Source organism: Diachasma alloeum, unplaced genomic scaffold, assembly GCF_001412515.2.
Source record: "Diachasma alloeum isolate Michigan unplaced genomic scaffold, Dall2.0 Dall_scaffold_00200, whole genome shotgun sequence".
In the NCBI taxonomy this organism is placed as follows: domain Eukaryota; kingdom Metazoa; phylum Arthropoda; class Insecta; order Hymenoptera; family Braconidae; genus Diachasma; species Diachasma alloeum.
The window spans coordinates 2,556,472-2,627,632 of NW_021680365.1; the positions used below are offsets into that span (position 1 = coordinate 2,556,472).

At 35.1% G+C, this 71,161-nt stretch overlaps 7 protein-coding genes across 9 annotated transcripts in view; 4 read left to right on the forward strand and 3 right to left on the reverse strand.

The window, feature by feature from the left end:
* Window positions 1–4,611: 4,611 nt before the first annotated feature.
* LOC107035733 lies at window positions 4,612–6,624 on the reverse strand. The gene is made up of 2 exons (XM_015253299.1): window positions 6,545–6,624; window positions 4,612–5,208 (listed from the first exon to the last, which is right to left on the reverse strand). The coding sequence occupies exons 1-2, from the start codon at window positions 6,590–6,592 to the stop codon at window positions 4,612–4,614; spliced, it is 645 nt and encodes a 214-aa protein (XP_015108785.1). The 5' UTR covers window positions 6,593–6,624.
* Window positions 6,625–9,153: 2,529 nt separating this feature from the next.
* LOC107035727 lies at window positions 9,154–20,144 on the forward strand. The gene is made up of 4 exons (XM_015253293.1): window positions 9,154–9,305; window positions 12,154–12,234; window positions 16,170–16,834; window positions 19,699–20,144. Exons 1-4 carry the CDS (start codon window positions 9,261–9,263, stop codon window positions 20,078–20,080), a joined length of 1,173 nt encoding a protein of 390 aa, XP_015108779.1. The 5' UTR covers window positions 9,154–9,260; the 3' UTR covers window positions 20,081–20,144.
* A 1,011-nt stretch (window positions 20,145–21,155) lies between these two features.
* Window positions 21,156–22,078, forward strand: LOC107035689. The gene is made up of 2 exons (XM_015253237.1): window positions 21,156–21,242; window positions 21,491–22,078. The coding sequence occupies exons 1-2, from the start codon at window positions 21,156–21,158 to the stop codon at window positions 22,076–22,078; spliced, it is 675 nt and encodes a 224-aa protein (XP_015108723.1).
* Window positions 22,079–24,280: 2,202 nt separating this feature from the next.
* LOC107035699 (zinc finger protein with KRAB and SCAN domains 5) lies at window positions 24,281–31,650 on the reverse strand. The gene is made up of 3 exons (XM_015253247.1): window positions 31,177–31,650; window positions 28,973–29,764; window positions 24,281–27,947 (listed from the first exon to the last, which is right to left on the reverse strand). Exons 1-3 carry the CDS (start codon window positions 31,351–31,353, stop codon window positions 27,402–27,404), a joined length of 1,515 nt encoding a protein of 504 aa, XP_015108733.1. The 5' UTR covers window positions 31,354–31,650; the 3' UTR covers window positions 24,281–27,401.
* Window positions 31,651–31,731: 81 nt separating this feature from the next.
* Window positions 31,732–52,425, forward strand: LOC107035771 (protein takeout-like). Of its 2 annotated transcripts, none has more exons than XM_015253349.1 (5): window positions 31,732–31,938; window positions 45,758–45,850; window positions 48,905–49,055; window positions 49,546–49,679; window positions 51,793–52,425. In XM_015253349.1, exons 1-5 carry the CDS (start codon window positions 31,866–31,868, stop codon window positions 52,095–52,097), a joined length of 756 nt encoding a protein of 251 aa, XP_015108835.1. In that variant the 5' UTR covers window positions 31,732–31,865; the 3' UTR covers window positions 52,098–52,425. The 2 variants fall into 2 exon arrangements, with proteins under 2 accessions (XP_015108835.1, XP_015108836.1); XM_015253350.1 differs by lacking the exon at window positions 31,732–31,938 and adding an exon at window positions 43,691–43,854.
* Window positions 34,744–36,802, forward strand: LOC107035770. Its single transcript, XM_015253348.2, has one exon. It carries the CDS (start codon window positions 34,744–34,746, stop codon window positions 36,412–36,414), a length of 1,671 nt encoding a protein of 556 aa, XP_015108834.1. The 3' UTR covers window positions 36,415–36,802.
* Window positions 52,426–59,809: 7,384 nt separating the features above from the next.
* Window positions 59,810–71,161, reverse strand: part of LOC107035717 (protein Fe65 homolog) — a 168,710-nt gene continuing 157,358 nt past the window's right edge. Inside the window, exons 4-13 of one of the 2 annotated variants that reach the window (XM_015253274.1) lie at window positions 68,339–68,479; window positions 65,389–65,609; window positions 65,075–65,193; window positions 63,284–63,595; window positions 63,075–63,202; window positions 62,940–62,945; window positions 62,598–62,848; window positions 62,315–62,517; window positions 61,823–62,170; window positions 59,810–61,074 (exon numbers count right to left, since the gene is read on the reverse strand). In XM_015253274.1, coding sequence (XP_015108760.1) covers window positions 61,844–62,170; window positions 62,315–62,517; window positions 62,598–62,848; window positions 62,940–62,945; window positions 63,075–63,202; window positions 63,284–63,595; window positions 65,075–65,193; window positions 65,389–65,609; window positions 68,339–68,479 — 1,708 coding nt within the window. In that variant the 3' untranslated portion in view covers window positions 59,810–61,074; window positions 61,823–61,843. Of the gene's footprint in view, window positions 61,088–61,822; window positions 62,171–62,314; window positions 62,518–62,597; window positions 62,849–62,939; window positions 62,946–63,074; window positions 63,203–63,283; window positions 63,596–65,074; window positions 65,194–65,388; window positions 65,610–68,338; window positions 68,480–71,161 lie in introns of both variants that reach the window. The other variant, XM_015253275.1, reaches the window with a different exon arrangement.

Consider the following 71,161-nt stretch of genomic DNA (forward strand, 5'->3'; position numbering starts at 1 on the left):
TATGACCAAATGAATATTCGTTAATAGTTAACGAATGGTTCACTTGAATGGCGAAAGTCAAGTCAAACAAGGCTCCTCAAATATACATTCGTTAACTATTAACGAATGAACATTTGGTGAGACCGAATAGACCTTAACCTCCAACCAAAACCCATTCGTTAACAATAACTAATCCGTTCTATCAGTGCAATGTTTGCAGAGTTTATACGTCCGACGGGAGTGCTCACTTTTAAGATGAAGCGTGACGTAAATGCAAACAATGCAGAGATCGAAATCTTATAAGTTTTCGATATTCGGACCGCAGGGCAAAACGGACCACTGACAGAAAATTGTGTGGGGCTATTCACAGGCGAATTGGGTGACACCGCGATTACAAAATGTAATCGATTACCCAGGATTACGGGACTGATTACACTGATTACCATTGCCTATGTGATAACCGTGATTACCAAGAGCGCAGAATGTGATTATATGATTACAAACGATTTCGTTGATTACATTCTGTGATTACCAAACATCTGTAATCATTGAAATGACAAAAAAATGGCCTCTTATTAAATATGAATTGATGGAATAATTAATTATTAGAACCTGCAAAGAAATGAGGAAGGAGGAGCGGGGATTAGAACAGAGGAATGCAGTCTCCATCACTCCATCTAAAGATTTGGGCATTTATAAGTGCTATCAGTAAAATAAATTTACTGAATATCTACCATTGATGGAGAATGAAACTTACCAGCAGATAATTCAGAGATAATTCAGTCGTTGGTTCTCCGGAATAAGAAGAAATTTTAACTCTATTCAATCAATTTTCTAGGGACAAATGCTCTGTGTAAAACTCATTGGCTATGCGAGGTTCTGAAACATAAACAAAATCTGGGATTCCAAGAAAAATTGATCCAGGGATCTCTGAGACTTACCGTTGGTAAAAATGACGCGCTCGAAAATTCAAAAACAAAATTTACGGTCTCACTAGGAGCAACTACGAAAGATTACACTGATTACAAATGATTACCACTTGATTACCAAAACTTGATTACAAATATGGTGATATGGTCATGTGATTACAATGATTACATTGATTTCACTGGGATTACAACTGATTACATCAGCGAGTGACACCACGATTACACCTGTGAATAGCCCCTCGGAAAATTGAGAAATTCTTGATAAAAAAAAATGACGCATCTATATTTCGCCTGTCATTTTCACATCAGGATCACTGAGAAAACCATATAACATGAATATATGGTTTTATTTTTTTTAAACAAGCATTGGGAACCATTCGGAAGCCTACTACCAATGAATTTGGTAGAAATGAAAATAGGAGGAACAAAAATACGTGGAGAGTAGCAGTCATACGCAATCCGTCAAATGGCTTCTGTCGCGCTGCTTGTTTAGGCAAGAAATAAACATTAAAATATCCGTTTTGCCTTTAGAAACACAGATTCCTAGGAAATATTGGTTTTCCAAAGTCATTTGTGGTTGAGGTGATTAGCAAATCTGATCAAATTGCGGTTTAACGACACTTCTTGGCTCTAAAATCCCTGCGACGGTTATGATCCAAGAAACTCACATTTAATTCAACACATTCAGTGTTCCTGATTTGAAGGAACGAAAAAAAAACAAAAATTACAAATTTTCTGTTTGTGGTCCGTTTTGCCCTACCCTCCCCTTTGTGTTTATAAATACGCGAACTAGGAGGGTGACAAGGATATCATTCAGAAACACCACTTATAATTCAGAAAATGTGAGGAGAATTAAACTTGGGGAGGGGGACTCATTCAATTTGTTGGGGATGCCATAAATCACGGTTGAGGCCATTCAATTATTGCGTCACGCGTTTTTTGGACTTTTCAGATCACTCCCCCCTCCTACACAAGACGTCACATACACGAACCCCCTTATATATTACGTCAGAGGATCCATGAGACCCCCCCACCCTCGGTTACGGCGATTTTTTTTTACTTTTTCCATAAAAATCGTGGGGGTAGGCGAGGCAAAGTGGAACGTTTTGGGATATTCTCCAAATCCGAGTATCTTCATTTATGACCAAAGATATTCTTAGTCACAGCAGATAACAGAACATGGCAATTTGCCTTGCTCTGCCCTCCTCCATTTAAAAAATAAGAATAAGAAAAAAATGCAAAGGTTTCGGGAAGCAATGAAATTGTTTATTTGGTAATTTATTAAATTGTCGCCATCATAACAGACATCGGCATAATCGAAATTTTAAATTATATTTAAATTTGGAATAAGTTAATTGTTAATATTACTCACCAATTTTTTGCTTCTGATAATAACTGTCAATTTACATTTTCAAATTCCGAGTTATTTTATCAATCGATAATTGAGAAATTAAATTACTAATTATTATATTATTTTTAACATTTCAATTACGATAAATAAATCTAAATTAATGTAAGGTGCAACCGATCTATGCATCATAATATTTCAAAATTCATCTTTGGGAATCTTTGGGCTCAATGATGCATAAGCTATCCGGATTAATGTGACTCTATGCATTTTTGCTTCGAAATGGAAAGTTTGTAATCGTCCATTTTTGCAATCTTCTAATTTTGCCTGGAAATGATGTAGAATTTCATGAAACTTCAAGATATAATGTTTTTAGAAAATTTCTGCGTATGTCAGTATGTGTGTGGGGATTTTTCTGATTTTTTCTATACTTGGAGAGAAATATTCAATAAAAATTTCGTATCATTCTCATAATTCCCGAGTGAAATTTGGTTGTAGGAAATTTTCCGGAACTGTCATGGTATTTTTCCACAGCGTTCTGTAATTTTTATCTGAATCTCCTGTGAAAAATTACGATACCGTCATTTGAATTTGCAAAGTTAATTCCGTAATCGGTGAGCGAATTGTGAGTTCCGTAATTTTTACTGACTATTTCTCTCTGTGTAAATCTTCACAAAAAAGGAATGAAGTAGAAGCAAAAATTTGAAATTTTGTGAAATAATTGGGATTGTTTGGAAGCACATGTGGCCGCGAAACCGCGATCTAAGGAAACGATGCAAAGTCCGAATTCGCGCTTTATCGACCCTAGGTGCATAAGCGTATTTTTTGCAAATGAACAGAAAAATTAGTAAGTTGATAAAAACAAACAAAAAATCGAATCTTTTTGATCGTACTTTCCGCGAATTTTTATCGCATACCATTCGTTAATTCTCACTGCATTTTCATTATAGTTTTCCACTAGTTTCTTTTCACCGCGCCCTCTTGGTGTCAGTCACCGAGGAAGTTGGCTGCTTCGTCTTTGAGACACAAAAGGGTGAAATACCCTCAACAAAGCGTAAAAGACGTTGACCACGGGCTGATCCTTCCTTATTGCTCTTTGTATGTATTTTTGGACTTTTGCTGGGAATAATTCATCATCATGATAGAGCCGTTATGTGTTGAGAGAGTGGATAATTTGCATCAATAGTTCTTTGATGAAGAATTCAGTTGTTGGTCATCAGAGCCGTTGACCGCATGGAAATAGTTTATTAATGTACCGAATACATTCAAATTTATGGATTTGTTTGTCAAGTATTACATTTTCTAACCAGTACATTGATATACTCGTTGGGAAATATAATTTCTGATGAACAAATCGATAAATTCAAATATATTCCCCACGCAATTGGTATTTTATCACATAATTCACAGTATTCCTCCGAAAATAAACAGACTGTTATTCAATTACAAACAAGGTTGAGAGCCAATTTTTTCAAAATTATTATATTCCCGCGAGATGAGACGGGTAACAGACTAATTTTTGCTCCTGAAATATGAATAACTCATTATTGAACTGTCAATCAAGTTGAAAGCGTGGGCTGAATCCTATTTATAAAGGTGAGTTATATTCATCTGGTATCCGTTTTTATCTCGCCCCCATTCATGTGTCGGAAAAAAGTTAATTATAATGAATGTAACCGAAATCTCGAATTAAGAATTAATTAATCTCGAATTAAGAATTAATTTGTGGGGTTAGAGTGTAGCAAACTCAAGCATTTTTTTAAGCATCAAAAATTAATAGATATTGATTGTATTGTACTATTATTTAAAACATAAAAAAAAAATTCATACTACCTAAAACTTCTTTCCATTTCTTTACTGCAATGTTCTCTTCTCGAAAGTGTTAGAGAGCTATGTTGTAATTTTCATAAGCAGGTGGCATTTTTCCGAATCCAAAAACAAATTATTTGAAATTTATCTTGAAAAATTGATCCTAAATTCAGAATAATTCTCGTTTCTAGTTTACAGTCGTGAGAACAAAATTACTAATTTTGATTGGATTAGATAACCCGTCCGGATGGGTACAGTGGGGACAATGTGTCTATCTTTAAAGAAAATTTTGTTAGAATAAATGTCAATTTACATATCTGTAGAATTTTTTTATCACAAAATTCTATTATCCAATGGGTCCATTTTTAAAGAATAATTTTCTTGGAATAAATGAAAATTTTACATATTTCTAGAATTCACAATCTCAACAGAGTTCTGGGATATAAACTATTCTTTACTGGAAACTAGGAACTTTTTTGCACTATGCAAAACTGTTCCTCTCAGAATATTAATAAAATACTTCGCAGTAACATGAATGAATCATTTTTATTTTTTGTAGGGCGTGGGATAATCCGTGAGAATGGATCCAGTGGAAAAAATAGCACCTGGTCCGCCCAGTAAGCCGCCCTTGTTCGCGAACCATCCGTTACCACTGAAAAAACCAGCTGGCTCGAGTCTGTCCGTGTAGAACCCGTCATCACTGAGCCCCGCAACGTGAAACAGGCCGTTTGATCCCAATTGTCTCCCCAACGAGGTCTGATTGAATCCGAAATTATTCGGCACCGTAATTCCGTAACTGGCGAGTGTCTCTCTCAACTGCTTGAGGCGATCGGACCAGAATTTTTGTGGTGAGAATTGAATGTTTTTAATCAGCGGTTGCAGCAGTGCGAGGAGCGGATTGGGCGGTGGAGGAGAAGAAGATGGAGGAGACGGATTCACGGTCGGCTGGATGTTGGCGAATTCCACCGTTGATTTTTCATTCACAATTTCTTTCGCATCGTCGGACACGTCGTCATCGGAAAGCGAGGGTATAAGGTTTTCAATTTCCATCGTTCTTGTGACCTTGGAGTCTCCCTGATCACCTCGGATCACTTCGCTCGAGGATTCAGTCGATTCGAGTGGCTTTGAATTCACCAGGAGGCACTGGGGAAAAATATAATTCATGTATTGTTTGAAATTCTTTTTTGAATATACGAAAATCATTTGAAAGCAACTTTAACACAGAGAGAAAACGATTTGATTTTCAATGACATTTCACTGATTTCCAGGTATTTATCATGAATTATTGGTTGTACTGAACACTGCCTATGACCCCGATTATTACAGTCCAATCTTCGTACAAGATACCACAGGAACTGAAGGGAAATAAAATCTCGAGAATTACGTATCGCCCACTTTACTTGCACTCAGAGGGGGAAATATTTTGATTTGATATTCTTCGCACAAGATACTAGATGATTTCCATTTTTATGGTCATTTAAGTACGATTCCTGATGTGAAACACGAATGTTTGATTAGAAGGTATTGTTCGTTTTCAAAATAACAATTTAGAAATTCGGAAGAAGTTAGTTTGGCAATAGGGGCATGCGAGGCAAAATTGAGACTTTCATTGGAATTTTGGTTTTCATAAAAATTGGGTGGAATTTTGTTTTGTTTTGTCTATCTATCTATAAGTTCTAGATCATACACTGATAGAACGGATTAGTTATTGTTAACGAATGGATTTTGGTTGGAGGTTAGGGTCTATTCGGTCCCACCAAATGTTCATTCGTTAATAGTTAACGAATGTATATTTGAGGAGCCTTGTTTAACTTGACTTTCGCCATTCAAGTGAACCATTCGTTAACTATTAACGAATATTCATTTGGTCATATTCAACTCTACCATTCGTTAATAGTTAACGAATCTCGTTTGGAATAAATAAATCATTCTATCAGTGTAGGAGTTGACGCGCCATAAGTCTCCCGGCGCTTGGGACAATCCGCGTTATATGGGCGCCGCACGTGAGGGGTTAATAACTGGGAATTAATTCCTCAAAATCAAAATTTTTTTTCTCCGTAAATCTTGCCTATGATTATTACATTTTTTATATTGTAGATGTCATTTTTCCATGTTTTGCCCTTTTCTTCAGTGTTGAAAACTATTTTCAAGGATAAAAGATGACTTTTTGAACAAGATTCATAAAACAACAGGTAATTTACAATTTTTAAAATTACGAATGATTTTTCTGTGTATCAAAATTGCCATTCATCTGTTGAATGATTTTGAACTTTGACTTGATATTCCACTATTCCCACACAATCCCCCAAAATATTTTTTTCCAACTCTTATTACAACCAGCAATTACGAAAAAGACTGAAATATTTCTCCAGTCGTCACCATAAATTGAATTTCAACAAGTTCTACTCAAAAGTTTGATATTCAATTTTTTAATCATAACGAAACAGTTACCATCACTTTCCGCACTAGTTATACCCACCAAGGACAGCATATACAGAATAATCCACTTCATGTTTACGGCAAACATGAAAACTATGTGATGAGTTGAACTCACAAACCCGAAACTTCACAGTGTGACTTGCATTTGCGTTCTGGAGTCGTTTTACAGTGGAATATATAAGTTTCTCTCCTTCCAGTCATATTTCCTGCGTAGAAGCTAATCTCATATGGGCACCCGTATTTTACTTGCATCACCGTAAAGCAAATAACTCATGACTCGGGCTTTTCAATTTTGCGCAACATTCTTTCTCCTTATTTCCATTTTCCCATACGATCATATAATAATGGTCGGGATTATCAGCAGCAAGTGGGAAATTGCTCTTGTCTTTATGGTATAGTTATTTTCGCTAGTAAATTAGGAATATGCTTCCGAATGATCACTTTGCACATCATTTTCAGCAATGGTATACAGGGTGTCCCAAAATGAAATGTCATCCTCGTGAGGATAGTTCTAGGGCTCATTCGAAGACGAAAACTCTAGTAACATTTTTGTCTCCGATGCTTTCTTTCAGAGTTATTGATCAAAAAAGCGATGATCAGCCGCACAGAGAGAAATGTTCAGTAAAAATTACGGAACTCTTACTTCGCTCACCGATTACGGAATCGACTCATAAAATTTAAGTGACGGTATCGTCATTTTTCACAAGAGATTCAGATAAAAATTACGGAACGCTCCGGAAAAATTCCGTGACAGTTCCGTAAAATTTCCTACAACCACATTTCGCTCCGGAATTACGGAAAAGATACGTCATTCTTTTACGTTATTTTTCTGGTTACTTTAAAAAATTCTAAACTTGAATTTAAACAACTACGAAACTTCCGTTTGGAAGGAAAACTGAATGTATTCTCAAATTCACGGATTCTTTAAGCGGAGAATAAACAACGAGAATAAAATTCAGGAACCGGTTGAAATCCTGCACCAACTCGCCTTGAAGATTTGCAGTGTATTCAACCTGAATTATTTTCATATAAAAAAAAAATAATAATAATGATAATAATAATAAAGAACCTCAATCTTTCCACCGCGCCACAGAGGTCTGAAAACGTGTGAAGAAGATTATCGATTGCTCCGCCAACATGAACCCCAGTGATGTTTTTTCCTTCCATTTTATTACCCTTGGATTATTCCGAGGGACCCTTTGGCAATCCGGCCTCCGTTCTTTATTGGATGAAGATTTTTTTTATTTGTTCTACGCTTTCACGATCAGATTGTCAGCGGAATCCAGGAAAAATCGAACGTCGAAGGTCGCGTTCAAAGAAGGCGACTCCTCTTCCTTTTTTTTACCTTCGTCAAGCAGATTAATGTTTCATCGGTTGATGTGAAATTGATCAACTCGTTTTGCTTCAGGTGAGAACATGAGGAAAGTCGACTTTCGGAAAAATCGAAATTTTCCGCCGAGTGAACGTTGAATCTGCATTTTTTGGCCCGTTTAATGTCACTGAACCCCTCAGATGCCCCAGAAATGCAAAAAATAAATGAATTTTTTTTTCACCCAGAGCCAAAGTGTCATATAGCCCCTCTGAGAAAATAGTGGTAGATGGCAATTATTCAAGATAATGGAAGTATTTTCAGAAACAAATAAAATAAACTTTTCATCTGTAAGAGCAGCTATATGTAGTCCCGTCAATCTTTTTTTAAATTCATAAAAGGGGTTATGAAGCAATAAGAAAGTATTTAAACAGATATTCGTAAACATTAATATGATTTATTTAAAAGAAGTGCGATTGAGCCTTTAAAATTTTTTAATTTAAGGCTTGGACGAAGCCTTGGCGCCAAGCATTGTTCAAGCCTTATGGACTAAGTCTGCAATGAGGTTATCATTTTGGGGATGAAGGGGGGCTGCTTCAAGGCTGAGCCCCAGCCCTGATTGAGCATTCCCAAGCCTTGGTCCAGGGCTTCATGAGCCCTGTTTCTATCGTCGATTTCTACTTGGGACGTTCCGTTCCGTAAAATTTTTCAATCGTTCGGGAAAAATTATGGAACGACTTGTTGTCCCCACAGCGGTGAGCCATCAGACGGGTGGTTAATTTTTACGGGACAAATCGTAGAATTTACGTGGCGATTCGTACAATTTCAGTTGCGACTCACACTTTCTATTGAATTTTACTTCGCTCGCGGATTACATTTCGAAACGTAATTTTTACGTCTTTTTCTGGAAATTTTTATTGAATTTTTCTCTCCGTGCATTCACCGTCGGCAAAAATTTGTCAGCTGTATTTCAAGAATAAATGCTCCAGAACGAGTTCTTCTCTTCATTTTAAAAAAAGCTTTTCCATGAAGTCCGTCATCTCCGTTCCGAGAAGCATACCCCTAATTCGAAGAATAACAGTAACCACAGAGAACACTTGTATTCGATCAGAAGTCGAATCAATGAGGATCCTTTACTTGAACTTGAACTTGAAAACCGAGAGAAACCCGAGAATCGAGAATGTCTTGAATTCGAGGCGACCGAAATCACGACGTTCAGAAACACTGACACGAGTGTGTTGCCCCGGTGCTGTTAGTATTAGTGATATAAACTTGAAGACGAAGGCGACCGAGCCAAAGACCTGAAAACCGTTACCGGGACACTACGAGGTTGTCTCCAGTCTCGGTTTGTCCCTCGTACCAACGACTCTGCAGTGTCCATCTTTTAAAACTCATCCTCAACAAAGAAAAGGTGCCATTACAATTTGTTTGAGATTCTTGTCTCATCATGAAGTTGATTTATTTTTGTCTTGTGGTTTTGCTGATGCATGGGGTGAGTAATTTAATTAAGACATCTTAATTTAGAAGACAATTCTACAAAACCACTGCGGTCATAATCTTCAAGCATTTTTTCTTCTTATCATGACAATGACTAAATTAAAAAAATTCAAGTACTCTCCAAGTTTAATACTGCAATAATATGTTTGATAATTATAGCTATTAATTGTTTTCATCTATTTTTTAATAATTTAACAATTAATCCGGAGGACAAACAGCTGCAAATAAAAAATTCTTTGAATGTTATTTTATTTTTTATTTGAGAATCATGAAAATTAAACGAAAAAATTACATAAATTAATGAAAGTCAAATACAGCAAAAGAATAAAAATTTAATAGGAATAGGAATAGGAAAAAAACTGAGTGTTCTAAAACATCAACAAATTGCTTCAATTTAATTAATTTTCCTCTTCTTGAACTCGAATGCGTGTCGTTGAATTTAATGAAGTCGACGTGACGTACCTGTTCCAATTGCATTAAGAATTCCCTTCTCTTCTCGTTTGTACCTTCAGGCAGTCCTCAAAAAATAGGTGTTAATTTACAATTAAGTAGAATTAAAGTGTAGTCAATTATTGATCCATTAGGTACTCGTAGATGGCATCTTAATTTAGAAGACAATTACATCCATTGAAAATAGAAAAAACAGCTGCAAATGGAAATTTGTCTGAATTTTATTTTATTTTTCTCGTAGAAGTCAAGAAAATTCAATGGAAAGAAACAAAAAATTATTATTAATTCGAGGATTGAAAGACAATTCCCTAGATTAATGAATGTGAAGTACAGCGGCAGAATACAAATTTTAATAGAAAAATAAATTGAGAGTTCGAAAACATTAACATATTGCTTCAATTTAATTAATTTCTCGCTTCTCGAACTAGAATGCATGTCGTTTAATTTAACGGAGTTGACGGGACGTACACATTCTAATTGCATTAAGAATTCCCTTCGCTCCTCGTTTATACCTTCAGGCACTTCGCAAAAAAGAAGTGTTCATTTCCGGCTAAGTAGAATTAAATTGTAATCAATTATTGATCCATTAGGTACTCGTAGATGGCATCCTAATTTAGAAGACAATTACATCCACTGAAAATAGAAAAAACAGCTGCACATGAAAATTTGTCTGAATTTTATTTTATTTTTCTCGTAGAAGTCAAGAAAATTCAATGGAAAGAAACAAAAAATTATTCCGTTTCAATTAATTCAAGGATTGAAAGACAATTCCCTAGATTACTGAATGTGAAGTACAGCGGCAGAAGAAAAATTTTAATAGCAAAATAAATTGAGAGTTCGAAAACATTAACATATTGCTTCAATTTAATTAATTTCTCGCTTCTCGAACTAGAATGCATGTCGTTTAATTTAACGGAGTTGACGGGACGTACACATTCTAATTGCATTAAGAATTCCCTTCGCTCCTTGTTTATACCTTCAGGCACTCCTCAAAAAAGAAGTGTTCATTTCCGGCTAAGTAGAATTAAATTGTAGTCAAGTTATTGATCCATTAGGTACTTCTAGGAGTGAGACATCTTAGTTAAGGAGACAATTCTATCCTAAATGGAAAAAAAACACTACAAAATCAAAATTTCTAAACATTTTTCCGTCTTATTATAACAATAACTACATTTGAAAAGTTCAAGAACTATTTAAGTTGAATAATTGAAGAATACGTATTATAATTATGGCTTTTAATTGTTTTCATTCATTTTTTAATAATTTTACAATAACTAAGAGAAAAAACAGCTGCAAATTAAAATTTGTCGGAATTTTATTTTATTTTTTTCTTAGAAATCATGAAAATCAAATGAAAAGGGACAATAAATATTTCCATTTCAATTAATTGAAGGATTAAAATACAATTCCCTAGATTAATGAAAGTGGAATACAGCAAAAGAATAAAAATTTGAATAGGGAAAAAATTGAGTGTTCGAAAAAATCAACAAATTGCTTCAATTTAATTCATTTCTCGCCTCTTGAACTCGAGTGCGTGTCGTTTAATTTAACGGACTCTACGTGACGTACATGTTCCAATCGCATTAAGAATTCCCTTCGCTCCTCGTTTGAACCTACAGGCGCTCCTCAAAAAGAATTCCAAAGCCCTTAATCGCCAAGAAAGGAAACAAAAAAACTCTAGAGCAAAAGCAAAAAACAAAAGAAAATTATTAAATGCAAAAATTTATTCCATATGAAGGTTTCTATAAAATTTCTGTTGCTCTACTTCAAAATTTTTCTTGAGAAAACACTAGAAATTTCTGGCACTGTTGAGAGTGTTTGAATTCAGGATATGGATTAATATCTTCTCATCCCTTAGTTTCATACCATATAGATTAACGAAAGTAAAGTACCGTAATAAAAATTTGAATAGCAAAGAAATTTAAATATTCGACAAAATTAAAAAATTGCTTCGATTTAATTGATTTCTCACTTCTTAAACTCGAATGCGTGTTGTTTAATTCAACGAACTGGATGCGATGTACATGTTCCAATTGCATTAAGAATTCCCTTCGCTCCTCGCTTGTACCTACAGCCACTCCTCAAAAAAGAAGTGTTAATTGACGAATAAGTAGAATTAAGTCGCAGTCAAATTATTGATCCATTAGGTACTCCCAGGAGGCTCCGTACATTTTCGATGTCCCAAGGGCACATTGCCAATTGCAATTAGTACCCCCTCGTTGTTCGACACTTGCCCACCTCCCTTTTCCATAGCTAACTGAGCGAATTTCATAGTCTCCCAACTGGGTCAATGGTTTAAAGCCATTAAAGCCATTGGGTCTATGAAGTTAGTAATGGAACGATGGGTATTATCGACGTATTCAATGATGAGTATGAATTATTCTTTTGTTTAGGTGAATGCTGAAATCACTAGGAAGCAGCCGCAGTACTCCAAACCCATTTATTCCAACTCGTATTTGCCGGCTGCAATGCAGGTAATTTATTCAATATCATTGAGGAGACTTGATTCAATTGAAGGGTCGGGGGGCTGAGTAAGCGTCAGGATATCCTGAATTTCTTTTTAACTTGCCGATGAATATCGGGTAGTTGGAAATTTCATGAGATCTTTATGTTTCAGGCCCTTTAGAAACTTTCTATGAAGTTTTTAGAAGGATGTTCTTGTGTCGGTCTATGCGTGTGTGCGTATGCGAGGAACAGTATGCCCAACGATTTCTCTGGAACGATTTTTTTTTGTCACGGACGCTACGCGTCCGTGAGTTCCGACCTGGGGCCATTCTGACAAAATAGTATATTTCGATACGAGTGAGACGGAATTATCATAAACGTAAAGTTGACGGTCCGAGCAAAAAAACTTCAATTTCAACTTAATTACGACTACCCACAATCATGTGAACATCGCGATTCAACGCAAAGTGTTAACTTCGCGATTTCTCGCAAAGTGTTGACTTCGCGATTTCTCGCAAAGATTGCCGGCATTTGGAAATGCCCCATACGATTGTGGTTCCCACCGTCTCCCTCCTTGAAACAAGTTTAAACTTCAATTTCAACTTAATTACGACTACCCACAATGATGTTAACGTCGTGATTTAACGCGAAGTGTGAACTTCGCTATTTAACGCGAAGTGTGAAATTCCCGATTTAATGTGAAGTGCGAACTTCGTGATTTAACGCGAAGTATAAACTTCACAATTTAACACGAAGTGTAAACTCGGCGATTTCACGCGAAGTGTGATCGCCGCCATTTGGAAATACTTCGAAATCAAGGGTTGTCGATCACACGAGCGGAAAATTTCCGTCTCACATGGCTCGAACAATATTTTTTGACAGTGATGTTACGTTCATGATTGTCCTGGGAGGAAAAGAAAAATTCAATGCATCGGAAAATTTCGCCATCTGAAAGATCGAACGTAAACATGAAAATTGAAGAAATTTCTTTCAGGTTATGCTCAATAAAGTTCGACGTATTGCTGACGCGAAAGAAAATTCAATTTCCCCTTTTACATCCTGAGAGGACGTCAGTTCAGAAGAAAATTGTCATGTCAGACACACATCTCCGGGGGAAAAAAGAGATAAAGCGCTCCACGTTCTGCCGGACACTCTACAATTCTACTATTCTACACTCTACTATTCTATTCTCTACTTAAGCAGATCTGCTTAAGTAGAGAATAGAATAGTTTTCAGAAAAACATCCTACACCCACAAAAATTGTGCATTTGAATTGAATGCACCATTAAAATTCTTAATTAAAATTAAAATTAAAATTCTTCATTAACATTTTTTTGGTTCATTTTAATACTGTGCAGACGGAAAAAATTAATAGAAAATCCTAGCGAATTCGTTACATAATTCTATCGGATTTCTCTTGAATTTTTGATTAGTTTTTGACTGATTCTATTGAAATGGTCAATAGAAAATATTTAATAGAAAAAAAATAAAACTCGATTTTTCTGTACAACTTATTCTATCGAGATTTTTTCTGTAGAATTTTCTCGACTCAAATTTCCCAGTTTTTTCATTCTATTTTTCGTTTCATTTCATCAAGCATCTTAGACTCTTCAGACATTTTCTATAGAATTTCCTTATCCCAAATTATCTAAGCTTTTTTCATTCTATTTTTGTTTCCGTCTCATCAAGAAAAACAATCAAAGAAAATTGAAAAATTTGAGCCGAAGAAATTCTATAGAAAATATCTTAAGAGAATAACTTGTATAGAAAAATCTAATTCTATTGACTTTTTCTATACAATATTTTCTACTTAACATGAGTGACTGCGGAAGATATATACAAAAAATAAAATTGAATTTTACTTTTAAATGAGAACTTTACCACGTGCTATTTACAGACGACCTAACAAACCCCCGTTTTTTTACTTGTTATCGTATTATATTTTTTGTGGACATAGCTTTGCTTTCTAGATACTAATTTATGTTTTTTTATCAGTTATAAGGCCGTGCCTTCAGAAACAGCAATCAATAATAACAATAATGATTAAATAAATCCATTTATTTGATCCCAATAAGGTTTATTTAATTCGGCGTTATTTAGAAATGAGTCCTTAGGGTGTTAAAACAAGTGGTTTGTCCATAATTTTAGTGGTTTTTTCAGTGATATGATCCTGAAAATTAAACAAACAGTTCTGCTTTTCAGTAAATTTTCTATTCAATTTCAGATAATTTCACTGATATATACCAGACCCCTCTACTATTAGATGGGATTATTTTGTTATTAAGTTTCAGTGAATTTTTTATCCCGATTTTTAGGGATTTTTTCTCCAGATTTCCACGAGAAAATTCCATATTTTGAGGAGAACATCAGTTCGAGTCCCTGGAAACCGAGGGTATTGAAAATTGAAACTTTTTTTTACCGTGAACAACTTCAACGAAGATAAATGTCAAGGAGATGAAAAAATTGACGTGATCGTTTCTCACAAACTTCGAGATATTGCAACTCGGAGAAAAATTCAATTCCCCCTCATTCCATCTTCGAAATTTCTTCGGTGAAGAATTTCCGATATCAGAAAAAAATATGATAGCGAAAACATCTGAAATGAAATTTATGGTGTATTCTTCGAAGATTCTCTGGACTTAGAGAAATCCAATAACAGGGTGGAATGGAGGAGAGTGGAATGGGAACATAACTTATTTACGATTGAAAAACCGTAGAAAATAAACGCAAAGAATTCATAGATTGCTGTGGATTTTATTTGAAACATCTGAAATATTAATGATTAATTGACATGACACTGAGAAAAAAATTACATTTCCCAAGGGATCATTTTCTTGGGAGAAAAATTTATTTCTTTAGAACTAAAGAAATAAATTTTTCTCGGGGAACTTGTATTTCTCCCTACCACTCATTCCCAGGTGGTCCACTCCATCTTTAAATATTATAATTAGTTGAATTATGGGATGTTTACGCTGTATATGACCTTGAATGAACTCCACTGACAATTATTAACATTTAGAATTATTCCAAATTATTTTACGTCAAAAAATCTAAAATTTGAAAAAATTGAAAAATAATGAAAATTGTTTATTCAAGGTCATATGTAGCATAATCATCTTATAATTCCAGCTGAATTATTTTTCCAACCGCCTGCATTAATATTGAAATTTCTCCTCCTCCAGACCATTCAATTCCCAAACACACAGCTAGTTTTTCCGTTATCTGAGAATTTTCCACCATGAAGAGATAAGGGCCTCAGGGTACAGAAAGGTTACGAGGGTCAATTGGGTCAAAATCCCTTCTTTGATTATAAGTTTATTTGATGTCACAAGAAGGTGTAACAGAGGTGATTTTGAACCCCTGCGGACCCTTGGGGTCTTTAGGGTCATAAGGTTCACAGGGTACAGCAAGGTTACAAGGGTCAAGAGGGTCAAAATCCCTTATTTGATTATTAATCTATTTGATGTTAGAAGAAGGGGTAACAGAGGTGACCATTGTGCCCCCGCGGACCCTTGCGGTCTTTAGGGGCATAAGGGCGATAAGGATCTTAGGGTACAACAAGGTTACAAGGGTCAAGAAGGTCAAAATCCCTTATTTGATTATAAGTCTATTTGATGTTACAAGAAGGGGCAACGGAGTTGACCTTTGTGTCCCTGCGGACCCTTGGGATGTTGAGGGTCATAAGGGGCATGAACGCCGCAGGGTGCAGCAAGGTTACAAGGGTCAAGAGGGCCAAAATCCCTTATTTGATTATAAGTTTATTTGATGTTACAAGAAGGGCTAACAGAGGTGACCTTTGTGCCCCTGCGGACCTTGAGGTCTTTAGGGTCATAAGGGCCATAAGGGTCTTAGGGTACAGCAAGGTTACAAGGGCCAAAATCCCGTATTTGATTATAATTTTTTTTTAACAGACTAAAGATTATCGGAATCACGAAGTACATTAAATTTTTTTTCATTTCCGCAGGTAATCTTCTACGCCGTAGATCAGATAAGGAATTTCCCGCCGGAACAGGGTGAACTGGGATCTTCAACGACCCTTCCTACAACGATTCCGCATGCTCCAGGACAGCACCAGCCGACCCCAGTGTCCCCGACGCCGATCCCAACTGTGCTCGTACTGACACAGACAGAGAAACCCCTCGAGAAGCCCCTCCAAGCGGCAATAATCGCAGAACCATCTCCAATAATCACCCCTAGTACTCCGGTGATCGAGCAGAAGCCGGAATTGAGTGAGGAAACCCCAGAGGCAGTTTACGGTACCCCAGAGACCAACCACGAGACCCCAGAAGCCTCCCAAGAAATTCAGGAGGCCAACCAAGAGGACTCAGCTACTCCGAATCCTCAAGAAAACCCCACCTCCCCCGTTAGCGCATCGAAAACTTCCCCGGCACCAGCTAGTTCACCTTCGGAGGAATCGTCGGAGGGGGGTAAAGAAAAGAGCAAAGATAAGGGCAAAGGGGAGGGGAGCAAGAGGAGAGAGCCGACTATCGACAGCGTAGTGCAGGAAATTTACGGAATTGTCAAGGAGAATAAGAGCAAGGATTCTTCAGAGTCAAAGGAATCCAGCGAAGGCAGGGGCAGTAATGATGACAGTGAAGAGAATGAGGGAGAGGAGTATGACGAGGATAGGTGAGAAACTATTCTGTGAGAATAAATCGATTTCAAGTCTTGTTGAATATGGAAGTATTTCAATAACGAGGGATTTTCATGGACTGAATGTCTTCGAGACATGAATGTGATGCAGTTATAAGCACATTGGGATAACTATCTTATTGTTAATTTATGACATCACAGTGAATATTAATTGGGATAATTAATTATTTTTTAATTAAAAAAAAATTGGTATTGTATTCAGAATAATTTCCCACTTCTGTGGGAGTTTCTCATATTTTTCTATATTATTAATGGAATAATATTTTTTATCAATCTCTGATGTGATGTATTCACAGTTTTAAAAAGGATGGAAATCTATTTTTATTTATTTTTTCGTTACCTATTTTTTCTATTTTATTACAAAACTAGGGGGCTAGGGCCCCTGTTCGCTCCGCTCTCCAATCCCCATGTGAGCCCCATGATCGTTATTTTGACTCTTGTGACCTTTAAGCTGATCTCGTGACTCTTATTTTAACTCTGGTGACCCTTAGTTGCTGACCCTTGATTTTTGCTCTCCATGTGCCGTATTTGGACCCCCACTCTGACCCTGTGACCCTTAATCTGACCTTTGCTATCCTTATTTGGGCCCTTAATCTGACTCCTGTGAGGGCTAATCTTGCGACCCTTAATCTGACCCACATAACCCTTAATCTGAACCTTGTGACCCTTATATGGACTATTAATGTGATCCTTGTGACCCTTGTGATCTTGTGTAACCTAATTCTCGTGACAGTTATTCTGACCCTTGCGAGCCTTATTCTGACCCTCGTGACCCTTATTCTGACCCCTAAATTCATCAGAAGTCGCTTTGGATTTTTATAATATAGAAAGAAATAAAAGTATGATAGGATCGAGCTTTATCCTAAAACATCAGTCTCTGATCAATGTTAGAGGAATATATTCAGTCTCTCCGGTGTCTCATAAAAATTGATTAGCCATAAAATATTTATCAACCACACAGTTTCTTGGATTCAAGTTCACTCAGCAATGAAATGTTAAAACGTATGAGCCGATTTCCTACATCTTATTCAATATGGAATGATTTCGTGAATGAGTAATTCTAGGAGATGATGTCGATAGATCTTTACACAGTCTCTCTTCCAGTCACTCGATTCGAGATAAATCAACAGTCATCAAAATTGTGAAATTCGACTCATGACGCTTTACCACCCCCCAAAGAATTCACAACTTGATAAAATAAATTAAACGACGCCTTTCTGGTACTTGAGAGCAAGACTATTAGCTGGACAAGGAGTTTTGAGCACCCCAAGATCAATAGCATGGCCAGTGAGAGGACAACTCTTATGTCTCTTCTTGCTACAATTAGAAATTCCCCTCTTGTCCTCCCTCACAATATTCCTAGGAAAGTAGTGAATCATCTTCAAATGGTAGTTGCACACGTTGGCGTCGAGACCACGATATTGTCCTTGAACCGTCGTCCCACGGGCTCGGGAAAGAGTCTGCTATTCAACTCGAACTGCGCCAGTGATTCTGTCGATTCATACAAGAGAATAGCATGACTAGACTCATGAGTATCAAAGTAATTCTTCTCCCTGAATTTCCTCCACTCCAGGCTCTCTATATCCTCATCCACAGGACTAACTCCCGATGCCAGTCGCGAAAAACATCTTTCACCGTGATCGCAACAGTCTGCACATTCCGTCGATTCTTTAGAACTCCTACGTCTCTCATTCACTACACAACTTGCGTCGTAGCAACTTTTTTGACTCAACGTTCCCGGGACTTTTTCACTCTTTTCTCTCAACTTTTCCCCTTTGTGCTCTTTCTTCCGGCTCTCGCGTTCCGTTGAACTTATTGTTGTCTTTGGAGTACTTACAGACATGCTCGTGACCCTAAAAGTAGTATAGAACAGAGATAGGCATAATCATAAATTACAATGGTCATTAATTTCATAAATACTCAATCAAGTAATAGAACTTAACAATTTTCAATTATTAAATTAATCAACAACTAAATATTCAAATTCCGAATTATTTTACCAATCAATAATCGAATTCGGAAGATTGACGATTATTTGATAATCTCTAATATTTTTAGAAAATTTCCAATTATTTACCTACTAGTTATTTGAAAATTTAAATTCTCAATTATTTTATTATTTTCTAAATTCAAATTATAAAAGAATGAATTCAATTATTTTAAGGAAAAATTCTCTTAATATTTCTAAAATAATGATTGATGCCGATCACTGGTATAGAACGAATCTAAACTCTATATCTAAATATTTTATCAATCCATTTGTCCCATGCGATTTAATCGAAAAACCTAGCGCTTTCGTTATGTAATTCTATCGGAGTTCTTGCAAAAATTCTATTTCCTTTATAGAAAAAGTCGATAGATGTTGATTTTTCTACATGAATTATTCCGTCACGGGGAGGTCACACTCTGCTTTTTCAAGTACCAAAAGTATTTGTTTTTTATGTAAAAAAAAGTGTAGGCATGAAACATCAGGATATTTTAATTTTTCATTAACATTCATTTTCTATTTTACAGAAGGAATTGAGTCATTTCAAATTTTTATTTACACCCTTAATCTGGCCCTTGTTACTCGTATTTGGGCCCTTAATCCGACCCTTGTGGCCCTTATCTGGCCCGCACGACCCTTATTTTGACCCTTGCGGCCTTTATTCTGACTCTCATGACCCTTAATTTCGGAGTCTTAATTTCGACTACCAAATTTTCATCACCAGAAGTCGATTTGGATTTTTATAATACAGAGATTTTATTTTCTCCATTGAACGTTTTCATACATATGTATTTTCCTCTCCATTTTCTCCAACTTTTCCGCTGGATTCTCACGCTGATGTTTCCGATTATAGATTCACGATGCTCGGTGAAAAGGTAGTCCAAGTGCCTCGACCAAGTCTATTAGCCTACCTCAAACGAGCAAGGATAACTCTCCGCTGTTCCCTCGAGCAATTAGCTATACTGTACGATGCATTGAGTAAAGATGCAAGGAGGCAGGGCTTCGTCAAGTTCTCTGGTTATACTGACGAGGTACTGCGTACCCTTGAGACAAGTGCAGAGGGGGGAATTGGTCCGCAACTTCAGCGACTGTTGGAGAAAATCGTGGAGCGTAAGGAAGTCACCAGGGATGATACTAAAGCAAAGATAGCAGAGGCACTCAAGGATCTCAAGGAGCCCGGCAGCAACTTGAATAGTGACCTCAGACGTCTGCTTCCCCTTAAGTTCAAAATATGATTCACTGGCCATTATTGTGGTTTATGCATTCCAAGTGATCACTCATTCTCCCCATATTTCGTATTTTCATGTGACAATAAATTCATTTGATGAATAACTTTTGTTGTTTCATTTGGGAACAATGCTGGGGCTACGTGAGGTGAATTCAGAGGGTTGAGCAATTTTTCAACGAACAGATTGGGCTTGAACGGAGGCGCGGGAGGGGCCGGCGGTGCGAGGGTCATCGAAATGGGATTTGTGGGTTTACTGAGGCGACTATACGCTATTGGGGGTTTCAATACTATAAGAGCTGGTGTGCAATCCATGGAACTCTCAGTTGATCGAAAATAATCGGGGGTATTTGTAGTTGTGGATATTTCGTACTGTGAAAAATCGGTTCAGTGAACCATCGAAATTATGGAGTTCCATATTTTTGCTGCTGTTTTTACTCCGTTCGTAAGTGGTTGTTGATTGAATTTCATTTGTTGTTTGAAGTTATTGACAAGATTTTTTTGTAGCAGTCAAATTATGCGTAACTAATTGTAATTTATTCAACATTACATATATTTTGCATACATTTTCACATGAGATGTGAAATTATTTTGATAATGAACAATTTGAATGGATGACGAACAAAAAATGGCTCTTAATACATTATTCTGCAATTGCTATACTATTTTATACGCTATTCGGGACTTCATTACAATAAGAGCTGGTGGGTAATCCATGGAACTCTCAGTTCATCGAAAATAATCGGGGGGATTTGGATGCTGGGAATAATCAGGTCAGTGAACCATCGAAATTACCGAGTTCTTGTTTTTTGTTGCTGTTTTTACTCTGTTCGTAAGTGGCTATTGATTGGATTTCATTTGTTGATTTGAAGTTATTTTCATTAGTGTATTTTTTTCAGCAGTGAATTTGGACATGATAGAAACGCACTTGTGCGGAATTATTACGATGATGAAGAGTTTTAGAGGAAAATATAAAGAGACATTTCTCGTAGGTAAAATGAAACGTTGGGGCAATATTGACTGTCAACGTTGAATTAATATTGGCTCTCAACGTTGAGTTAATGTTGGCTGTTAACCACGGGGCGATGCTAACTGCCAACGTTGGGGCAATGTTGGCTGTCAACGTCGGAGCAATCTTGGCTGCTGACGCTGGACCAATGTTGGCTGCCAACGTTGGGGCAATAAATCATTGAATCAAATTTAAACAACATCCTCATAGAACTTCCATTCGAAAACAAATTGCTAATTTATTAGCAAAAATATATTGACCACATTGTAACGAAAATAATTTTCCACTTATTCCTCTTGATTTCGAATCAAAACCCTCCAAAATACAATTCAGCTTTCCAGTTCCTTATATTTTACAGTGATTTTTCGTCTGATTTTTCTATCCGTGTAACAGCATACATATTCCTTCCAGATCTTTCAAATTGAATTGGAAGCCTCACCCCAAATAACAAAATTTGCACCGGTCGAAGATTGGATAGCTTTCAAGCGTCGCACGAGTGACATTAAACCCCTGGACAAATTCCTGGGAAAACTTCGTGCAACCTACGACTTCGTATTCCACAAGCCCGAAAACGTGAGCAACGTGGGAAAGATCCTATCCAGTGATAAGCCGAAGGAGACCGATACAAAGCCCTACAAATTCATTTTATCAAACTCCCATGTGACCGATGACTCGGCGAGTGAAAAAGAAGAAGTGACTGAGAGTCCGGTGTACGTGGAACTTCTTGGGGATGAGGTGATGTCAACGAAGGAGTCGTCAATCTCCAGAGTCGCGACTGATTGGGCCGATGAGGTGGAGACTGTAGAGCCCCTCAGTGAATTGGAATTACTCAATGATAATGACGATGATATTGACAGGCCCGGGGACACTGTGAACCCTCAAACGAGCTTTGAACTATCCGCTGCTGTCGCGAGGGCATTTTTACGATGGCTGAGTTCGATTATTGGGTTCACTCATGGGGCCTATCTCAAAATCACTAATTCAACTGGTGCTCCATAAAATAACAATTAATTATTAATTGTTATTGATTCATTATTGCAAGTGATAACAATTAAAGGGCTACTTAATTCAATCATTTCATTTTAATTAGTTATTGCATTTCAGCGTTAATAACAGTGTTAAAATTTCATGGCTGAAATTTCCGATGAGCTTCTTGAAAATTTTTTTGAAAAAAATTATCACATTATTGTTGCACTGATTTTTCATGAAACTTCTTCATTTAAAATTCAAATTTTATGAAATCTGTGGAAACTGTAACTGTTTGTTTTTCTTTCAGTGTAGTTTCTATTATTTTTCTTACTCAAGCCCGTAATATTCAAAGATCGTAAAAATGTAATTTTGAGTCAATTATAGAGGGCGCAATGGTTCCCCAAGGCGCGGATACTGGTAAAAGTAGATCGATATCGATCTCTCTACATCCGATATCCTTGAATATTTATTGAGGTATTGCGTGACAATTTGTTGCAGAAATTTCAAATATTATATCTCTCTCAAATATATTGAGTCATTATTACTGAATGATAATGAAAATTTTACGGAAATCACCCCACAGTCTTATTGCAGAGGGTTCCCGGCCTTTAAATTGATGAAAAAATGCATTTTCCATAAATCTTAATCATATTCAATGGATTAAAGAAAAAATTACGCACTAGTACGCGATTGGTCGGTACATAAGATATCTCCACAGATTTGAACAGAAACCTCGCAAATCTCGTCATTAGAAGGAAAAATATGGAAATTTTCTAAATATAAGATGTTAAAATCGTGACATTATCGCTTATAACAATTGATGTGGTGGATGGAATAGATAATATGGGATCTTAATTTGAAGAACTCGATGAGACCTTCAAATTGACATATGATATATCCCCGCTGGTCAAGTCTAAACCCTCAATAAATAGCAAGAACTGTCATTTCCGAGGTGTGACATAACGTAAAAAATGGAAACAATCTACAATAACTTACTGAGAATTGAATTAAATCGAACTTATCATACACCATTTTGAAGACTAGTAAATTCGCTTCAAAATGATATGTAGATATACAAGTCTAGTCCAGTTAGGATCATCAAAAAATCCAACTAAATTAATTTACCAAGTGAAACATAAAAATTTAATTTTCTCCTAAAACTCTCATAAGTTAAAGAAAAATTGACAGAATTAGGTAAATCAGGTGTCAAATTGAAGCTTCTTTAATAAGCTTTAAAACGAGTACATTTCATGCCTGGTTCATGAATAAGGAAGAAGCACTTGAGCATAGAAACCAAAGTATAAACCTTGGTTACAGACACGGATTTTTCTATAAAGGATTTTAGAATGTTTCTCGACGTTTAAAAATTCTGAAAAAAATAGAGTTCTTAGTTCAATCCTTTTATTAAGCGTTGGCGTTGTCCATTTTCTTCTTGGAAAATTTGTTTAGATAAGAGGAGAAAAGAAACGTCGAACAGATAGAAAAGCGACGCCGCGCCAACCGATGCGAGTGAGTCTCTGTCGACCGCTCGAGCGACAGTGTTGCTACATTCACTGTCACACATGAGATGCGCACATAGCAGTAAGGGCCAAGGTGGCAACAGCGCGCCCGGTTTACCTCGGTGTTCCCAGAATTTTGTACGCGCATACGAACGTACACACAGATATTCTCTAAAAATATCATATTTCGACGTTTCATGACATTCTAAGTAATTTCCAAGCAAAATTAGACAATCGAAAAACTGACCGATTACACAGCGTCCATTCAGAAGCAAAAAATCATTGTAAAATGTCCGCAAACTTGAGGTCAAATGGGACTCAAAGGAAATCTCTGATATTCAGCTACAAAAGTATAAAAGCATTTGAACTGGAGAAAAAATAGCCAAAGTACTTGGATATCCTTAAAACGACTATTTCAAATTTCACCTTTGAAATTTACCCGTCTGTCTAACCTCATAAAACTTATCAATACCCCCAATTTGGCTACCCCGAAACATATTACCGAAATAACATTACGTACAGGACGACGAATAAACCCATTGCCATTGTGTTGTAAATGAGTTCTCAGTATGCATGATGCTTCGCACAATTCCCACGTGAAGTGCCTGGCAACCGAGGTGTTACGAAGTAAACATCATTTCACAATTTGCTCCATTGCTCAAACGAATCCCAAGGTCATCAGTTTAAAGTCCCATTTACATACGTAATTCATGGATTAAAGAACAGCCAATGTTTATGTTTTCTTACTACATTTATTTTATTAAAAAATATTTCGGTCTGAAAAATACATGTAATTTATCATCTCGCTCTTACACTTAACTCGTTTTCCCCTTTTTTTTGGCAATCGGCGTATTATACATAACAATTTGTTATTATCCTAGATATTGAATTGTTTTTTAGTATTCAAATTTACCTAAAGGTGTACGCATTGCATTTTTATCTTGTTCATCTGGAAAATTCAAACTAATTGTTAATGAATTATTCATAAGTCTGGAGGATAACTGGAGAATTGGAAGATTGAAGATACAAATACTGGTGTTAATATGAGCAGAGTCTTTGGTTCTATCGCGTGCGATATTCCTTAGGACGTTATTAAGGCGCATTATTTCATCGAAATGAGCCTACAAGCAGTTTATAGCCCCTCGAAAAGGAAAATTCACTCGTTCACCTTTATGATATGGAATTTCAGATGAAATCATTAAATCGAGTGTATGAAAATGTTACACTGGACAAATTTTTGTAATAAAATAATACATCATTTTTGTTTGAATTCCTTTTCAAAATATTCATCATCTCGATTCAATCTGGAAGTTATTCCACTGGGATTTCTAACTCTAATGGAAAATTTCATTGACAATTATATGATTTTCCAATTCTTTTAGTACAAAATGAGTGATCAGATGAGAATATTTCTCCCTTATTTATCTCCATTTTCGAATTTTTATATTTACAATTAATTTTCAACTACCTGTAATCAATTATTTGTGATAATTAGGTTTTTGCATGATTTTTTGTTGATGAAATGATGGAATACGAAAATTGGATTGAAAAATATTAGATGTTATATTGTATACAACAATGAAATACGAGAATTCCATGAAAATATTTGCAATTTTGTTGTTTTGAAATTCATAAAAACTCAAAAAATTGTAGGCAATGAGAATAACTGAGATTATGAAATCATAATTCCGATATTTTTTTATTGTAAATGAAGAATTATGCACCATTTATAAGACAACAAATTATAGAATAAAACAGGGAAATAAGAAAAGTTAAAGGTTTGCTAATTTCGAAGAATCAAGAAGTCACAGACAATTTGCAAAAATACGCGACCATAATAAACATATTTTTAATTGCCTGTAAATCATGAATCTGTCATTCTTCCAAATAAAAAACCAGAATGTATCTAAAATCTGCAATTGAATTTCCATATTCCACTATAAAAAAAATACAAAACCCCAATTCTCCAAAAATACAAGTAAAAAAGTTTCGGAATAAAAAAATTTGTTCGCATATTCGTTCCTCTAAGTACACCTCTGCCTAATCACGATTACACGAAAATTACTAATCTCACAAATTCATTCACAACATTAATTTCACTCTTGCGACTAGCAGACTAGAAGTAATGATAAAAAATAATTGATAAATGTTTTAAAGCTAGTCTACCAATGACCTATTCACGTGATGTGTCCAGACAGTCGTTTCTTTAATCAATAAAAACCATTAAATCCACAATTTTTTGGGGGAGAAATTACTGATTGTGTGAATGGGTAGAACTAGTCGCTTAAAAAAAACATCATCACCGATACGTACTAATTACTGGCACATTGAATGTTCTGCTTGAGCGATTAATGAAATCAATCGAACACGTAGCTGATTCACAGCCCCTCACGATAATCACGCAGTCATTTTCATCTATCGTATCAGAGATTCATTACTCCGAGGAACTTAAAAAACAGTTGATTCTTGATTAAGGCAAATTTCTAAACTTAGTTGATATCCTATTAGTACTATGCGAGAGGTTAAAACTAATCCGACAATTCTCTATGCACTCATTACCATTGGAAAAAAAACCAGTCGAGTGGTTTTCTTGTTTGTTCTATTATTTTAGGAGCATCAACCATCGATTCAGTTCAATTGAAACTCTTAGTCTTATTCTGGTGAGTCTTTGTTGCCTCATTCAAACGTTTGTTTTTTTTAATTACAAAATGTTCCAATAAGTTTTCAATGAAAATTTGTACAAAAATGAAATGTAAGAAGTTGAAACCCAAAGAAAAAAAAGGAAAAAATGTCAAGAGATTATTTTCGCAGCCGTGAAAATTCCCCGTGAAAAATGTATGAATAATTTCCCTTCGCAACTCTCGTTCTGGAGGCAAATCCATAATTCAGGGTGTGATTACCCAACATATCCATTTTTCTAGGTTAATAGAGAAATTAAACTTTTATGCTTATTCTGTTGAGTGTTTGTTAACTCATTCAAATGTTTTAAGTATTTTTAAAATTTGTACAAAAATGATGAAACGTAAGAAGTTGACGAAACTAAAGAAAAAAAGGAGAAAATGCCAAGAGATTAGTTTCGCAGCTGTCAAAATCCCCCGCGAAAAATGTCTGTAAACAATTTCTTTTTGCAACTCTCGTTCTGGAGATAAATCCATAATGAAGAATATGATTTGCCAATATATCACGTTTTGCCAGTTTAATACAGAAATGAAACTCTGATTCATATTCAGTTGATTTTTTGTCACTTCATTCAAACGTTTCAAGTATTTTTTTACTTGCAAAACGTTTTAATAAATGTTTTAGTTAAAATCGGTACAAAAATGATGAAACGTAAGAAGTTTAATGAAACTAAAGAAAAAAAAAGAGAAAATGCCAAGAGATTATTTTTGCAGCTGTGAAAATTCCCCGCGAAAAATGTCTGTGAATAATTTCCCTTTGCAACTCTCGTTCCGGAGATAAATCCATAATGAAGAGTGTGATTTGCCAACATACCACCCTTTGCGTTTAATACAGAAATTAACCTCTTATTACTATTCTATCGAGTCTTTTCGAAACGTTTTAAGTATTTTTCAATTCCAAAACCATCCAATAAGTTAATTAAAATCTGTACGAAAATGGTAAAACGTAAGAAGTTGAACAAAACTGGATAAAAAAGAGAAAATGTCAAAAGCTCATTTTTGTAGCTGAGAAAATCCACAAAAAATGTTTTTCAATAATTCCCCTTCAAGTCACTCTTCCCGAAAATAAATCCATAATTAGAATAATGTGATAAGTCGTTGGATATCACGTTTTGCCAGTTTAATACAGAAATGAAAACCTTTCGCTTACATAATTACAATCATTCTCAACTAAAACTAAGATGGCATCAGATACCTCGTATTCTGGGGCAATATTTCGTTCATATTAACAGCCTGTTGCTGATGTATTCCCTCCTTCATTTGCTCCTTGAAGGCAGAGTACGTATGAATGAAATGTTGATCCTTCTGTAGGTTTTGTATGTGCTGTAGGAATGTTGTGTCTTGCTTCATGAAATTTCCATCTTTCAATAAGAAGCTGAGCTCTTGCTTGGGAATGTCCATTATCGTGTCGGCATTGTCTTTGGAGGTATCAGGGAGACTCGACTCCTTCTTGGATTTGGATTTCCTGATGCCCAGGTGGGTCTGTGTGTGCTTGTTCAGATGGTCCTTTCGGGAAAAGGCTTTTTGACAGACTGTGCAGGTGAAGTTCTTGTCACCAGAGTGAATTACGTAGTGCCTGGTCAAGTGTTCATTTCGTTTGAATGCCTTTTGACACACTGGACATTTGAAGGGCCTCTCGTCTGAGTGGCCTCTCATGTGTTGATCCAGATGCTCTTTTCTCTTCAACATTGCGCCGCATTCTTTGCACTGATATTTTCGCTCCTGGAAATAATAATATGAATGAATTAATTAGTTACAATGCTAGAAAAACAGGACGAAAATTTTGATAACAGAAAAATTGAAAGTGAAACAGTAGGTTTTGACCTAAAAGATCTGATAAAACATCTTATGTTATAGTGAAGTAAATTCTATCCAAGTAAATCTCCTAATGCAATTATTGATATTCATTAATTTAAAAGATATATACAAAATATTCTGGATCAAAGTCTTTCATAGGAATATGAATTCTAACAAAATGTGCAGATTGTCTTAAAAAAATATCTCTTAAATATATTTCTAATAATTTACTAATAAATCCAGAGGGTTTTACCACGAAATTATCTTCATGTAACATTTTATGAACTCAAAAAAAACCTTTTGCCGTTGTTTCCAAAACAAAAATTATTTCCCAGATATTTAAAATACGAGGTGAAATAAATCACATAAAATCATTAATAGCCGCTGACTCACGTATACGATTCATAGACATTGCATTTTATTATAAAGCCTTTAATTTTTCAATTTTATTCTCTCAAGCTCGAGTAATTTGACCTCCCGCTCTTCTATTAATAAAAACCCATTCGAATTTTCAATTCTGGAGACAAATGAAAAAAATTGTAATTATCTTTCAAGAGCCTGTACAGAAAACTGACCCAAAGGCATTAGCAATAATTTTTTTCCATCCAATTCTCCATAAATTAGCGAAAAAAACATTTTTCAATTTCACAAGTACTTCTCTAATTTTCCCTGAACCCATTAATTTTCTGCAATATTGCTTAAACAACTGATCTTCTCAATTCTTCAATTTCCCCAAAATCTCTAAAACTAACAGATTTGAAGGAATAGACAAGAATTTTTTTTACGTAAATCTCCACGAGTTAAAAGTGAACCTTGTTTAAATTTCTCTAGTCCTTTCCCTAGCTTTCCCTAAAACCACGAGTTTTTCCGCGATATTAACAAACTAAAATTTGCTTCCCTCAATCTCCAATTTTTCTAAACCACTTGTAAAAATCAAACTAAAATTATACCTGCACATGTCCCTGAATATGCTGTTCAATTTCCGCTTTCTCAGCAAACGCCAGTGTGCATTCAGGACAGCAATAGAGCATGGAGCCATCGAGTGCCATGGCAATCTTAATCTCCCCCACTTTCGCCCTGAATTTCATCTTCTTCTCGACCTTCGGGGAATCCGTCTGCACCTGCTGCTCCACCTTGACATTCTGTCCTTGAGGAACACTCTGCTGGGTGCCCTGGGTAGTCTCATGCTCATCTATATGTACATTCAGATCGATGGGATTGATCTCCGGCATCATCTGATCGGAGTTCATGTAGTTGCCGTTCTGAGAGCTATTATTTCTAAAATTTGGCACACTTGGGATGTTGAGGATATTGTTCTGGGGGTTATCAGACTTCTCCTCCTTGTACTCCTCACGTTTAACAGGATCACCCTGGAGTTTAATCAGCTGCTGCAGGGTCAGGGGTAATGTTGTGGCCTGGAGCTTCTGCAGGTATTCAGCCATTGCTGCGCTCTGCTGCTGAATGTGAGCTGAGGAGTCGTTAATCGGGTTCCCTGAGTCCTCACTGCTCCTCATGTCCTCTTGTTTAACTGTGGGAGAGTCTGGCTGCGAGGTCGGGGGGAGGTACATGTTTGGAAGGAGCCGCAGACTGTTGACACTGGACTGACCACCCAGCAGAGAATTATTCTGACTGTAGTTCGGGATGTTCAGGGGTTGAAGGCCTTGTTTCTCGCACAATTGCATTAGGGCGTTTGGGTTAGGCCACGGCAGGAGGGATCCTGCGTATTTGTTTGCTCCGTTTGTCTGTGAAACAATCATTTCGTATTTCAGAAAGGATTTACCACTGAAATTTTAATCAATTTCGTAATTGAAAATTCGAAATTTCGGGAAAAATAATGGAAACTGAGGATTTTAGTTAAATTATCCCATGAAAATTAATAGAATTCAGGAAATTTAGGTAAATATCTTCTTGGATTTTTAATTAATTAAAGATTCCGCGTGATTTAATTGAATTCAAAAGACATTTTTTTTCTCAGTGCATGTTCGAGATATATGGGGGGAAAAAATCGTGACATTTGAAACAGCAATGAAAATTCAATCAAATTTCAAAATTTTGAGCAGCTGAGAGAGGAGAATTTTCCTGTTTACTTGAATTTTCAATGCATCTTGAGTTCAACTGTTCATCGAATTTCGATTTTTCTCTAAAAATATATCCGTAAGATCGAATTGAACCAATTGCACGTTGAACTAGTTTTTGAGGAGTACATGGAAATTGAAGGGTGATAACAAAATAAAAAGAGATAGTGGCCCATTTTTAGTCCTTTTCCTGCTCTGAAAAAAATCATCATAAAAATGTTCACAATCATCTACCCCAATGTGGAAATTCAAGTAAGATTCTCGTCTCCCTGCAGTTCAAAAATGTTTTTATTCCACTGAGGTACTTCCTTAGTCAGTTATAGATTGTGAAAATTTCGTAATGTGCTAAGGACCCAAAATGTGGTTTGAAAAACGGTTCCCAAAATTTAAGGTATATCCCAATACAATACCACCCAAATGTTACTCCCTATGGATTTCCGGAAAAAATTCTAAGTGATTTAATTCATTGCATTCTCATCAGTTATTGAGTTTTTTTATCCTCATAGGTTGTTGATGAAAGCAACAAGAACTATTTGAATCAAGCAAGAAATTATTTCACGAAATTTCCATTTTTTAGAGTTGAATCTTCAAAAAAATTCACTGTATTCTGAATTTATCATTCTACCACCGATTTGTTTTTTAAGAACATCGAACGAACTGTTTTCTCATAAGATGGAAAAGCTAAAGCCTGCCTTTCCTTATTTATTACCTCCTAAACTGTGTAATACAGCTACTTAAAATTTTTTTCAATAGCTGGGAAATAGTATAACCATTATCTATGAAAAACATAGGCAGAATCGTAAGAAAAAACTGTTTTCTAGGAATATACCTTAAATTTTCTGTAAAATTTCAAATTTCATGATTTCTTCCCTCCTAAATCGAATTGAATCAATTCCACTTTGAACTAGTTTTTGAGGAATTCATGAAATTTAACGGGATAGCAAAATCAAAAAAGGTAGTGGACCATTTTTAGTCCTTTTCGTACTCTGAAAAAAATCCTCATAAAAATGTCGAGACTCATCTACTCCAAAGGCGTCGATTTAAAAAAGCTCTCTCATCTCATAAACTCCAATTCTTACCAATGAATTTTGCTTTCCATGCTCAGATCCAGCAGCAGTCGTATAAACACTATTTTGTCCTCCACTCTGATGTCCCAAACTCCCCGTATAACCCGAACTAGATACTGAATTTGGCCTTGACGTTAATTCCGAAAATTGTGGCAGTCCCTGAATCCCGTGAACTTCAGTGAAATTCATCTTATCGTTACAATAAACAAGGTGAGCAACGCTATCATGCGTGCACCCCAACACAGCCCGCCACCACGCAACGCCAAGGTTGCGTCTTAACCTAAAAATCACAACTGCACGAAAAACTCAATCCAAACAGCACGATTTAGTCGATATTTCTCTGCCACACTGATCACTTTTTCTCATCACTTCATTCATGGTAAAGTTATTGAATTAAATATCCTAATGACGGTGGAGGTTTAGGTGATGATTGTTTTAATAAAGAAAGGGAGAAATAAATTGAAACCGAAATCGTGTGAGGGGACAGAGCATTCTGTGTGCGGCGCTGGGACCTTCTGGGGTCGCGTCGTTCCAATATGGCCGAAAATAGCACTGTCCGGGCTGACGACAGATGGCGGATTCCCGGAATTCAATGTCAATATTATGTTCTTTTGGAGTAATTCGTATTTATGAATGAAGTTGAAGAGTTGGACGAAAATTGTCTACGCGTATTTGATTAGGCGTTTGTGAATGAGGGGGGGATGAAGATAGTGGGGATTTTTTTGGGGTGGTCGAGAGGTTTTGGAGCAGGTGACGGAAAGGTTAGTGAAAGAGGTGCGTAGTGAACACATGTAAACATAACAATCAATAAGCGCGTAATTGGTGAATTTTGGAGAGGGGCAATTGGTATTTATATTTGGTTTTGGGGCATTGGAGTGGAAATATTTACGTAAAGCACCTCTTCCCAGAGTTTTTTTTAAATTGAGGGACAATTTCAATAAATATACTCAACTTTTTTGTTGTTCTCATTCTGATGTACAAAAAAGGTTTCTATGAAAATTTTGCTCTCATTCTGCAATTCTGAAAAATTTAGGAGGAACTAAAACCTCAGTGCAATTAAATTATCGTGTTTTACCTTTTCACTCATAATTTGTTCGATATTTAAAAATCAAACATTCGTCTTTCATCTGATTTTTAACACTTTTCGAAATTGATTGTCTCATAAAATAACTTTTCTGAAAAATAAGGAGAGATGAATTACACAGGTCCTGATTTAGTTTATTTACATTTGTTTTTATTCCATTGAAGTAAAAACATTTACGTAAAGTACCTTTTCCCAGAGTTTTTATCCTTTTTTTTTACAAAAAATTGAGGAGGGAAGGGAGCAAAATGGAATAGTTGAGGACGAGGGACAGTTTTTAATAAATATACTTCACTTTTTTGTTGTTCTCATTCTGATTACAAAAAAGGTTTCTATGAAAATTTTGCTCTCATTCTGCAATTCTGAAAAATTTAGGAGGAACGAAAACCTCAGTGCAATTAAATTATCCTGTTTTGCCTTTTCACTCATAATTTGTTCGGTATTTAAAAATCAAACCTTCGTCTTTCATCTGATTTTTCACACTTTTCGAAATTGTTTGTCTCATAAAATAACTATTCTGAAAAATAAGGAGAGATGAATTACACAGGTCCTGATTTAGTTTATTTACATTTGTTTTCATTCCATTGAAGTAAAAACATTTACGTAAAGTCCCTCTTCCCTGCGTTTTTATCCTATTTTTTTATAAAAAATTGAGGAGGGAAGGGAGGAAAATGGGATAATTGAGGATGAGGGAAAGTTTTTAATAAATATATTTTAAGTTTTTGCTGTTCTCATTCTGATGTAGAAAAGAAGGTGTCTATGAAAATTTTGCGCTCATTCTGCAATGCTGAAAAATTTAGGGGAAACTAAAACCTGAATGCAATTAAATGAGTTTTGCATTTTCACGCATAATCGATCTTTTAAAATCAAACTTTTGTTATTCATTTGATTTTCAATACTTTTCGAAATTGATTGTCTCATTAAATAACTATTCTGAAAAAGAGGGAGAGATGAATTACACAGGTCCTAATTTGGTTTATTTACATTTGTTTTTGTTGCATTGGAGTCAAAATATTTAGGGGAAGGTGGGGCAAAATGAAATGGCTCGTGACCTTCGTTAAATTTCAATATTTTCATTTATAAACAAAGATATCGGTAATTAGAGAAGATCAAAACACACGTTTTTGCTGTTTCACATCGATGTTTTGATGTTTCTCTTGAGGGAGAGATAAATTACACAGGTCCTGATATGGGTTATTTACATTTGTTTTTATTACATTTGAGTTAAAACATTTACGTAAAGTACCTTTCCTCAGAGTTTTGTTTTCTATTTTTTTTTAATAAAAAATTCAAGAGTGAAGGAGGAATACAGGGTAATTGAGGATGAGAGACAATTTTTGATAAAAATATTCAACTTTTTTGTTGCTATCATTCCGCTTTACACAAAAGATTTCTATGAAAATTGTGCATCTCCCTTCAATTCCGAAATGTTCGGGAGAAACTAAAACCTGAGTGTAATTAAATTATATTGTTTTGCCTTCTCACTAATGATTTTTTCGGTCTTTTAAAATCAAGCCTTGTTCATTCATCTGAATTTGAACAAATTTTTAAACTGTTTGTTTCATAAAAAGAACAAGCTTTGAAGAATAACAAAGCAATTCCCAAGCATTCCCAGCAATTTGTGGAAGTCATTTGACAAAACATTTTTTTCAAAAAAATAATGCACTCATCCTAGTTTACCAATTCACGACGTATCGAAATTCTATTTGACTTCTATTAAAATTCATGTAAAAATTTATTGAATTCGTTGTTCTTTTCGATTCCTAATCTAGAAAATTGCATAGATTTTATGCAATTGTGCAAAAGTGTGAAAAATATTAGATGAAAAAACATCTAATCATGTCGATTTTCCAATTCAATCTCTTAGCTATATTAATATTTAAAAAAAAACTTTACAAATTTAATTTTTTTTTCTTGCCCTATGAGATTTGAATTGAAAAACTGAAAAAATCTGTGCCCAAAAATTTTTATGGAAGCATTTCAACAGAACACATTGTATAAAAAGATAGAAAGCTATTGGTTTTTCCTGCGAAATATTCCCTGTGAATTGACGAGAAGAGAATTTTTTCCCCCAAACCCCCCCCCCCCCCCCCCCCGAAATTATTTAGTTTTGCCAGTGACAGTTTTTACCAAGAAAATTGTTCTCTTGAAATGATCATTTGTTTCATGAAAATTATAAGTGTTTATTAGACAGCCATATATTCTACTCAATACACTTTTTTTTCTCAGTGTAACATTCACTTGATAAAACCGGAGCCCCATATAATTCTCTGTAGAACGAATGTATTTACCCGAAAGACATATAAATGTCTCACAAGAACGATTACAACTACAAAAATGATCATGTTTTAGTGGAACCTTTATTTTTGTCCACAAGTAAATTAATTCAACGGCAGAACAAATTTTTTCCCTCAGTGTATTACTTTGATCACAATTTTCGATTAAATCTTTTGAAATCGTTATTCAAATGACTTCCGCAACTTACCAACTTCACATGTATGGCAGATGTTTACACCACCAAACTCAATGTTTTACGAAAGAAAAGTCGTTCGTTCTTGTCCCAATTGGAGGAGAATTCAAGGCTCGTTGAGGATGAAATAAGAAAACTGAGCATTAACAGCGTTAATTCCCCCAGGAACTGCGTCTCCGAGCCAAACCCTCATGAGCCCTCGTCATCCTGGCGGATTCGCAACGACTCGTCAGGTGTGAACGGTCTCCTGAACCCTTGCAACTCGTTGAACAAAAAAATGACAGTGGGCGGGAGGATCTTGATCTCCTCGAAACGCGTGGGTAACTCCTCGGGCCCAAGACGACCGGTTCCTGGATGCTACTGCACTCGAAGGCCCAAGAAGGTCCGATACAGATCAGCGAATACGATTTACAAAGCCTTCGAGCCCTGTCACTACTGCAAGAGTCAGTGCGATGTCTTCAGGGCTGAAGCTGAAGCTCCTCATGAGGCGCCAGTGTCTCCAGCCCTCAGCTGCGAGACTCTGAAGAAGGTCCAGGGCATAAGTTACACGCCAAGGTCAGAATTTCTGAGGAAAGTCCAGCGAAAAGTCTCCGGGCAATTTGTCGAGAGCATCTGTCCAGAGCAGTCTGCACGCTCTCTGCGGTCGTTACGAGAGTCATCTTCTCGAAGTTCACAGAGAAATCAAGAAATTCAGGACGAGAGAAATGAGAGTAGAGTATTGGGAGCTGCATTCAGTGAAGACGTCAGGAACGAGACGGAAAATGTGAAGATAAATCGACGAAATGAAGGGATAAGCATTCAGCTTGACTCCACAATTATAGATCCCCCCCCAGGGGATTTGGTCGAGGTTCCAGTCGAAGTTCACCGATCAGACACTTCATCAATCAGTCCGGAAGTGCACGATGTTGACGACTCAGTGATCGATAGATCCCGTAAATCCAGAGATAAAAGTTCTTCAAAGTCCATTCGCCCCAAACACCGAGAGCACCCTGTGGAGACACATCCAAGGGACTTTTCTCCAGAAATAGAAACAATTTTACCCCCGAGGGTTTCTCATAAATCTGAAAGGGTTGCAAAGAAAACGATAAGTTCGACGAACCGTGATGATAAGGAGAAAGAGGGCAAAGGGGGAAAGTCGAGGGAGAAGAGTGAAAAAGTCGTGAGAACGTTGAGTCAAAGAAGTTGCTACGACGCTTGTTGTGTGGTGAATGAGAGGCGTAGGGGTTCTAAAAAATCGAGGGAATGTGCAGACTGCTGTGGTCACGGTGATCGATGTCTCTCGCGTCTAGCGTCGGGGGTTATTCCTTTGGGTGAGGATAGGGAGACCCTGGAGTTGAGGAAGTTCAGAGAGAAGAATTACTTTGACACTCATGAGTCTAGTCATGCTATTCCCTCGTGTGAGTCGAAGGGATTTCTGGAGCAGTTCGAGTTGAATAGCCGACTCTTTCCTGAGCCCGTGGGACGACTGGCCAAGGACAATATCGTGGTCTCGATGCCACCGTGTGCAACTACCCAGTTGAAGATGATTCACTACTTTCCTAGGAATATTGTGAGGGAGGACAAGAGGGGAATTTCTAATTGCAACAAGAAGAGACATAAGAGTTGTCCTCTCACTGGCCATGCTATTGATCTTGGGGTGCTCAAAACTCCTTGTCCAGCTAATAGTCTTGCTCTCAAGTACCAGAAAGGCGTCGTTTAATTGATTTTATCGAGTTGTGAATTCTTTGGGGGGTGGTAAAGCATCATGAGTCGAATTTCACAATTTTGATGACTGTTGATTTATCTCAAATCGAGTGACTGGAGGAGAGAATGGCAAAAGATCTATCGACATCATCTCCTAGAATCACTCATTCACGAAATCATTCCATATTGAATAAGATGTAAGAAATCGGCTCATACGTATTAACATTTCACTGTTGAATGAACTCGAATTCATGAAACTGTGTGGTTTATAAATATTTTATGGGTAAGCAATTTGTATCTTGCACGGGAGAGACTGGATACATTCCTCAAACCACTACTGTGATGTTATATTATACCACTCGACCCTGTCATACATTTTTTTAATAAAATAGTGAGACAAACTGCGTCCTACAATTCTCATTTATTGTGACATTCATGGGTCTGTCGTCTTCGCAAAGATGTGTCTTTTTTGTTCTTTCATCCGCATCACATTGACCTTTTTTCCATCATCATTTGTTGTTTTTACAATTCGTGAGTAATCCCTCATTATCATATGAAAAAATTTAAGAGAAAAACCCAGCGTATTCGCTAGACAATTTTATTCGGTTTCTAGTGAACTGTCTATTAGTTTTTGGCAGATTATACTGAAATGTTCAATAGAAAATAGGCTATAGAAAACATTAACAGAGATAATTTCAATAGAATTTTCTATTGAGATATTTCCTATAGAATTTCCTCGGCTCGAATTTTCAAAGTTTGTTTGTTTGATTTTCTTGATGAATAGGAAAGAGAAATAGAATGCAAGATACATTGAACATTTGAGCCGTGGAAATTCTGTAGAAAATATCTAAGTAAAATAATTTATATAGAAAAGTCGGATTCTATTGACTTTTTCTATGGAATATATTCTGTTCTATTTCAATAGAATCGGCCACAAACTAATAGAAATTCAATAGAATTGCCTAGCGAATTCGCTGGGTTTTTCTCTTAAATTTTTTAAAGTGCTTGAATCCTAATTATAGATTATTCACACTGTCGCTACTGTTTTACATTTCCCAATTTGTTACATTTATTACAGTTGCTCTCCTTTTTACATTTTAGATTTTTAATTCACATCCTTCAAGGTGTTTAGAAATTATTTCCATGTATTTATGGATCATGCACTGTGGCACTGTTCAAATTACGCTCAACAGAGAATCTAATTATTATATAACTTGAAAAATGCAACATGTACTCCTCCCTACGCTAGGTCTTTTAATTAAATCTTTTCGTGCGTGCATTAATGCTTCCTATTGCAACATACTCATCGACTTGAAAGTATTCAATTTTCAGTCAATAATTCGACGTAATCTCAACTTCAGCAGTTATCGAAATTGGCAGGCAGTCAGTGTCATTCGAACTAATCAATCACTTACCTCTCACGCTGCACGATTGAAATCTCATTGATCCACATGAATGCACCGTATGAAGGTCTTTCATTTGCACTCGCTTAACCCGATTGAAAAGTGATTTTTTAGATCGAATCTACACATAATCCCACGTTTTCTTAAAATCTTACAGGTAAGTCTAGAAAATTATTTTGGCTTTCTATTGGACTTCCATTGAAAATTTTCTTGATTTTTAGCCGATTGCATTAGAAAAATCCGGCGTTTTTATACGCACTGATAGAAAAAATTAGTTATTGTTAACGAATGGATTTGGTTGAAGACGAGGGTCTATTCATCAAATGTTCATTCGTTTATACTTAACATTTTAACGAATCTCGTTTGGAATAAATGAATCAGTCTATCAGTGAAAGCTCATCAGAAAATATTATATAGGAAAAGTAGATTCTTATCTTCCTACATTGTTAGAAAATTACTCTTGAAATTTCAAGTGAAAAAGCTTGAAATTTTTAACGACGAGAAAGTTATATGAAATTAGGAATTGAATTGTATGTGATATTCAATTTTCACGATGAGTTTGAAAATTCAAGCTTTCGTTGAAAAATCGATGATCGTTCAACATGAAAAACCCAATTTTCTTGAATCTTCAAGATGAATGAGAAATATAGTGAACGTTTTCATTTGAAATTGAATTCAAACACATAAGATTGAAAATTCAGATGACATTGTGACTGAAATTGCAAGAAATTTTCAACAGTGTATGCACCTCATTCAGAAATTCCTTGACCTGAATTTTTTAAGTTTTCTCCATTTTCTTGATCAGAAAAAAAAGAATGAGAAAAATTTGGAAAATTTATGTCCAGAGATTCGCATTCAAAATACCTCAATTAAATGAGTTGTGTAGGAAGATCAACAATTCAATCGTAATTTTTCAAGAAAAAAAGCTCTCAATTTTCGATTTCTTGACAGTTTCCGTGGTGAGGAACTCTTATTGATTCTTATCGGGTATGAATTTAATTTTTCTATTCGGGTATAATTTAATTTTTGTTCAAGCAATGATATATGTATATTCAAGGGGATACGGCTCCTTGCGCCGTATTTTTCATACGACTTCAAGTTTTTTTTAAATGTTCGTTACACTCCAAAGAATAAAGTTAAGCATCCGTTTTACCTTATTCACAATAGATCATGAATAAATGAATTTTGAATTTCATAAATTTTTCGCGGCTCTAGAGTAGAGTAAAATTTATGAACTTCAAAATTCATTTATTCACGATCTATTGCGAATAAAGTAAAACGGATGCTTAACTTTATTCTTTGGAGTGTAACGAACATTAAAAAAAAACTGAAAAACAGGAAAAAATGAAGTTTTCCCTAAATTTTCCCTAGTTATTCCCGTATTTCGTCATATATCACAAACTGTGCAATGGGTCCCAAGGTTCAGTGAACACTTTTAAATTTCATCGACGTATCCCCTTAACCAGTTTCATGTATAATTTGTATCGAAATGTACTATTCCCAAAGAATTCGCTAGGTTTTTCCATGATATTTTTTCGTGCGTTTCATACACGGAGAGAAATATTCAATCAAAATTACGTATCTTTTCCGTAATTTCGGAGCGAAAAGTGGTTGTAGGAAGTTTTACGGAACTGTCACGGAATTTTTTCAGAGAGTTCCGTAATTTTTATCTGAATCTCCTGTGAAAAATTACGATACCGTCACTTAAATTTTCTGGGTCGATTCCGTAATCGGTGAGCCAATTGTGAGTTCCGTAATTTTTACTGAACATTTCTCTCCGTGTAGGGTTCCAGTATAGATCTGCATTTCATACTCGGCACTTCACGGATCGAAAGATAGTGACTGATATTTTTTGCTGATAGGGAAAAATTCTCCTAATTATTCACCACCAGGGAAGTAAAAAACTAACATTGATTAATGCGGAAGTTTAATTATGATGATGATCAATGATGACAATGCCTATGACGATAGTCTTTCCGATGGTAAGAATTCTTTTATTATTATCTATGAAATAAGTACAGAAGAGGAAGAAATGACTCTGAAGTTGAAAACATCGGGAAATGCATATTTCCTAATGATCGAGGAGTTGAGTAATCACATTGACACCTCTGTAGGATATTCATAATTTCTTGCACCGAGTTATGTTTCAGAAATTTTCACAAAAAATTTCGGAATGGCCTTTGCAGCATCTTCAACCCTCTCAAATTGGTTGAGAGAGTAAACAAAAAAACAGGTTGTTGATGATTTTCCGTGCTACATCATTTGGATTCATAAACAATCTGTGGTCATAGCAAGGACAAACTGTCTGACGCAACAATGGATTGTCTTCTTTCATCTTGTAGTATGATAGTATGATTACTGAGATATTATTTGTTATAACGTGGAAGACAAGAATTCTGTGAAAAAATACGCGTGTCAATAGTGGAAAAAAGTTCTTTGGAAAACTTGATGTTTACTGTTAATAAACATCAAGCCAGATAGTTGTTATTTCATCTGCAAACAGGCCATATTTTATGTAACTATTGTGCACTGGTTAGAATTTTTATCTGAATTTTCCGTGTGAAACATAAAAAAAAATAAACAAATTTGAATTTGAGACTTACGATCTCAAATTGAGACTTAGGGAAGTCTCAACTTGGGATTTTCGAAAGTCCAAGTTAAGACTTTCGAATATATCAAGTTGAAATGTTCGGAAATATCAAGTTACGACTTTTGAATGTATCAAGTTGAACGTTTCGAATGTCTCAAGTTAAGAGTTTCGGAAGTCTCAACTTCAGACATTCGAACGTCTGAGTTTAATACTTGAAAATCTCAACTTAAACCCTCTAAACGTCTCAAGTTGAGACTTTTAAATGTTTTCAAAGTCTCAAGTTAATACTTTCAGAAGGCAAAAATTGAGCTATTTAAAGTCACAAATTGGAACTTTCGAAAGTCTCCATTTGAGACCCGGAAATTTCTATCAAGTGACATTTCCTAGTATGAAATAAAATAGTTTCTATGGGACATTTACTATTGAAAACGCGCAGTAAAGTAGCGAAATTCTTTAATGAAATCGGCAGAAAAACTAATAGAATTTTCAATAGAACTTCAATAGAATTTTCTATGTAATTTTTTCGTCCATGCTATTTTGCCAATCCATATTCTGGAATTTTATGACTGACTTTGATCTACTGATGTGTGAAATAAAACTAATTAAAAATATAGATGTTCATCGTAGTTCTGGGTCATATTTTTGTCAGTTGCAGGAATTGGTGAATGAAAGAAAGAAGAAAAAACTCCTCGATGTATTTGTGATGTACCGTGGCCCAGAACTACAATGAACATCTACGTCATAAGTGTCGAGAACTTAATTTTCATAATTTAATAACAAATGTACACAATGGATTGAGTGTAGGATGAAAACAGACAAAAGTCACAGGTAGTTATTTGTTCCAGATAAAAAAAGACGTTAGGCTCATTCGAAAAAAATACAACGGTGAGGAATGATCGTTGAACTACATCTCCTGAGCGATTGCGTCCAGTGGACCTCATTTTGTATTCACAAAAAGTTATTGTCGTGAACAATTCCGCAAACTGTCTCCTTCTAATCCTCAGTGTGTCTCACTCCTCCTTGTACGACGAACTGACACTAGGTTCCACGCATGAAAAAATTAAATAGAAACTCTAGCGATTCTGTAATGCAAAACAAACCAAAATCCAGCGGAAAAACTTGGAAAATTTGTGCCCAATAACTATAATAGAAAAAATCTCATGGGAAAAATTCGAATAGAAATTTAAAATATATTGACTCTGTCATATCAGATTTGCAATAGAATCAGCACAAAGATAAATCGAATTTTTCGATACAATTCCGATGGAAAACCTATAGAATGGAAACCCCATAGAATTCCTATAGAATTCACCCAATAGAACTTTTTTGCGAATTCGCTAGGTTTTCTGTTGAATTTTTTCATACGTATCTTCTCGATTTTTGAATGAATTGATTTAGCGTAATTTGGGACTGAAAATTTATGTTTCGATTGGATTCTAATTGATCTAATCGATTCTAATGGATTTCTCTTGAACTTTCTACTAGTTTTTGGCAGATTCTATTAAAATGGTCAATCGAAAAGGTCAATAGAATTCGATTTTTCTATGTATCTTAGACTCTTCAGACATTTTCTATAGAATTTCCTTATCTCAGATTATCTAAGTTTTTTTCATTCTATTTTTGTTTCCTTCTCATCAAGAAAATCAAACAAAAAAAATTGGAAAATTTGAGCCGAAGAGATTCTATTGAAAATATCTTAATAGAATAAATTGTATAGAAAAATCGAATTCTTTTGACCTTTTCTATAGAATATTTTCCATTGAACACTTCAACAGAATCGGCCGAAGACTATTAGAAAGTTCAGTAGAAATCCAATAGAATTGTCTAGCGAATTCGCTAGCTTTTAGAGATTTACCAGAATTTTTCTGATTTATATTAAATTGACGGTTTCCATCGATTTCGTCATGAAATTGTGACTTTTTAATGACAAATTCTCTCAAAATTTCAATGAAACTCTCTCTCTTTCTCTCTCTCTTGATAGACATTTACTAAAAGTTGAAATTTCATAACCAGTTTTTCCCTAAATAGATTTCAGTGTCACTCATATGAAGATTAGAATTAGGTTGTTCATAAAATTTTAGTTGTTTTTCTTTTTTTTATCTGCGTATCTACTCTTTTATCGTGTAATACACATATAAAACATTTAATAGGAAAATCTCGCGCATTCGCTAGGCACTTTGGTAGGTTTGCAGATTTTCATTCTTCCACGGTTAGAAAAAAATTGAATTTTATGAAGGCTTGAAAAGTAAGTTGCAGGNGGGGGGGGGGGGGGGGGGGGGGGGGGGGGGGGGGGGGGGGGGGGGGGGGGGGGGGGAATTCGAGCAGCAACAAAACGAGAATTTACAAACTTACTTTAATTTTCCGTCGCAATCTGAATGGTCGCTATCATTATGTTAATTTTTCATTTCATTGAAAATTCTAGAAGATTTTTAGCGGATTTTTTAAAATTTCTATTAATTTTCTGAAATTATTCAACTGCATTATTGAATTGTAAATTTTTAACGACGAAATGTCTTAAAATTCCAATGGAACTATCACTAGATAGACATTTCCGAAGAGTGTAGGAGAAATTTTCGCCAAAAATTGAAACAATTTATTAATTGAATAGAAAAACTGACTTCCAGATGATATTGATTCATCTAATTACATCCAGGAAATACTTGTAAAAAATACAAACGAGTCCAAATAAAACTGAAAATTACTTGTTGCAATGATTCACGTATTTAATTCAGGATCACCCTGTTGGAAATTTTCCGTGTCTGAATTTGCTGTGCCAAATTCCGAAAAAATTTTTTGTGTTCAAGTTCCACTTAATTTTCAAGGAAATCTTGTCACCGAAAAATCAAATATTCCAATGATCTGGAAATCAATAAAAGACTTGATTTTGCAGATCAATTACTCTGTGAAAATTCAGAAAAATCAGGAAAATTCGGGGAAAAATTAAAAATTCGTGTAATTTTGTTTCTGAATATTCATGTTCCACTGAAAATTCAATCAAGTTGTGAAATTTCCATCTCACTCCCACTGAAAACTCATGAATATCCGTGAATTCTACTTAAAACATGAAATTTCATAACCACTTTTTCCCTAAATCCGATTCAATGTCGCTCTCATGAGATTTATTGTAATATCTTCTACGAAATTTCAAAAAAAATTTAGCAGTGCAGAAGAATCCCATGTCCAATTTTTGTCTTCTGCGGGACGATTAGCCGGAAGAAAAGCTGCTTGGGCCCGACCTGGAGGGGCATGCGTTTAAATACTGTCCATGATTGACTGTGTCGAGTCAGTCGTCACACGAATCTCCTAACGAGCTAACACTTCGGACGACAATCTCAGAGATTCCGTGGCATTCCTACCATTCTATACCGATTCCTTAACAAAAAAAAATTAATTAAATCAATCATGCAACTTGTTACCGGAATTTTTCTCTTGTTTTGTGTGATAACACACGGTGCTGACTTACGTGAGTGAAAAAAATACACATATATATACACATATATTTTATTTTGAAAAGAAAGAGAAGAAATATATCTTCAGTAGATTAAGGCTGTCAATCGTGTTTGAGAAGGGAAATATTAAAAAAATTGTTCTTCCCCTTCACTAGTACAGAAAAATGTATTAAGGGGAGACCGCGAAATTTGAAAGTTGCAGAGAATTGTACCTACCATGATTTTAGTAGGGGAAGGTAGGGCAAAGCGGACCAGGAGGGCAAAACGGACCGCAGGGCAAAACTGGCCACAGACAGAAAATTGGTAATTTTTCATTTTTTTTTCTTTTCTTCAAGTCAGGAACACTGAATGTGTTGAATTAAAAGTGAGTTTCTTGGATCGTAACCGTCATAGGCGTTTTATAGACAAGTGTCATTGAACCGCAATTAAATTTATCAATTTTCTGTCAGTAGGCCGTTCGGTCCTGCGGTCCGTTTTGCTCTACCCTCCCCTACTCATTTTTTATACCGTCTTATTTATTTATTATTTGCCATGTATACCCTACTCGGGTTTTTACAAGTTCCCTAATTTGTGGTTATCATGGGCCGACTTCCTCTCCAACCGTGTCGCATAGTACCCCAGGAGCTGTACGCCGTGCACAAACTTCTCTTTTTACGCTTCGAAGTCCAATTTGGCTTTGATCTGTGCATACCCAAACGGCCACTTAAATAATATGTTGATTGTTTATATTTCATCACTTACTTATCATAATCCAGTTACGCTGGCAAGTGTCACGCTGACACTGCTATATATCCACATATTCACCAATGACACAATTGACCAAATCTAGGGCATAACATTTTTTGAGCATTCATTTTATAAAACTGCCATACTATTGATCAAAAAAATATTTTAAAAGTTTTAAAAGTCGTGGGTTATTGGAGTGAGACTTTTCATACGTTGAAGATTGATTATATAGATCTAAAAACGAATAATTAGTGCAATAAAATTTTTTCTATTGTTCGTTTGCCCGAAAACGCTTAAAATTCCAAAAACAGTCCAGGGCCTCCAATTTTTAAGCTACGAAGAATTTTTTTTTCAAAATTTTCGGAAAAATATGTGGAATAACAATTACGAGCTATTTTTTTTTTAATTCGCCAAATTTGCTTTTTTTGTATTTTTTTACACAAATAGTGAATTTTTTTATATGAAAAAAAGGTAAATCAGCTGTTTAGGACTCGAATTCCAAAAAACTGGCTCATAATTATTGTTCCACACACTTTTCCGAAAGTTTTGAAAAAAAAAATCTTTTATAGCTCAAAAATTGGAGGCCCGGACTGTTTTTAGCATTTTAAGAGTTTTCGGGCAAACGAACAATAAAAAATTTTTTTTTACACTAATTATTCGTTTTCAGATTTATATAATCGATCTTCAACTTATGAAAAGTCTCACTCCAATAAACCACGACTTTTAAAACTCATAGTAGCCTCCCCTTAACATGAAAAACCCAATTTTCTTAAATTTTCAAGATGAATGAGAAATTTAGTGAACGCTTTCATTGATGACATTGTGGCTGGAATTTCAAGAAATTTCTAACAGTAGATGTATTTTTTTTACCGAGAAAATTGTAAGATATCCACTAAAAACCAGTATTTTTTCACTGAGCTACATTTCGCTCCACGATTACCATTCGTATAGTAAAATTTGTCACGATTTTCGAGGTAATTTTTATCCAACTTTTCTCTCCGTGTAGACTAATCAGAGATCGTGTAATTGTTCTCAAACCTTGGTGAGCAGTTTAGCCCCAACCGGTGATAAAAGAGAAAGTCGATTGCCAGATTATGCTCGGGTAGACGCATAGGGAATGCAGGGGTTACTGCAGGTATTGCAAAATAATGCTTCACGATTGTCCAAATAACTTTGACATTTCTCTTTCAGCCTCCAATTTCAAAATCTGCAAGCAGAATGATCCGAATCTGGAGGAGTGTTTCGCTGAGGCCTCCAAGCAGGCGATCAACTTGATGGCACCCGGTAAAGTGTTCATTTTCGTGATTCAATTAGTTTTGCTTCCGAATGGAAGCATTGGATTCTTCAAATCCGAAATTTCCAATTTTTGCTCCCAAATGGAAGCTTTTAATCGCTCAAATTTAAGTTTCCAATTTTGTGTATTTTGTGTAACTAAATATGGCTTAAAAAGTCTGAATATGTGATTTTTAGATGGTGTCTGTATGTATGTGGTCTTTTTTCTTTATTTTTTATTCTCGAAATTGAAATTAAGGCCCGGGTGTACCATCTTTTGAACGTTATCTCGATGTTTTTTTCATCCTTCGTCATCTGAAATTGTTAATTAAGTCCTGCATCATGCAGAAGTTTTGAAAAATTATGAATGAATAATAAAAAAAAGTAGAAAAAATTCTTAATTTTTTCAGAGAGCATTTTTAATTTATATTCAGAATAAGTTGGATAACAAGAAATTGAAAAATGTATCTGATTTACGGTGACAAATGGCGGCCTGTCACCCAATATCATGCAGGGGGAAGACTGATTTCGTAAATCTTTTCCCACACTGCACAGAGACATTTATTACGGAAAAGGCTCTTTGAAAAAAGTTGTAATATTTTGGAGAATTTTTTAATCACACTTTTATCACATAAAAATGGCAGATGATTACATATCACTGTTTTGAAAATTGAGATACCTAGCTGTCACTTCCCATGAGGAGTTAGTGGTTTGTTATCCACTATGGAAAATGACAGCTAATAGATAATTTGCTACAGCGAATCAGATATTTGAAATTTCTACTTTTTTCAACTCATTCTGAATCCCAATTAAAAACTCTCTTTGAAAAGTTCAGAATTTTTTCTATTTTTTTTACCATTTCATCATAATTTTTGGGAATTTCTACATGATGTATCACTCAATTGACAATTTTGGATTTCGAAAGATAAAAAAAATTCAGGTGACATTCGAAAGATAGCACACCCGGCCCTTAAATTAGTTAAATTTAAATTAACTGAATAATTCAATTGCGATTGAATAGCCATGATTAAAATCATGAATATTCAGTGTCATTTAAATTACTCTTTGAAAATTACAAACTCTTTGAAAAGTTACTACTCTATTAGTACTATTAGTACTAAATTATTAGTATTATCTAATAATTCTATTAGTACTAAAATAAAGTACTAAAAGTCTATTAGTACTAAATTACTACTCTTTGAAAAGTTCAGAATTTTTTCTATTTTTTTTTATCATGCTATCATAATTTTTGGGAATTTCTACATGATGTACCACTCAATTGACAATTTTGGATTACGAAAGATAAAAAAAATTCAGATGACATTCGAAAGATAGCACACCCGGCCCTTAAGTTAATTAAATTTAAATTAACTGAATAATTCAATTGCGATTGAATAGCCATGATTAAAATCATGAATATTCAGTGTCATTTAAATTACATTTTGCACAGAATTATTATTTTTTTCAATATTTGTTGTTTATAAATAAACAATTGAAATTGTTTGAACTTTCCGAAACCTAATTTTTTTAGGCATGAAATCGATTTGTCGTAAAACTCTGAATATGAATAAATTTGTTATGATCCCGAACAATAGTACATTATGTCATTAGACGATAAAAGGATCATCTGAGGAATGTGACTTTATAATCCGAGCCGAAGGCGAGGTGATTATAATCACCTCTGTCAGATGAACCTTTTACCGCAGTGTGACATACAATATTTTATGTCATTGGACCCGAAAACCACGATCTAACCGAGCGAACCGAGAAGAATTCTAAAATTACTTAATTTTTCAAAAATTGACCACCGGGAAGGCGGTGGTGGACATGTTCACATACAGACATGGTCGCCAAACTTCGTATTTTTACGTTTCAATCCATTCTACATAATTTCCAATCAAAATTAGGGAACGTGACAATCAGACGATTACAATGCGTCCATTCGCAAGCAAAAGATAGCCAAAGTACTTGGATATCTAGAATAAGCTCTATTCATTGAAACAAATCAAAATTTAATTCTTCATTATGATTCGAAAAAATTGATGTTTTTCCAAAAATTCATTTTTCAACGATTACTCAAAAAATTGTCGTATGTAATACCACAACAGCTTCAAAATTATCAGGGATTTCCCGATAGATTTGTTGCAAATAAACGAAGGGGTCAAGTTTTTCCAGTTAAATGATTTTTCCAGAAAAACTTGACGAGTTCGTTTGTATGCAGGGAACCTCAAGGGAAATACCTCATTAATTTGGAAGCTCGAGTGGTATTCGGAAGCAGTGACCGGCATCAATCATTATTCCAGAAATATTAAGAGAATTTTTTCCCCAAAATATCCGAATTCATTCATTTATCATTGGTACTTAGAAAATAATAAAATAATTGAGAATTTAAATTTTTCAAATAACTATTCGGTAAATAATTGAAAATTTCCTAAAAAATATTAGAGATTATCAAATAATCGTCATTCTTGCGAATTCGATTATTGATTGGTGAAATAATTCGGAATTTGAATATTTTATTGTTGATTAATTTAATAATTGAAAATTGTTAAGTTCTATTCTTGATTGAGTATTTAGGAAATTAATGATAATTATAATTTATGATTATGCCTATCTCTGTTCGGAAGAGAATTTTTTCATCCAAATTTTGGCCAAGAGAATTACACTATAAGAGAAAATGTCATTTTCATAATTGGGGTTTATCAGTGGGGATTATTTTAAAATCGCGGTTGATCGGGCCTTGTGACAAAAAGAATTAAAAAACAGAGAACCCATTCAGAAGCAAATCGCTAATTTATTAGCAACAATAACTATACCCATTTATTTAAAAAAATGCAACTGTCCACTCGTTTGTGTCAGGCTAACTAATTTGGCCTCAGCAGTTCGAATACGCTATCTTTCGGATATCTGTTCTCAGAAGTTCGAATATGTGAAATATATGGGAAATAATTCATTAACAGGCTGAAGGCCGTCGGGCGATGGTCAGTCGCAAACCCCTTGCGGCAAATCACGTTAAAAATGAAAAAAATGAAAAAATAATTCCTTAAAATTGAATTCGTGTTTCAGGACTGAAAAGTCTGAGATTATTGCCCATCGACCCTCTGTCAGTCGATTCAGTGTCCATCGGAGAAGGAGGAGGAGCCGTTAGCCTCAAGCAGGAGTATCGAAATATAAAACTTTATGGACTCTCCAAGGGCCTCGAAGTCTCAGATTATAAGTAAGAAATTATTATCTGCTGTATAACCTTCGAATCTTTCCAATGTCTCTTGCGATAGCAATCAAGTCTGGAAAGAATACTGTATTCCTTGGCAGCTAGTTTTCGAAATGTATTTCGCAATCGAAGAGGGATGGCGAAATTTTTCATAAATCCATTTTTATAGCTTCGAATTTTCTCGACGGGAAAAGTCTTCCACAAGGTCATCTTGAAGTGGAGTTTATTGCCCTTGACACAAATTCGTATAGAATATCTTGAAATTAAAGAGAATATGTATGACAACATTCGAGAGAAAACGCTAGCGCTAACGCATAATTAGTGCATTTTCAGATCTATATAATCGATCTTCGACGTATGAAAAGTCTCATTCCAATAGCCCACGACTTTTAAAACTCATAGTAGTCCCCCCTTAAGTGGTCGCATCGTGAAGGAGTCCCGCTCCACTCTGCGTTGCTCCAAATGCTTCGAAAGTTCATATTTTCATAAATTTTAGGGTAGATCTGCCGAATCTCGTCTTTAAATCAATGTCCTTCAATCCACAAGTGGATTTTGTCGCTGATTACACGGTCGATGGAAAAGTTTTGGTGTTGCCCATTCGAGGTCATGGCCGCTCCAATATTACGATGTGTAAGTGTCCTTTACTATATTAATTATCTTATGTTAGTCATCAAGTAAGCCTCTTATTTCAGGCTGCATATCACGTATACAATTTCATGAAAAAAAACCAGTCGATTTTATAGAATCGCCCACCAGCATTTGATTGCCTCAATTATGGATGAGTATAGAGACTAGGGTATGTCTCCTGTTCTACTCGCTATTCGGATGGCCATTGAAGGGTCCCCTGACCTCTCGGCTTCAAATGAGTGCCTTTCAGAATAATTTCCACAAATTAACCACGTTATCCCAAATTCACAATTGATTTTAGTCACCACTTCACTACAAAATTGTCGAATTAATGAAGATGATTGGGATGTTGGCAACCCTTCTTGTTGAATAAAATGATGAAATTTGAGAGTCATTTCAGTAGCAAAGTGGTAAAACGGTGCAAGTCAATTTTGACTATTGACCAGTTTTCAATGAATATCTCGGAATCTAAGGGAGATAGCTAAGTTTTTGTTATAACCTTCTTTGTAGAGCCGGTTGGGAGCTACAATAAATGTAATTACGAAAATTTCGGTATCTCCCTTAGATTCCGAAATATTCCTCAAAAACTCAACTGGGAGATAAGTCCACGTATGAAACAATCGCATAGAAATTTATGTCATTGAGCCCGAAAACGGCCCAATGACAATATTTTATATTGTATATCACACGGCGATAAAAGTATTTTCTGACGAATGTGATTATAAAGCCACATTCGCCAGATAATACTTTTATCGCCCGATGACATAATCTACTATTTCTATGTGGATTGCGTACAGAATTTCTATAGGATTTTCGTATATGATATTCGAATAGTTCTATACGTATATTTTTTATACAAATTATTTCTATACGATTTCTATAGGTTTGATCCCATACGACCCACTCTCTACGTTTTTCTCTGAAGCGTTTAGACATCTTTCGTATGAAAACAAACATTTATGTATAGAAATAATTCGTATAGAAAATATTCGTATAGAAATATCCGAATATGATATACGGAAATCCTATAGAATTTCTATATGCAATCCGTATAGAAAATTTCTATACGATTTTTTCATACGTGTCGACTTGAACCGTTTTACCACTTCGCTACGGATTTGAGAAATAACGAATTCGTATTTTAGCGTTTTGGAAAATAGGAAAAAATGTAGAAGCTACAGGCAATTGAGCACTTGCGATTCATAATTTTTGACGCAATGTCCATTATCCAGTAATTCAAATTAGGTTTTACCCACTCGAATCAGATCCCGAGCAATTCCATTTTTTAAAATTTCATATACGTTTTTTCTATCTTTAAAAAAGAATTATCCACGGATGAAAAAGACTGAATGCAGAAACCTCATTCAAATTTTTTTATAGGGAAAAGTAGAGCAACAATGGTTTTTCTTGCAGTTTTTTACCTTTTGCTTCCGAATGGCAACATTGGAATCATTTAATTTTCACATTTCCTAATTTTGCTTAGAAATGATATAGAATATTTTAAAGCGTAAAAATATGAACTGCGACGACCTGGTATTTATGTGCGGGTGTCAGTTTATTTATGACAAAAAACGATAAACACTCTTCCAAGTAGAAAATTTCCAGTCACATGTTCACGGTCACCTGCTTGTTTCTACTGCTTTGCGGGTGGTCGGGGTTCAATTAGCCTTTGATATTAGCTAGACAGTCACGGGCTCAAAACTCCCAAATAATTAATCATTATACCCGATTTATCCTGCACGGAGATAAATATTCAGTAAAAATTACGGAACTCACAATTCACTCATCGATTACGGAATTGACTTAGAAAATTTAAGTGACGGTATCGCAATTTTTTACAGGAAATCAGATAAAAATTACGGAACGCTCCGGAAAAATTCCGTGACAGTTTCGTAAAATTTCCTACAACCACATTTCGCTCCGGAATTACGGAAAAGATACGTAATTTTTATTGAATATTTCTGTCCGTGTGGTATTTCACTTTGCCTTATCGTCGCTTAAATTATTATATTTTATCGCTGCTCTACTAATTTTCCTCCACTTTAAATTGGATTAAAATAAATGAATTAAAATGAATATAATATTAAAGTAAATGTTTCAATTGCAAAAATTTCAGTGAACCTGAAGACCCAAAATACATTTTACGGCGAGAAATTCGAGAAGGATGGTGAAACCTACATGAGAATAACGAAGTACAACGTAAAATTCAACCCCGAGAAGGTTCTCCTGAAATTTGAAAATCTCTTCGGCGGTGACAAATTCCTAAGTAATCAGATGAACACCTTCTTGAACGAGAATGCAGATCTCCTCTTTAAAGAGCTCCAGGCCTCCTACGAAGAGACATTCGGTCTCGTATTCGCCCAGATGGCTAACGAAATATTCACTCGAGTGCCCTTCAACAAAATTCTACCCGAGTCGTAGACCCCCCAAACCCCCCACAATTAAATTATGTAAATATTACGAATTAAATAAACAACCATTTCATTTTTAAAAATGCACAAAACCGAAAAATTCATTTGAAAAGAAACAAATAGGCGTTTATTTACAAGAAGTAGGTGTAGCTACATTATTTCTTGGTAATTGTTTGTTTTTAATCGATTTTTTGGAGGTTTCTGTTCCAATAAATTAGAAGCCACAGGCGATTGGATAGTTTTTATCTATCATTTTTTATTCAATTTTCTTCATTCAGTAACATAAAAATTTAATGCAAGATCCCAATACAAGATTTCGCGTGAATTATTGTACTTTATTCATTGTCTACTGATTTTTCTCCATCTTCAATACAAAATAAATATTTCAGTTTCGAAAATTTTAGTGAATCTGAACACCCAGAATACATTCTGCGCTGATAAATTTGAGGAGGATGGTGAAACCTACATAAGAATAACGAAATACAAAGTAAAATTAAGTCCCGAGAAAATCCGCGAAACGTAATTTTTTATGTTTTTTCATCTGTCATTTTTTATTCAATTTTCTTTATCCAGTAGCAAAACCGTGAATTACAGTACTTTATCTATCGTCTGCTGATTTTTCTCCATCTTAAATAAAGAATAAATATTTCAGTGGCAAAAATCTGACTATGTAAAATTGAAAAGAAACAGGCGTTTATTCACAGAAGGCAGGTGTAGCTACATTATTTCATTCGGTTTACTTTCTATTATGCTTAGTAATTTTTTGTTTTTTAATCGATTTTCGTTAGATTTCTGTTCCAAGAATTTCAAAGCTACAGCTCATGGAACTCTTTCCATCTATCATTCTTTACTCAATTTTCTTTAACCAGTAATAAAAAAATTTAACGCAACATCCCAATACAAGAATTTCCGTGAATTACTGTATTTTATCTATCGTCGACTGATTTTTCACTGTCTTAAATGGAAAAAAAATTCAGTTACGAAAATTTAAATGAACCTGAAACCCCAAACCTACATGAGAACAAAGGAATACGACATAAAGTACAGTCTCGAGAAAGTCTGCCTGAACTTCGAAAATCTCCTCGATGGTGACACATTCCTACGTAATCAGATGAACACCTTCTTGAACGAGAGCGCAATCTCCTCTTCAAAGAGCTCCAGGCCTCCTACGACGAGACATTCGGTCTGGTATTCGCCCAGATGGCTAACGAGATATTCACTCGAGTGCCCTTCAACAAAATTCTACCCGAGTTGTAGACCCCCAAACCCCCACAACTAAATAATATAGCTATTATGAATTCAAAAAATAACCATTTCATTAAAAAAATGCACAAAACATAGAACATTCATTTGAAAAGAAACAAACAGGCATTTATTCACAAGAGGCAGGTGTAGCTACATTATTTCATTCGGTTTGCTTTATAATATCCTTGGTAATTTTTTTTTACGTTTTTTAATCCATTTTTTTACGTTTTCTGTTATAATAATCGGTACGAACCGACTACGCATACGAATGGGCGTGTACAGTGGGCGGGTGCATATCAAAGTGAATTTTCCTCGACTCTTTCTTTCATCTTTCATTCAATATATCTCATTTTATAACTCAATTTTTTTTCTTTCAAAAGCTCATCACTGTGCCTCAACTTCTTGTCTCATTAAATAACGTCGAAACAGTGTCCATGGAATCTCATTGTCCTCTTACGTATGTAAAAATGAAAATTATCGATAACAATGCGCGAAGGATGAAAAATTTTTATGACTGGACATGATTCACTTAAAATTTCTCTGAGAGGGGGCAACACAGAGGTTTCATCTCCATTTAAAATCCTAGAATTATCGATGAAGCTTTCGTGTGTGTTTCTCCTTTTGTGCAGAACAATAATTTTTCTCTTCCTCATTCTATCGGTAGTGGATTAATTAATTCATCTTTGTTTTTCGTAACCATACAACTTTAGAGGGTTATTAAAATTCACAGTTAATTATATTAGATGTCATTACTAATATTCTTCATCATTTAACGTGACTTTGAATTGTCCTCGGGCCTTAGTTATTTGTATCAGTAATCCCTCGATCTATTAATAATCACCGAGAGGGAATTTACACGAATGTCGCGTGCCTCGTAAGTATTTTCATTCCATTCCTCCATTTCAATGTCGTGCTAGTGCAGTTTTGTTCACGGAGAAAACAGTTGGAGGAAAATTATCGAACAAGTCGAGTAATCGTGGAGCGAACTCCATTTTCAGTACTTTTTTACTCTATATCGGGGAAAAAGGGCGAGATGAATAGTGAATTTTTCTCCGTTGATCCGGAAAATTTATTTAACCCTCGATCACTCGTACAATGAGCGCGGCGCCGCCGGTTTTCGTTTTTTTTATATTTTAGCGCGTTTCTCGGCGCTTAAAAATTCTAAGAAAATTAGAGTTCCAAGTTCAATCTTTTTATTAAGCGTTGGCGTTGTCCGTTTTTTTCTCGGGAAATTTCAGTAGCGAAGCGGTAAACCGGGGGAAGCCGATTTTGACTTTCGGCCAGTTTCGAATGAATATCTCGGAATCTAAGAGAGATAGCAAACTTTTTCTCATGACCTTTTTTATAACGCTCAATTAGCTCTACAAAAAAGGTTGTGACAAAAATTTTGTTATCCCTTTTCGATTTCGAGATATTCGTCAAAAAATGGCAAACAGTCAAAGTCGACTTAATCGCTTCGCTAATGATTTGTTTAACTAAAAAAAAAAGAAACCTCAAACGGACAGAAAAGCGGGGCCGCGCCGCCCCGTGCGAGTGAGTCTCTGCCGACCCCGCGAGCGACAGTGTTGCTGCAGTCACTGCCTCACTTGATATGCGCGCATAGCGGTAAGCGCCAAGGTGGCAACAGCGCGCTCGGTTTAGCCCAGCGACGCTGCGCTAACCGTGCGACGGATGAAGACTGGCGGCTGAGCACGAGTGATCGAAGGTTAATTTTATGAGGGTAAAATTTACCCTGCGTTCCATCAAAGATTATCCCAGTGAACGTGAATGATTGCCCAATATTGTGTTTTATTTTTCTGTAACGGAGAATGATTTTCTATCGAACGCGTTCGGTAAAATTTCACTTTCATTCGTCCCCATGATGAAAAAATACCCTACCGTTGTGGAAATTTTACTGCGCACGACGATAATTTTTGCGTTACCGAACGAGTCGTAAAATATACTCCCCAAAAAGGTATTTTTTCATTGAATTACATTTCACTCCACGGTTACCTTTCGCGGAGTAAAATTAGCCGCGATTTTCTGGGCAATTTTTATCCAACTTTTCTCTTCGTGTTCAGTCCTCAGTTAAACAATAAACACGTACGGAAAAATATCTACAAATATTTCGCCGTGTTATCCATGAAAATTTTCCCTCCAATTCTCACATTTTAAATTAAATATCAAATCTCTAGAGAGACACACAGGGAGCGGATTTACATACACAGCGCAATGCTCATTATTTACTTAATTAATACGTTAATATCCATCGCCTGCGAACGGTTGATCCCCCTTCGCTCGGTTAAGTTTGTTTATTGTTCGGACACGATTCAGATTAATCTCCAGTGTTTTTCATTCTTTTTCAAAATTTTCTTTTGTGAACATCTTCTGTCGTTTGTGGATGTTCATGAATGGAATAAAATTAAGGCGGTAATACATAGATTTTACTCTCTCTCGTGGTGAATGTCTGCAGTATGTAACGTACGCACCCCTGAGGTATTTCGTGGATGTACACTCAGAAGAATGAAGCATTTGAATCAAATAAAAATTCTGTAATTTGACATTTTTAATTAATCTCAACGTTTGGTTTTCTTGGAAATCTGTAATCTCTTTTACTGTTAAAAATTTTCGGGTGAAATTTCCGGGCTACTTCTTGGAAATTTTCATCACATTATAGTTCAACTGAAATTTCAAGGAATTTTGTAATTGAAAATTTAAAAACTGTTGGAATATTTACTTCAGTGATTTTCTTTGAATTAATATATTTCTGTTACAACTTTTAAATAACTATAACTATACTATGGGAGAAAATAAATATGTTCTTAAATTTTTTGAATCATCTGGTTTGCAATAGATTGAAGATAGAATCGGTTGGTCACAATATTCATTTGAAATTTTTTTTTATATATGCAGAATAAATAAATGCCCTGATAAAGAACACTGTGTGTTCGAAACGTTGTCAATTAGTGAAAGAATTGGTTTTCTCTCTATTCTTATCTTTTTTCATTAGTAATTAAAATTACTGTAATGACCCGTAATAGCTGAGAAGTTAGTATTCTTTTTGAATAAACTGAAACCGTTGCAATAATTATGATGCAAATTTTAGAAAATGAAAAATCAATGGAAACTGTCCATTTCAGTGCAATTATCCGATCAAAATTAATAGAAATCAGGGAAAATCCACTAATTTTCATTTAATTGAAAATTCAGCGTGATCTCTTACTAAATCGTCGTTTTTTAAAATTGAAAATTCAAGTAAATTGAAGAATGCTCATCTTCTTGTTCCTCAAAGATTTGGAATTCCACAGAATTTTCAGTAAAATATTAAATTTCATAATTTCGTCTCTCATAAATCGACCTCAACGTTGACGAAATTTGAAATTTTTTTTCAACAGCTTATATTTTTTCCAACGAAAAATCTTTGCTATATAAAGTAGATAATTCATTCTGACATTTCAATAAAGTTATTCTCCTCGACGTCTAAACAATAATTTAATTTCCAACAAATAACGACTTTCTTTGCACCAAAAGACCATTTATTTATATTTAAAAAACAAAAAAACTGTTTCCACAGAATAAAAATTGAGTTTAAGTTTCAATAAAAGTTTCATTTGAATAAACCCATCTATTAAATTCAAATAAAACATTTCTCTGAGCGTGCACGTCACATACTGCGCATGTGAATTTGTTAATTTAATGTAGCTGTGGCGATTTCGTGTTTTATATCTAAATATTCGACACGTGGTGATCACGTCTCGTTCTGTTATTCATAATATAATTTCAATAGAGTGGATTTCCTCTCACTCACTTCTACCATGAACAATCCTCAAGAAATTCGTTCAAAGATAGACAAAGTGCCCGGCGAGTACGAGGAAATTTACTTTATTACATCACGGTACATAATATCATTCATTCATGGTTGCGCTAAGGGGCGAGTCTCAGGGAAATATCAACCAATCTCGTTCATTTCTCTGGGTCTACTACTGTTTCAAGTCACAATTAAAGGGTCAGCGTATCCATATTTACAACGATGATTCAGATGATCAGTTATTCATTCACTCCGATGCGTGAAGGTTGAATTGTCGTCGTGTATTATTAAATAATTTCCTACTCAATATCTCGACATCACTCTTGATCCCATCTCTCTTAACATCAAACTCATTCTCATTCACAATTCTCAATTCATACTACTCGTTCCCCTTGACCTTGATTTATCTCCTTATCCTTTTATTCCGGCTCTTTCATTCGTCTGAGAAAACAATATCGAGTTATATTTTCTATAGAGGCTTGACAGAGCATTGGACTCTCACTTTCAATAGTTTTAAGACTTGTCGAGTTATTAGGAACATTGGGACAGGGTTTGTTCGTTCATCAGCTGGATACATGCTTGTTCCATATTGTTCGTATCTCGTTTTTTATCATCTATATATTTATTTTTTCCACATCGATGAATTCATCTCATTCATCTCTTTGTGCAGATTAACCACACGTGAGCATAATCAATCAATATAAACATCCTATTATCCCAAAATTTAGACACATATTTTTTCTTCAAAAAAATGTCAAATATTCATCGATTTTCATCAACTTCGTGCTATTCAATTGAATATCAATAATACTTTTCACGACCCCAAAAAATTTGTCGTTCTAATATTTGTCATATCACTTCTTACGCAAGCTCACCTATAATTTTTTTCTTTATTATTTTTTTTGCATAAAAAATAAGTCCCCTATCAACTTACGTGATTTTGTTCAACATTAAACTTTAATCGTGTGAGATGTATGGGGAATTGTAAAGTGGGAGGGTGTTTAGCTCGAACGAATTCGAGTTTGTGAATGTGTCACCACAGCATTGTTGCACGTTTGAAATAATTTAATAGAAAAAAAGTGATTCCTTGTGCTTTCGCTGAAGAATTCCGATTTTTTGCATCAATTCTATTGAAGATGATGCAAAAAATTCAATAGTTCTGTTTTTTATTTCTATGGAACTTCTTGAGCACAAATTTTCCACTGCATTCTTATTTGTTTCGCACAATAAGATCCAAGGGAACGACTTCAGGAAATTCATGCCTAAGAATTTTTCTTAACAAATCCCAATAGAATGAATTATATAGAAAAATCAACATCTATAGGCTTTTTTTTTATAAAACAATATCTATTGAGAAATACACTGACAACTGGATTTTTTGAATGGAATTCTAATAGAACTTCAGCAGTAGTTTTAAGAAAATTTCTTGATGACACGTCTGAAAAAAAAAATCGAAGAGCCACCGAGGGAATTTTATTGAGACATTTTTTACATGAATTCTTCAACATAAATTTTCAAAAATTTTTGATTTCTTTTTTTTCTCATAAAAAAAAAACAAAATAAAAAAATTGTTGCATAGAAAAATCAATTTCTATTGATTTTTTCTATGAAAAATTCTTTAGGCAACATTTCTTGTCGAATCTATAATAATTCTTTCTTTACGAACGATTCTCAGCCTATTTTATCCCCACGAAAACATCAAAATCTATCAGCAAAATAAAGAATGTAAAATTGCTAGCAGATTCATAAAAATAATGACTAACAGGATCACCAAAGTCAATGGGAATACAAACAGGTCATCAACTCGAACACTCAAAGAGAAATAATCCACACCAAATCAGAATAAAGTTAATTATCAATCGAATTACATCACAAATTCAACCATCATCTAAATTTATTAATAAATTAGTCTCACCTCAAAAAAAATCTTGAAAATTACATTGAAACTAAATTCAATTTTGTTCAGAAACGATATCATGTAATTAAATATTGCAGATACAATCAATGCTATAAATAAATGTTTAGATAAAATCAAATTGATTCAAGACTTCTTTAGTTAATTTTAGTCCTGAAAAATGAAGTCAAAATTAGTTCTGTAAAAATGGATCACACTTCATGTTGTATCAAATAAGATCTTCAGTAACATTGATAATTAATAACGGCTAGATCAATTAATGAGACGAGAAAAATATGAATAAATGTGCACAAGTACTTAACTGATGAAAATGAGAAAATAATTTGCTGCTCAGGCTCAGAAAATTGTGGGTACCCGATAAATACTGATACTTACATGAGGGAATACTCAACACTGTTAAAAATTTCATGAAATTTCAGTCACAATCTCATCTGGATTTTCAATGTTGTGAGTTTGAATTTAATTTCAAATGAGAACGTTCATTAATTTTCTCATTCCTCTTGAAAATTCAAGAAAATTGGGTTTTTCGTGTTAAAGAATCATTGATTTTTCAATGAAAGCTTGAATTTCCAAACTCATCGTGAAAATTGAACATCACATACAATGCAATTTTCAATAGATTGAAAATTCAGAGAAGCTGTTGTCTGAATTAAAAAATTTTTCAAGGTTTTTCAGTGCCGTATGGACCTGAAAATCGAGAATTACTTAAATATTCAAGAACTTAACTGATTCGTCAATGAAGAATTCTACAGAAATTTCATGTAACTTTGTCGTTGTTAAAAATTTCAAGCTTTTTCACTCGAAATTTCAAGAGTAATTTTCTACCAGTGAATCATAAATTTCTGGACTCATTGTATTTATTCGGAAAAGAACCTTTCAGTAATTCACTTGTGGGAAATTCAATTCCCTTTAAAATCCCCACCTTTCAATTAAAAAAATGCACGAATCGATGGAAAACTACCAGAATTTCCACTAGAAATTCAATAGAAAAAAATTCTTGCAGAATTCTGAAGCAAATTCTCTAGGCTTACCTCCGAAACTTTTTCGTTAGTGGAAAAAGTTCCATAGGTTCCTCTATTAAATCATTTCCTCCGTGCGTGTATGTGTCAAGAGTCCTGATGTATCATTCTTTCTCCATTCAGCATGAAAGCATCCTCTTAGAGTCTGTACACTGGGAATACATATATTATATTACGATAAGCTCCTCTATAGCTCCTTGAAATGCCCCGTACGACAGTCTCGCAGCGTAATAACCACATTATCATCCGTTACATCTCATCTCTCACACATCACCCCCCCCCCTGCAAAAACGCCTATAGATTCAGTACAATCATTGAACTATATACAGGATTATTCATCTTTATCTTTCATTTTTAGCAAAACATATTCACTCTGATAAATTTAGCAACGTTAACTATCTAATTCTTTTATTACCAGAGTCGAGAAAGAGACGCATTTTTTTTTAATTCTTTAGGACAAGCAACACTTGATTGGGCGCCATACGAAAAGTTCGAAGACATTACATAGAAACATCATATCGACAATACGTATAAGCATGATCCCACCGATTGGAATCGTGGCGTTTACACATTTTTTTTTTCATTAATTTATTTACTTTAATTATTTGCAGCGTCGATGCGAATTATCGCCTGAAGCGTGACGTTTTATTTTGGTTCATCTGTTTTATTTTTCTGGTTAAATTTGCCTGGTTCATAATTTTTTTGGTGGATTTCTCGCTTATTTTGTCTGGGGATCAACGGAGTCACCCAATCTCTCGACAGTGTTCTCACTGGTACCTTCATCCTTGACTAACGATTAATAATCTTTGCGGCATTCTACCTGCGCGAATGGGAGGATGGCTGTCCTCTAGGGATTGGACTCCCAGCGGGCAAGCTGAATGCGTCTCGTGTCCAACGAGGGCGATAGCAGGGACCTCAGTGAGGCGCTCGGCGGGGAACCCCCGAAGTATTTAAGTGTCAACGGGGATTGGAGATGCCTGTGTCGTATCACCTCTCGCTCGGCAGGCAGTGGCCACAGCTCCTGAATCCATTGACTTTATTCAATTTATTTTATCAATGGGTCTCAGCACGTTTGTGAGATATTTCAAATATTTTGAAGGGTGGTTATGGGTTCGGGTAAAATCAGTCAGTTTAGCTTCGGGACTGAACGAAAATGGTTGTAATGAGGGGTTTCGTGGGCAATTGATCAATCGCTGATGATTGCCCCTTGAAAGTTGATGGAAAACTATCTCTTGAATTTTTTTCTGATTTTTTGCATAAGTTCTATTGGAGTAGAAGTTTTCTGGAATACTTCTCACGATTCCTGTTGTGAAAAAATTCAATTGAAAAATTCAATCGAATTTATTTGGGTATATGTTAATAGAATCTACAATAAGCCGAAAAAATGAAAAGTTACTGCGAAATATTCAAAAGCTAGGATGAAATATCCGAAATTAAACTGTTGGGTAGCCTGAAATACTGCGCTCTGATTGGTCGAAATGCGATTGGGAAAAATAATCAGAAGAATTTAATTTGAACCACCTAGGGATACATTTGCTCCAGAAATTGGAGTAGATGAAATTACTTCGTCCGAAAGAAACTTCACGCGGAGAACCCCGAATAAATATTTCCTTCAATTTAGAATAAATTTGCAATTCAGGTCACCAATCATCACCGTCATCCAATCTCCCAGCAAAATTAGATGATTGCAATACTCCGTGAAGTATCCGTTCAATCCTGATGCAATTTTGAATGAAACTACCAGGAAAAATGAATTATTAACCAATTACCTGCAGCGAGAGAGCCTCGTCTCAGGATTCACCCTGCTTATTTCTTCTCCCTGTAAGTGATCCCACAAGTGATTTCAACGTAGCACCAATTCCCCGTCCACTCGGTGTACTGAGACTACTAGAATTTCTGAAACCCTGTGGATGAGCATCGAGACACTTCTGATACCTCAATTTACAGGCAGCCTCAATTGTTTTACAAAGTGCTCCACTGCTGGGCTCACAATTGAATATATGTGCTATGAAGAGATCCTGTGCCGTGTGCATTATGAATGCACACTGTTTAACATTTCTGCCAATTCCGAGGAAAGACAGGTAGCGAACACGACACTCAGTTATCAGTTTGTCGTCCTAAAAAATTGATGAACAAATGGGGTAAATGTTGGGTGGTAATTTGAGGAATTAATGTTTAGGGAGCAATCTCCCTGGATTTATGGGACGTGGGGAAATGGGATGTGCGTGACTAGATGGAATTAGTTAATGTGTGCAACTCACGTTTGGTGTCAGTATAGAGATCATGCTGGGTGCAACCGCAACGTTGACGTTTCGCCACTGATTGATGGGTGTGTTTGTAACAGTATGGTCTATCGCGTCGTTGAGGACCTCCATTCCTGAGGCTGCCGTCACTTGCATTGAGCCGAGGTACTGGGCGCGGAGAACCTTTTTTGGCTCCTCCATTGGGGTTGGAAATGATTGTGCTGTTGAGGAGAAAGGGAAAGTTTTTAGTGCAGATGTCACATTTGTATCATGTCTTGATATATTTTGATAACGAACTTACTGACAAGAGGTTGATCGTTCCTGTGAAACCGACGATGTTCCGTAGGTAAATTTGTTGGTCTTGTTGCGAGGCTCGTTCTCCCATTGATATCCACCGGCTTCGCGAGATTCTGGTGGAGGGAGCGTTCGATCATTATCTTCTTGCAGATGTCACGCAAGGTATTGGCGATTGTGCGGGCTGGGATGTCGCATCTGAATACGTGACACATGAATTTTCGGGTCGATCTGTCTCTCGCTACGTACGCGAAGTCCCTGAAATCGAATTTCAGCATGAGGAAACCAATTCGCAGTAGCAATTTTCCATTCTATTCGCTGGGATTTTTCTTTCCATTTCTCTAGTTACCTTTCACTATAGAATCCATTTGCAATGTTGGCAAAAACATAGTAAAATACGATGCATTTTTATATGAAATTAGTCTTTAATATTCTATATTTTTATTTCTGAATGATTCTTCGAATTTTTTTCCCTTCGACTTACCGTCCGTGATCTCTTCCAACTCCCCATACCCTCAACGTATGAATAGGTTGAGTATTAAGCACCGTAAGATTCTCAGGATCAATCAGCTTGAGTGCACCCTCATCAAGATCCATGAACAGATCCTTCCCCTGAACAGAACCATAAAAAATGTAAATTCAATTGAGGCATCGATTCCCATCTGATCTAGGCTGAATCCTAAATGTTCTTACATCTCCCCAACGTCCCACAACATCTAAGAGATCGTTTCTCCCCAGTGACAGATCAACGATACACTTGTTAACAGCCTTGCTACTCCTCTCCGGTGTCAAATCTTCCTCAGCTATTTCCGTCCATCCGAGGGATCTCACCGCAAACCTAATCGGTTTGTCACGGCCTTCAGAGTCCGCCCTGGCTGGGTAACTCCTTCTCTTCAATGCCAATTCCTCTTTCCGTTTGTTCTCCACTTCCTGGTCTAAGGCTGAACTTGTGTTACTTCTGGTTACTGTGTTTACCATGCTACCCAGTGAGTGAAAATTGGTGATCTGGATCGAGAAACAAAGGGCCTTAATTTGACTGTTTTTCTAAAGTGGAATTCACACTGTTCGAAATTTCTTGAAATTTCAGTCAAAGCTTCATCTGGATTCTCAATGTTGGGAGTTTTAATTCAATTTCAAATGAAAATGTTTATAACATTTCTCATTCATTTTGAAAATTCGAGAAAATTGGGTTTTTCATGTTCAGCGATCATTGATGTTTCAATGAACGCTTGAATTTTTACACTCATTGTCAAAATTAAAGATGAAATGCAATTGAATTTTTAATAGATTGAGAATTCAGTAACGTTTTTGCCAGAATTTTCTTGTTCAAATTAATATTTAACAAATTACGTACGTAGCAACGGGTTCATATGCACATTCTTGCATGTTACATTCTCTCCTATAATTTTTTTGTTACGGAGTTGGTAGCAGTGCAATACAACCACACGCACCAAGGAAGGAGCTCGGCAATTTATAAATTGAATTTGGTGCATCAACGATAAATTCCACAGATATTTTTCAATTGGTTTCCGTGCGTAAATGAATTTTCAAAAGTTATCGGATTGAAATTCAGTAGAACTTTCTGTTTCGCGGGCGGGAAAAATGAAAAATAGTTTTCATTCCATTGTGGAAAACAGAAATAAAAGGTCGGGAGAGTAACTATGTGGCCGTTTGGAAAAAAACTTGCAAAATCTCCTTAAACAACAAAAACAAATATTTTTGCAAAAAAACTGCGCCAAGAACAATTTTTCTTTGATTCTTACTGAACAGTTGAAATTTTTGACAAATACCAAAAAATGAAAACAAAGCCAAGTCAGAAATGTCAAATGAATGGCCATAGGGCACAATCAGATGTTTATGAGAAAAATATTTCTAAATCGAATAAGCATTGGAGAAAAATTCTCTGTGAAATAAAAAATCAGTCAGAAGATGAAGTAAACAGTGACAGTCGTATTATACACGATAGAAGGAAATTATGTTCAAAATAACCGTTTGGAAACATATTGCTAATTTATTAGCAAAAATAACAATACTATATGCAATATAAGAGTAATTTTCCACTTGTTTTTATGTCAAATCAATTGATTAGGCACGTTTGAAAAAAATCATTGGAAAAACTTAGCAAATTGGCTAGAAAATTCTATTGGAATTCTCTAGAAATTCTATTGGGATTCTGTTAAAATTCTAGTGAATTCTCGTTAAAATTCTTTTGTTTTCAGCGCTGATTCTATGAGGTATTTGATAGGGAAAAGTCAATAGATTTCGATTTTTCTATATGAATCTCCTCTTGGAATTTTCTCTACAGGAATACTTGGGCATAAATATTCTAAGTTTTTTTCACTCGGAACCCGTAATGCAAACCAAAACAAAATATAGCAAAAAAAAATTAGAAAATCCATTTTTTCCATCCATTTTCAATCCATTTTATACCCCATTACCAAAAATCCATATCCTCAGGTCTCAACAAAAGAAAATACAACTCACACTGTCCTGATCTTTAACAAAACTCTTGCGATTCTCAATTTTCGAATTCAGCGGTACTTCAGGTGGTTCTCTCTGTATGGTCCCACTCTTGATGTGCCAGTAGTAGGGACCATCCTTGTCTGTAAAACGAAAGAACGGAAGGCGCGTGTCAGTCACCTGTTGCGCTTCTGCGAGGGTGGTTTGGTCGATAAATTATTCGGAAGATCCGGGTGAGGCCTCGATGCGGAAACACCGACGGCATCCAGAGACCATAGTTACCGGACACAAGCCATTTGCCTCCGGCTAAACTTTTGGACTGAGAGTTGGTTACTTACCCTCGTGTTTCTCCCATCCGGCTGGAAGATTCTCGTCCTTCGTCTCCGAGTCCCTGCCGTCGATGATCTTGTCGGTTGTGTTCTGAGAGGGACTGACATTTTTCGGCTCCTTTGGCTGACGCCTCTTCACGGGAATCGCGTAGATGTCACTGTTTAGGGACTCCTCAACGTGGGGTACCCCGCCCATGTCTGTTGGCTCGTTATCAGCTTTCTCGCAGTAACTTTAATCATAAAAGAAACAAATTCATTAATAATTATCAACGTAAGTTAATAACGCGGAGAAAAATGTTTTTAGCTTTCAGTAAAATTCTCTGAATTTAGAAAAAAAAAAATAACATGAAAATTTTCCTTGAAAATGGGAGAAAAAAAATTACAGTCACTATTCCTTGAAACCACTCTCGGAGAGATGGTCTATCCAAATTGGAAGAACTTCATTTCAGTAAGAATTTTTGAGGAATATTTCCGAATCTAAGGGAGATAGCGAAATTTTCGTAATTACATTTGTTGTAGCACTCAATCGGCTCCATAAGAAAGGTTATAACCAAAATTTTGCTATCTCCCTTAGATTCCGAGATATTTATTGAAAACTGGTCAATCGTCAAAATTGACTTGTACCGTTTTACCGCTTCGCTACTGATTTACATTGAATTTTAATGAAATTTGTAATGAACATTTTCTTCAAAACCTGAAGAGTATTTTTATTTGCATTTTTATTCATATCAAACAAGTCGTTTTTCAGATATAAATAAATTTTTCCTTGATCCGAATATAGTGAGATTATTATTTAGATGACGAAAAGGACGGATTTGTGAAAATTAATAAATTATTTGATTCGAATAGAGGATTCATCTCGAATGAATGAATTACTTATTTCATAGAATTAAAAAATTCGCATTGGAGTTTATCAATTCCCAACGAAAATATTGTTGAAATTGATAGAAAATTTTTAAATAAAACTTTTTATAATTTTTAAAATGCGTCATTTCTGTGGGTCTAGAAAAAGGCTCATTAAATTGAGAACATTCTCATTCGTGAGTGGATTATGTTTCCTGTTTTAGAAGTTGAAATAAAATGTAAAAAATAGCTACTGATGTTTCAAGTATCCTTGAAAATATCTTTGAAATTCATAATTTCGTTGTCATTGAAAATATATCACCTGACATCAATGGATTAGGATCTTGATCGAATCAATGTTGAATTCATGTTCTGTCAATCCCGAACTGAACTAATTAAATAATTCAATCATTTAAGTAGTTCATTAAATAATACAATTATTGCTGGTCGTATTTCAAGAACATCTTTCACCAAAAATAAGTACGTTTTTGGTGTTGAATTTCAGAGAATTTTCTTCTGAATTGAAATAAAAAATCTCCCAGAAAACAGCAACCAACTTTATTCCGAAAACTAGATCCTTTTTTCTGTGTAAAATTATTACCAAATCAGCAGATCAGTAAATAAATTATTGAGAATTCGATTATCGAGTAATTTCCAGAGAAATCATAAAAAATCTACTCACCCCAGCTCAACCAATGAAAACTGAATAGTCGAATCAACTCATTTCACTACAAAATCATCATGAAATGTCACTACAAATCAAAATAACAGACAAAGCCAGTGCCAGCAGCCGCAACAATACTCCACAGACAAATTACGATCCAGTACAATTAAGCGTTGACACAATCCCACCCCAGTCATCCTCATTAGGTGAATAGAGGTCATAAAGAAAAATCGTTTCAATTTACCCAGATGTTACACGACCCATTAAAATTCTCCTCACCGCCTAGGCCACACCGAGGAACAATGTGCCTTCAATAAAACGAGAGTTCCCACTCCGCCTCATAATCAAACGATCGGGATCATTGAATAACGATTGGTCGAGTTGTACGATAGGCTAACGACACATTTTCCTTGTTTCCAATGGAGAATTATCGTCATTCTATCCTGGGGAAATGACCAAGTGAATTTCCACACAGGCTTGGGAAACGATCGTAAGCTTTTATTGCCGCCATGGCTCGCGGTCCATCGGAATCGCCGATAAAATGCAGACGAAGGGGGCGGGATGGGGGGGGGGTGCGAGGAATGAGCGGCACGTGAATTTCAACGCAGTACAGCGGCTGCCTCGTGACTACGAATTTCATCAGACTGGGGACAAATACTCGGCGTCAATATGCAGTTTTTCAAGCGCTACTAGTTTTTTTTTTTTTTTTTTTTTTTTTTTTTTTTTTTTTTTTTTTTTTTTTTTTTTTTTTTTTTTTTTTTTTTTTTTTTTTTTTTTTTTTTTTTTTTTTTTTTTTTTTTTTTTTTTTTTTTTTTTTTTTTTTTTTTTTTTTTTTTTTTTTTTTTTTTTTTTTTTTTTTTTTTTTTTTTTTTTTTTTTTTTTTTTTTTTTTTTTTTTTTTTTTTTTTTTTTTTTTTTTTTTTTTTTTTTTTTTTTTTTTTTTTTTTTTTTTTTTTTTTTTTTTTTTTTTTTTTTTTTTTTTTTTTTTTTTTTTTTTTTTTTTTTTTTTTTTTTTTTTTTTTTTTTTTTTTTTTTTTTTTTTTTTTTTTTTTTTTTTTTTTTTTTTTTTTTTTTTTTTTTTTTTTTTTTTTTTTTTTTTTTTTTTTTTTTTTTTTTTTTTTTTTTTTTTTTTTTTTTTTTTTTTTTTTTTTTTTTTTTTTTTTTTTTTTTTTTTTTTTTTTTTTTTTTTTTTTTTTTTTTTTTTTTTTTTTTTTTTTTTTTTTTTTTTTTTTTTTTTTTTTTTTTTTTTTTTTTTTTTTTTTTTTTTTTTTTTTTTTTTTTTTTTTTTTTTTTTTTTTTTTTTTTTTTTTTTTTTTTTTTTTTTTTTTTTTTTTTTTTTTTTTTTTTTAAAGCCTCGGCTCAAGCGGAATCACAACCAATTAGATACGGGGATGGGGAGCGGGAGGTGTGGAAGTACTCAATAGTGATTAGTACGACTGTTAGAAGTACGTACTTTCTGACGTTGTGGTCTGAACTAGCGGCATCGAGGGTCGCGGATGGTTTGGGCAGTGCCGATGACGGTGGAGTAGGATTCCCATTGAGACTGTCGTCAACCAGCGCCGACTCCGCTATCTCCGCACCCTCGCTGCCATACCTAAATCACGTATTTTCGGATTACTATTGGAGGGAATTTGAAAAAAAATTTTTTTGTAAGTCGGGGATTTTTGGTTTTTGGGGAGTGATTTTGCTTCGGATGGGGCGAGATTTTTTTGGGCTTCGGAGATAGAGTTAAAGGTTTTTCGTCGTCTAATTTTTTTTGGTAAATCATGTTGGAAGAAATTGGGTGGAATATTTTCAGTAACTCCTTCGATAATGAAGAAAAGAACCTAATTTGACGGAATTAATTTCTCAATTTTTTAATACAGAATTTTTTAGCGTTTATTGTGACGTTCTAGAATTCTCAAGATCGTGAGGAAGCTGAAATTTTCAACGGAACGTCGTGGTTTGATCCTCAATTTTTTTTCGTCACACCATTCATTATATCACTTATTTTTGAGCTTCGGACGTCCATTTTTTGAGTGAATTACAGCTAAAGGAGTTGCATGGACTCCTTTGAGCAACTCCTCCAAAAATGAGAAAAAAAAACAAGCTAATATCATCGAATTAATTCTTTGACCCAGACACAAAAAATACTGACATGTGATTTGCTTTTGTGTAGCTTTTGCAATTTTTAAATAATCCATTTGTTACGAATTCTCAACACAGAATTTATTAGCGCATATTGTGTTTATGTGCTAGTATTCTCAAGAGCATGGGAAAACTGAAATTTTCAGCGAAACGTCGCTATTTGACATTAAATTTTTTTCACCTCGTTCATAATTATATCACCTATTTCTTGGTTTCAGGAGAGTAAATTGTTTCGGGTTGGGGCAGAATTTTCTTGAGCTTCAGAGAGTTGTAGATTTTCGTCGTTCAATTTTTCGAAAAAATTACAGCTAAAGGAATTCAATAAGTCATTTTGAGTATCTTCTTCTCCAATTTGGCAAAAAAGACCTAGGGGAGAGTGGGACAAAATGAAACAGCGGGGCAAAATGAAACGTCAAAAAAATTGCCTTAATCGCAATTCAAGCAAAAAAAATCGGTTTTATAAAATTTTTTTTTGTTATTTTTTTTATTATTTTTGGAAGTACTGATGAGAATAATAATTTTCCATTTAGTAGAATGGAAAATTATTAAGAAATTTTGATGGACGAAGATTTTGTCAATGGATTATTCTTCTGAATGGAAAATTATTATTCCAATCAGTATTCCCAAGAATAAAAAAAAGTTAATAAAAAAAAATATTTAATGAAAATTTTTCTTTGTCTGAATTGCGTCAAACAGTCGTTTTTTTTACTGTTTCATTTTGCCCCACTCTCCCCTAATATTGCGGAATTAATTTCTTGATACAGACACAAATAATCATGATATACTGATATGTCTTGCTCCAAACCCTTGTGTTATTGTGGGCTTTCGCAATTCTTAATCAATTCATTTGTTACAGATATTTAATACACAATTGATTAAAGTACATTGTGAATATGTACTAGAATTTTCAAGAGCCTGAGGAAGTTAAAATTTTTAGCGGAACCTTGCAATTTGATAATAAATTAGTTTTACTTTTCTACTCTCCCAGCATTTCATTACTTATTCCACTGCTATCATCCACGGAAATAGATTGACATCATAAATAGATAAATACACATTTAGACAAAAATTAAAATTTCATCGGCATTTTAATATTATTTCACTAATTAGAAAAACATCCAATAAAAATTATTTGAAACCCGTAGGTGATGAGAAAAAAAATCAATCAATCTGATAAATAAAATCAATATTCAAAAATATTCAACTGCACACTTAAGTAGTTACTTAGAAATTGGAAAAGGTCGTGCTCAGCGATTGAATCAAGGCTCGAGAACAATAAGACTCCCCTTCCGTTTACCCCTCCGCCCCTCAGTGATCAACACACGAAACGCCATAACGAATGGTTCACATGAAAGGTGGAAGTCGAGTCAAACAAGGCCCCACAAATGTGCATTCATTAACTATTAAAGAATGAACATTTGGTGAGACCGAATAGACCCTAGCCTCAAACCAAACTCATCCGTTAACCCCTCACCTACGGGGTCTTTCTGATACCAAGTCTACCACACGCTCAATACTCTTCACATCCCATATTTTCTGATGAATGAAAAATTATAAATAAAATATATAATTCAGTAGCGAAGCGGTAAACCGGGTTAAGTCGATTTTGACTATTGGCCAGTTTTTGACGAATATCTGGGAATCTAAAAGAGATAGAAAAATTTTTGTCATGACCTTTTTTGTAGAGCCAACTGAGGGTTATAAAAAAAGTGATGAATAAAATTTTGCTATCTCTCTTAGATTCCGAGATATTTGTCAAAAAATGCCCAAAAGTCAAAATCGACTTAACCCGGTTTACCGCTTCGCTACTGAATTGAAGCCACAGTATTCACCTTCCCAATGGTATTAGTCCGATTGTATTATCTGCCATAGTTTCGGAATAGTATATTACGCAACAAGTGCGTAATGGGTTTTTTGGCTCGTCGGAAGTTGTAAAACGAGCCGAAGGCGAGTTTTACAATCCCACGAGTCAAAAAACACCATAACGCACGAGTTTTGTATACTATTTTATGTTATAGGGCCCAGAATCCGCGATTCTACCGAGCGAAGCGAGGTTGGAATCGCGTGATTCTGGGCACCTATGACATAAATATTCAATTTTGAAAAGAGCCGTGCCTTTGTGCATGGGTCGGTATGACATACCGAGCCC

Bases quoted from the DNA above. Each gene is read 5' to 3' on its own strand.
- LOC107035771 (XM_015253349.1), top strand. From the start codon at position 31,866: ATGAAGATAGTGGGGATTTTTTTGGGGTGGTCGAGAGGTTTTGGAGCA. The intron at 49,056-49,545 runs GTAAGAAATTAT...CATAAATTTTAG, and splicing joins CTCGAAGTCTCAGATTATAA to GGTAGATCTGCCGAATCTCG. The intron at 49,680-51,792 runs GTAAGTGTCCTT...CAAAAATTTCAG, and splicing joins CCGCTCCAATATTACGATGT to TGAACCTGAAGACCCAAAAT.
- LOC107035727 (XM_015253293.1), top strand. From the start codon at position 9,261: ATGAAGTTGATTTATTTTTGTCTTGTGGTTTTGCTGATGCATGGG. The intron at 9,306-12,153 runs GTGAGTAATTTA...TCTTTTGTTTAG, and splicing joins TGGTTTTGCTGATGCATGGG to GTGAATGCTGAAATCACTAG. The intron at 12,235-16,169 runs GTAATTTATTCA...TCATTTCCGCAG, and splicing joins ATTTGCCGGCTGCAATGCAG to GTAATCTTCTACGCCGTAGA.
- LOC107035689 (XM_015253237.1), top strand. From the start codon at position 21,156: ATGCTAACTGCCAACGTTGGGGCAATGTTGGCTGTCAACGTCGGAGCA. The intron at 21,243-21,490 runs GTTGGGGCAATA...TATTCCTTCCAG, and splicing joins GACCAATGTTGGCTGCCAAC to ATCTTTCAAATTGAATTGGA.
- LOC107035733 (XM_015253299.1), bottom strand. From the start codon at position 6,592: ATGTTTGCCGTAAACATGAAGTGGATTATTCTGTATATGCTGTCCTTG. The intron at 5,209-6,544 runs GTGGGTATAACT...ATTTTTCCCCAG, and splicing joins TTCTGTATATGCTGTCCTTG to TGCCTCCTGGTGAATTCAAA.
- LOC107035770 (XM_015253348.2), top strand. From the start codon at position 34,744: ATGGCAGATGTTTACACCACCAAACTCAATGTTTTACGAAAGAAAAGT.
- LOC107035699 (XM_015253247.1), bottom strand. From the start codon at position 31,353: ATGAATTTCACTGAAGTTCACGGGATTCAGGGACTGCCACAATTTTCG. The intron at 29,765-31,176 runs GTAAGAATTGGA...ATTGTTTCACAG, and splicing joins ATGGAAAGCAAAATTCATTG to ACAAACGGAGCAAACAAATA. The intron at 27,948-28,972 runs GTATAATTTTAG...TATTATTTCCAG, and splicing joins ATATTCAGGGACATGTGCAG to GAGCGAAAATATCAGTGCAA.